The sequence below is a fragment of the Leuresthes tenuis genome, unplaced genomic scaffold (genome assembly GCF_036924035.1).
Source record: "Leuresthes tenuis unplaced genomic scaffold, fLeuTen1.0.hap1 SCAF_2, whole genome shotgun sequence".
Taxonomy (NCBI): Eukaryota; Metazoa; Chordata; class Actinopteri; order Atheriniformes; family Atherinopsidae; genus Leuresthes; species Leuresthes tenuis.
This window is the reverse complement of record NW_027325356.1, coordinates 16,670,406-16,742,494: the sequence shown is the minus strand read 5'-3', so window position 1 is coordinate 16,742,494 and position 72,089 is coordinate 16,670,406. Positions and strand designations below refer to the sequence as shown.

The following is a 72,089-nucleotide window of genomic DNA, read 5'->3' as shown; positions in this document are numbered from 1 at the left end:
GAGGATCATGCTAACAAGATTACAACGGTACAACGACGTCGTGAAGACTTAGCCTGCTGAGCCACAGAGACGACCAACAGCAGCATCATTCCGAGGCAAATTCTGATTACACGTGCCGCTCCAAATTTGTTTCATTACAGAGCGTGATAGCAAGTGCAACACAATACTTTCAACCTGTGAAAGAAAGAGCTGCTGAGTGGATGTTTTAGCATTTACGACTACACGGCATCACCCATAGTGGTTTGTTGTATTGTGACTTGAAAACAAGTCATAATCTTATTAGTAAGGAGTGTTGTTGTTGTTGTTGATAGATTTTCATATTCTGTATTTGTAAATTAGAATAATCAGCAGTTCTTGTGCTGCTTGCTGCTGAAAAAAATCACAGCATTTGAATTAATCCTTATCTTGCTATGGACCTCCGAACGAATCCCTTGGGCCATTTGACCACATGCTACATGATTTGTCGGCCACAGCAGCTTGTGCCTTTTTTTAAAATAAATAAATATATTTTCCCCAATAGATCTGTCACTAATCTCCCATCTTGTTAATCCTCATAAGTACATGTCTTGTTCTGATTGTTAGCCACATTAACTTTGATACCACGTCCTGTGCGTGAGCATGCTGGGGTGTGTGATTGCCACATGGGTTTATGTGTGTTCGGCAGCTGTTATGCGTTAGTATGTGTGTTTTAGTGAGTGGCTGTGTGTGTGTGTTGGGGATGGGGGGGTGGGGGTGCGCGTGCGTGTGGGGGTGCATGTGTGTGTGTGTGTGTGTGTGTGTGTGTGGGTTGAGCCATTTCACAGCATTGCTGTGAGTCATCCATCAAGCTGGTAGCTCTCTGTGCATTGGGCTAGTTTAGTCATTTTATATATATTTAAAAAACATTTTTCCATCCACTGGTGGGAGGGTCCATAGCATCATACACTCCTGAAAAGTCTGCTGTTTTCAACCCAAACAGGAGTGTCATTTACACATGACACAATACACAAATCCAGATAGATAGATAGATAGATAGATAGATAGATAGATAGATAGATAGATAGATAGATAGATCGATAGATCGATAGATCGATAGATAGATAGATAGATAGATAGATAGATAGATAGATAGATAGATAGATAGATAGATAGATAGAGAAGCTGCAGCACAAACTATTCAGCACCATAGACAGCTCCCCATCATAGCTGCAGCACAAACTATTCAGCACCATAGACAGCTTCCTATCATAGCTCAGTGAAGTAAGGCTGCCATCTGCTGATCAAAGATAGGCTGCAATTTTTGAGATAGTAAAAAAGACAGAGCGCCACTATATCAGATACCACAGTTTAAGTAAACTCTAATCATGACTCTTTGTGGAATGAGTCACAGTGATGTGTGATGTGCAATGTTCTTATCCAAAGGCACCACTGCCTGAATTATTTGTGTAGGTGTTCAGTGGCAGCTTAAATTTTTTACTGAGAGTTGGAGATGGGCTCAGAAAAATATCTATAAAAAAGCATGATTGTTGAATAAAACTTCTAATACCTTTGAGGTTGGTGTACCCAGCATGTACAGCCATAACATGGTAAGGCAGAAGGAGTAGCCAAGAGCTTCAGTGTTTTTGACCTTAGCTGCTACATGGGGAGGGACAACCTGTAAGATAGTTTCATGATATAAACGCATGTCTTGAGAATGGATGAAATTATGCAAAGTATTGTATTTTTTACTTTATTACGAACAGACAAAGAGGAAGAAAAAGTGGGGCTCTCATTTACTTATAGTCTCAGGGAACTCAGTGAGTGTAGAAGAAAAATACATTTCAAACTGATGCCTGTGCTGAGGAAAGTTGAAAAATGAAAATGAGAAAATGTTGTTCATTACTGTAATCGAAGTTTTCTTTTTGGCATTTTTGTGCCAAGAAAACAAAAGAGAACAATGAAAGTACCCCAAGCTATCATGACTTTTCTTAGAAAAAGATCAGTTACTTTGATTAGGTGTTAAGAGAAGTTTTGCATGACGTGTGTGTTCACTCTGCACAAGGCTTTTTAATGTAGTAAAACTTTCCCTTTCTTTTCTTGATATTAAAAGCTAAATTCAAATTCAGTGTTAGAAATATGACCTTAACTAAACCGTATTTAGAGGTAAATATGCATTACTAAAGATCGAGAGGCTCATTACAATACTTATGTTTCTGCATTTAGTGTAAAGAGTTGACATTAATCAGCCAAACATTCCTTTCAAAGTTCCCAGAGGCACAAAGGCAGCATGTCCACTGGAGACCAATGTGTTCCTTTCCTCTCCTCCTCAATGTCAAAGATGTACTGCTGTAGCTTGAACAGACTTAGAGTTTCTTTTGAGCTCAGATCACACAAGACTAGAAATTGAAATATTTCAAACTTTGCCAAATTACAATATTCTCCGAGCAACAGCAGGAGCTACAATCAGGACTCACCACTAAATCTGTTTAGAGTTGCTGGAGGATTCACGATTCAGAGGATAACTGTGACTGAGTCATGCTTGTTTTTTTTTATTTCTTCTGTGGAGAGCATCTTTCACATATGACCACCATGAACTTTAGTCTCAGAAAAATATCATGTACAAACAAATATTTTTATAGCTGAGGAACATTTCACATTTAAAATCATGTCTTGATATTAGACACGAGTCTTTGCTTTTACTCATGATCATGTTAATGATCATATTATTGAACTTTGGAGCATGGGCTTGAAAAAGGATTTTTGTTTTCTTCTTTTCTGTTTCTCCAGAAAACAACAAACAACTCAACGTACAGATACATTTGATCACAGTCCTTTTAACATTTCATTGAAAAAGCTCCAGATTAGACACCAACATCAATAACCACACATTCAGAGGATAGGTCTGTGCAATTAAAGGCAAGAATTGCATGAACTTTTTAAAAAATTACTGGGTAAAAATTCTATAATTGCTAAGTATGCCACAATTCAAGTGTTGAGAGAGGTAACAAGATTTCTACACCTCGCCTTAACTCTGTTTTTAGTCTTCATGAGAAACTAACCCATCAAGGGAGACTTTGGGCATTTTCAATTCAGCTTAAAAGGCAGAAGAGATTACATGTAACTTGGCTTTAACTTTCAATCTTTAATCATACACAAATATGGCTGACTGAGTTCCTCTTAATGGTTTCAACCAAAGTAACACAGCAGTGAGAGCAGAAAAATAAGCTCAGAAGCCAGGGCAGAACACTGACATGCTCTGTTTTTAAAACCATGCGTTGGGTCTCCTAGTTCCTCAGCAAATAATAACCGTCATAAGCTTTTAAAGTGCAGGACAGTTTGATAATGAGACTGTAAACAAGGGTGTATTTGGAGGTTGGAGGGATAGAGGGGGAAGAACCATCACTGAAACCATTGTAGCACTGTTCTGTTTATGTCAAAATTACACAAGATGAGGTAGAAGAAACACTAGGCTTGTTTGGCTCAAAAATCTTTTTTCTGCCAGTTTATAATTTCTGCAGTTGCAAAATGGCAGCAACAGAGCTGCGTTTGTTTCATCATTTATAACAGTTACTATCGGTGCTTGCCTTTAAAATGCAGCAGACAACTGATACAGATGACTAATTTCCTCCTATGTTCACAAAAACAAAATGACTGAACTGGGTGGAACAACCATCGTAACATTAAATTTTCAAATCTTTCAAGTCTGCCATTTTCTTTCTTAATTAGCCCGGACATAATCCATTTAAAACAACATAGGAGAAGAGCATAGCAGAAAAAACACAACAGAGAAACTGGAACCGGTAAATTTTACCTGAATATTGGCTCAAACTTAAATATGTGACGTTAACATTCATAGCACATAATAGCAGTTGTCATGGCATTTTCATTTCATCTATCTCCCAGAAACCTTGGAGACTGACTGAAGATGCACTGTTCTTTCAAATCAAGAGAAGCAAAAGGTGAGATGTCTCTTCTACACCCAGTTATATTGTACACGCTGTGCTATTGGGCTTGGTCACAGTCATTACCTATTACAATTACTTATTGTGTTAAATTCACCAAGAGAGTTGGTATTCTTCAGTATCTCTTACAAAGTCAGGGTCGACAGAGGAGGACCAAACTGACTTAACTTAATTCTCCACAGGCTCTGAAAACCAGCATATTTTAATGAGTGCAGGTCCAAGGTGAACCACTATATTTATTCAACTTGACAGAAAAGTTTTTAGAATTCTCATTTGTATGAGTATGTTGAACTACTTTGCTATGCTGGACCATATCCAAGTAGCCTTCAAGTGACTCCCTAATCAAACACAAGGCCCTCTGTCTAGTGGTGAATTGTTTGCTCCATGATGTGCATTCAAGTCTGTGTGTGTGTATCTCATTGAGAGTTAATAAAGGACAGACCTGTTCTCCTATGGAAGCTCTAAGTCAAACATGAGGTCTTTAGAGAAAATGACAGAAGAGGGGAGAGAATGTAAAAGACAAGGAGGTGAAGAGAACAAAAGAAGAGTCAGGAAAACAAAAGGATGGATAGAATTTAAGACGAAGACAGTAGGACAGGAGAGGAAACTCAGGAAAGCAGACGTAAGTTATGACAGAGATAAATGAGACATGAGGAAGTGAGGAAAAATAAAATATAGCAAACGAATTGGGGGGGCAAAAAAAAGAGAAAGCCAAGAGGATGACATGGAGGGAAAAAAAGAGGGGAGCAAATATGTGATGATGAGATGGATGGAAACGCAAGCCCTGTTGATTCTGGAGAGTTTTTCAACAAAAACATCTGCCTTCCTGATTAAAACTTTAGTTCTTCATCTCTACAAGTTGTGATTCTTTTCAGAAATAAAAGGAGTCATTTGGTCCTTATGAACCATGGAGACAGCTGCTAATTTCAAATACAACATAAAATCCCTTATGAGATAAAGGAAAGAATAACTACACCAGGTTCAAAGTCCTGATGCATATTTGGCAGTTCTTATCAAATTGTTTTATCCCCAAAGGTTTGGTTTCCATCAGTGTTAATATTGAGTATTGCTTTGAGGGCTGCAGTGTTGTGCATGATGTTAAAATGAGCGTGTTCTTAAGTGGCATTCGTATTTCCTGTGAAATTTTAACTGAACAAGTCTGTTTTTAACTGGTGGACGTGGAGCTCTTTATTGTGGCACTAAAGAATGTTCTTGTCTATGGTGAACTTGTCATGATGAATTGTGTCAGCCATCACCCCACAGGTTATTGCTCCTGCAGAGGCCACTGGACATGATCATTTCTGCACTAGTCAAAGCCATGACTACCATATTTACAACTAATGCAACTGCATTAGGAACACGGAAATGTGTAGAAACCCACATTCCTGCAGCAAACAGCAAGACAGAGCTTAAACAAATATTGGAGAACCAAAACAAAAGCTGAGTTCAGAAAAGAGCTATAAAAGAGTTAGTAATGCCTGTCAGCTGAATCTAAGGAATGTAACAAAAGACTTGCAACGCATAAAGCCAGAGAACACCTGTAATCCAAGGTGAACTTTTGTTTTGGCCTTGATGCAGAAAGCCCCACATTCACTGAGTCTATCCTCACCTGCATCATGCCCTGTCACTGAGTATGATTTTATCTGAGGTGGCACTTCAAATTGTGAGCTATTATCTTGAACCAGTTCAGTTTTAATCTGAGTGAACAGAACTCTGGTTTCCATCAGGGTTGTTAATACAACACTGGAGAGTTATAATAATCAATGCCTTGGCGTTATTTGTCTTAGGTGGCCAAGTGATGGCCAGGTATGATATTAAAATGTATATTGAGCTGCTTAAGAGCTTAGTAAGGCCAGCCAATGTCCATTCATTTATAAGTACAATGAAACAAAACTTGCATTTTATAAAATATGTTAAGGCTCTAGCTCCATGTTACATCATCAGACTGGGACGAGTAGGAAGCTTTGTATGTGAACATTATCTGTATCTTAAATTGACCAAATTAGCTATTTGAGTTCAATCAGATACAGTATGTCATATAACCACACACGAGGCTTTTTTTAAATTATTTTGTCAATTTAGATGCAGGTATGCACCAGTGGATATTTTAGTTTTCAGACCTTTTTAAGCCATTCCAAATCCATTTGCCATCTATCAGATTCATCCTTTGAATATATCTTTTCTTTCTGTTTTTTCAATAATTCACAAACACTTTCACACTGTTGTAAAGTGAAGTTTATGGGGTGTTGTTGATTAAGTAAAAAATAAACCAAAGAAATATTCCATTCACAGAAAACCTGTGCTCAAACCCATGCAATGATAATTTCAACTGAGCTCTTACTAGATCTGAGATCTTACTTCAGTCCAATGGTTCCTCTTAGATATTTTGACATTTTTATATATATAAAGCGTCACCTTTGATACCCACATCGGTATCGAAGGTGATGCTTTATTCAACTCAGTTCAAGTAAATAATGCCTTATTGATCCCCAAAGTAAAATTATATTGCTCCAGTATAAATTAGGAGGAAAGCTATGCTATTGTTGTAGATAGAAAACAAAATGAGTGCAATACAAGCTGACATTTAGCAGTACAGTTTAAGTGTAGCAGAGAGGAAGGTGTGGTGAAGTTCAAGGAGTCGTCAGTGGTTTGGGGTATTGTTTATGTAGCTTACACAACAACTAAGCTGATAAATACACACGGTGCATTGGCAGGTAATACTGGTGAAGTCTCAGTAAACAACATGGACAAGAACTCAAATCCAACAGTTCAACATCTGGGGTGCATAAATGCTCCTTCTCAGTGGCAAGTCCAGGATTACACCATCTGTTGTTAACAAGCACAATAACCCCTACTCCTTCACTGTTACCTCTCTGTCTGCAGTCTTCCTCTGCCCATATAGTCCTAAAGCTATGCAGAGAAGTGTTGAAGTTATTCCTGCAGCCATGACTGTGAAAAAGAAAAATGTTGTTTTGATTATATGTCTGCTGCATCGTCATCAGGTCTTTAGGCTAATCCAGTTTATCCATAAGTGATCTCACACTTTCAAAGACGATCAGGGGAAGAAATAATCTAAACATCCTGCTTACTTTTTCCCATTTTGTCACTGCGCTGCATCTTTGATATCTCCTCTTCGGTCATCTGAATTTGGGGTCTTATTTCCAGGCATTGCTGGGCTTTGGAAAGGTCAATCAGCTGCTCACACACGCAAACAACCTTCCTGTTGCCATGGTTATGCATAAAGTCAGATGTAAAAAAGTCCCAGAATTACCACCAGAAATCATTCCAGCAACAGATATTGAAATTGTAACAAAAAAAATCTCTGTTTTTACAGAAAAATTGAAAATCTTGGAAAGATGCAAAGAAAGACACAGACTGCTGCAGCAGGCTGCCATTAGTGCGGCACCATTCTTGAACTTATGTGAGCGTGAAAGCCAAACAATGCAGTTGAAAATAATTGTCAGTAGACCTGTGAGATAAGATTTTGTTGAGGCATAGGTCTGGGGAAGGATAACGTTTGTGGCATCTTAAGTCACTAAAAGCACAGTAGCTTACATAATTCTCCCATGGAAGATGTTTAAAGCCACCAACAGACTTCCTAAACATGCAAGCTGGGCTGAAGGACTGAGAGACCTTGGTCAGACAGGAAACAAACACGCTAATGATCAAAACGAATAAGATCCAGGGTTCATTTGAAAACATGTCAGAAATTCATCTGGGGACAACTGTCATTGGAAAAAAAATTAGGCCTTTATGCTAGAGTAGCCAGGCAGAAAGCATTACTTAAAAAAGCACATAACTTATACTATGAAAAGCAAAATCCTCTGATGGGATGAGCAAAGACAGAACTATTTTCCCATTCTGAACTGAAAACTCAGTGAAAGGCCTGGAGTGACCCAGCCAGAGTTTAGTTCTGAACCTACCAGAGCATTACTGGAGGGACCTTTCAATGGCTGTGGATTGATGCTCCTTGTCTAATTAGGTTGAGCTTGAATCTTGACACATAGAAGAATGAGAGGAACCTCCAAAGAATAAAGTATTTTTCTATTCTATTTCTATTCTATTCCAAAGGACCGTTGTGCCAGAATTGTAGGATTATTCTCATGAATAACTGAGTGTGTAATTGCTGCCAAACTTGCTTTAACCAAGTGCTAAGTAAAAGGCTAAAACCTTATATAAATGGGATATGTTAATCTATATCTTTAATAGATTTATAAGCATCCTCAAAGTTTTCTTATGCTTTGTTAATGTTAATGTGGTTTTAAGTAAAGAATTATGGGGGAGGTCAACACAAAATTTTATTTCCAGGAGTTTGTATCCCTTGAAAAAGTATCTCTATTCTTTGTTTGCGTTTCTAATTTTTTTCTGATGAAAATAATTCTCAAAGCCTTACAATGACTTTTTATAATTACACCTATTTCCTTGTCAATAAATCAGGATCTAGGAATTTACTAATCTTGGTCCATCCAGAGAGCAATTCAAGCAAAGACAATGGAACTTGAATTATGCAAAGTCACATGCAATGGGAATGTATTCACTTTCTATTACTTTCAAAAACATTAAAAAGCACAAGCTTTTGCAGCCAACAGTTCCAGTTTGGCCTGCGAGTAGTTTATATCTGCTATCTACTAGTATGTTTCTGTGATTGACAGCCAGCCCTGGCTTGACACATTCAATGTAAGAATTGCAAAAGAACAGCAGGCAGATATTACATTTAAAAAGTAAACTTACTGTGCATGGGTATGCCACATGTACTTGCAGTGTTTCCCACATATATGGTTGGAACGTCAGACTATAATTTACTAGCCAAACCCAGATGAATTTGAGCCTGAGAAGCAGCTGTCCAAAAACATAAGGCTGCAGACTTTTATTATCGTAGCAATTTTTTATGGCACACTGTAATGTCTTCAGATAAACTGAATCTGATCAAGTTCAACATGTGTAGGTGAGACATGCAGAATTGCAGAAGCTGATTTTGTCACAGCAATGAACAGAACTTGCCAGGCCTGCCATCTTCACAACACAAGTTAAACTCACCCAGTAACATTTCCATTTTCTATTGTGCCAACTTCTCCTGATAGCTTCTCATTTCGCCTGTTTCTCCCAGTGCATGGAAATTAGATGCAAAGCTCCACCCAGCACATATTCTGGAAGTCAGTATTGTTTCTTCTAAGTTTCTATGAGGAACATATAGGTTGTCTGACTGTGCTTTTCTGAGACTGTAAGTTAGTAAAAGAAAGGGGCGCCATGACCTTTAAGATGTGTCTGAGAGATAACAAATTATGGGAAAACTAGAAAAGGTCTTAAAATCTTTGGAACAAGTACACAAATTATTGAATCACAAGGTTGCGAGAAAGAGATAAAAATGGAAAAAATAACCATCATGTGATTGTATAAGCATTAAGTATTAAGTGAGCTGGTATGGTAGACAGGTGAGGAGGAAAGGAGTTTGTTAATGATGAGTCATACTGTTTTTAATTATGAAACGAGTGTTGTAGAACAAATCATAATAAAAGGAAAAGAGCAGGAGTAAATTTTCAATTTGTGAACATGTAAAAGCTAATTTTAGCTCACTTTCAAACAGCCAATGCTCTCTTGATAATGTTACTCAGCGAAAACTCCGAGCCAGTTCTATTGATAATGATGATGGCGATAATGGGCGACTAACTTCACAGATATTGTGGCATCCTTCTGAGAGTTGTATGGGAGGACATTGCTCATTTTTCTGATTCAGAACAATTTGCATTACACTGGAGAGAAAATGGAGATAAGAGATACAAAAGGAGGAGGGAGGAACTAATGAATTAGGATGCAACTGAGTTAAGGTGAGGTAAGGTGTAAAGGGAGTGGGGGTTTGAGAGAGTAAACAGACTGTGATGAGGTGGTGATGATAATTATGAAAGCTGTGTGATGAGCTTTAGGGCTGGTGGGATTGAGAGATGGTGTAGAGGGAGGAGATAGTGGGGGGGGTGGTAATGATGATTACATGGAACGATGAGATGGGATTAAATAAGAAATGATTTTCAAGATGACAAGGGAAGTAGGGGGAGCAAGGAGCTCTTTCGGTAATGATCCAAATTTAAACGTGGAGGAGAGTGAACAAGGTATTCAAATAGAGAGAATCCTGGAAGACTGGAGGTGAGGAGTGAGAGGATATGGAAAGAGGGGAAAAAAGAGTAGAGGCTGGACGAAGTGTATGAACACACAAAACGTGCTGTTGACTGAAGGCTTTCCCTGTTAATTGCATATTCCCTGTGATTGCACTGTGAAAAGCTGTGCTGAATTACAATAACTTTCTCCAACTTTTTCTCTTTCACATATGAAACGGAGTTAGGATTTAAATAACGACAAGATAGATGATAAGCATTAGATAGAGAGAAATAGGTATTTCTGCACCTATTTAAAAGAACACTAAACACCAAAAACATGATGACATGAGAAGAAGGGGACAACTATCAGAAGAATACATCACCCAGACACTATGAAAATCAATATTTCAACAAAAAATTAAGATTTGATGATCATTAGGATACTTATAATGGCATGTCAGAGCAGAATATCATGGGGATCCATCCCATGCATGTGTTTTTGCCATGTTTTTCCAGCCATTCCTGAACAGTGTTGGCTGTTTGGAGATACGGCTGATCAGTGTGCATCCATGGCTGTTTTTACCCTTAAATTTTGACCCTTCACCTTTCTGAGAAAAGAAAACAAATCACATCATCATATCATTTAATTTTGAAATTTAAAAGAAGGAAAAAAAAAACTAATTTTCAAATTAGCATGACTGTGCTCCCGTAAGTTTCTTTATGTTTCTTGCAAATCATGTTGAGTATGTTGCTTTTGTGTTGTATTGCCTGCATTTTGATATACTGTAAGGCTGCTACAATGGCAAATCTCCCCAGTAAAGAGATTTTGATCTCCATTGGAGTTTGTGTTTAAATAGAGGGGGAAATTAAATAAAACATATGAGGTCACAGTAACTTTGATCTTTGGCCACCAAATTCCAATTAGTTCATCCCAGAGTCTATGTGAACGTTCAAGCCAAATATAATGAAATTCCCTAAAAACACTAAAGAATGAGAAAGACATAAGGTCAGGGTGATCTTAACCTTTGATCATCAAAATGTAATTAGTTCTTGTAGGTTAAGGGCTCTTTACTTGTGCTGGTGCCATTTATAGATCTACTTTGATGCATCGCCACTGAAATGACCCATACCAAAAAACTATGCAGTATGTAAAGAAAATCTCTCTGGGTGTTCAAGAAATATGGCATCAACAAGAATGGGACAGATGGATGCAATGACCTACATCAGGAAAACGTAATATTTCTGGCCACAGTGGTTGCCAGTGCAGAGTATATACAAACTAATATGCAAACATAAAACAAATGAATCATTGCTTGTTCAGCAAACACCATTATTGAACTTAAAACTTCTATAAACATGAAACAATGGTTTTCATGACCATGCCAAGGTATTGTTAATTCCAGCCTTTCAAGGTTTGTTAGATTTGAAAAGCAAACCATATTACCTCATGTCATTATCTATCTAATTAGACATGTTATTGAAACAACAGACTCCTCAGACATGTCCCCTCACGCTACCTTTTACTCGCCTGCCTTCTTCCTGATGGTCTCTCCTTATCGTAGCAATTCCTGAGCAAAGCCAGTGAAAAAGAAAGTTTGTCAAACAGAGTGTGTCAAATGTGTCAGAACGTGTCCACAGTCTAACATCACGCAGCATAGTTGCAACTACGAGAGCATTATAATATAACTTGTCCACTCAGCTACAGTTTGTCCCATTTATAGAGCATAACGGTTCAACAAGGAATCGTTAAATTGGTAAAGTAATAGCGCAACAACAATATCAATCATAGGGAAAGTAACAGTAATAACTCCCTGTAAGTTTACATATCAACGATATAACCTAAGCTATTAGCATTGGTGTGTGCTAAATGGCAAAAACTAAAAATAAGAAAATATAGCTCAATTATTTCTCAAGTACTAATTTTCTAGTTTGAAGTTGGGCCACAGAAAGCTGAAACTGATCAGGCACAATTTCTTTATGGATCCAACACTGAACTTGACAAACTTGTGGCTATAAAAGTGGCTGTTACACACACAAATATAAATGATAATATTGCCTTCAAATATAAAGTTTATCCTCTGAGGCTGTCTGATGTAAGCATGCATGGGGCTCATTACAGCTGACATTTCCATGCAAAGCTGGTGTCATCATTCTAGTGGGTTGAATCCAAGAGGGCAAAGGGGGTGAGGGGAAACAAAGAAGGCAGGGTGAACGTCTCAAGTGACGTAACACCGCACTCCAAGTTTTTTCAAACCTAGGTGCATAAAACAAAGTCCTAGTTTTGTGTTTTTTCAATTTTTTCAGTTGGTAGGGACTTCAGACACCTTTATTCTTTTCTTTTTCGGTCATTCTGTTGTAGGTTTTCTGGTATGTTTGGAACCATTCTTCTACAAAGATGACCCGGACAGATGGCCTCACATTTGACTCTAGAGAGCTTTTACATACAGCGTAGTTCATGATCATCTCGATAACTGAGAGCTGTGCAGATCTTGTGACAGCAAGACAAGCCAAAATCATCACCATCCACCATCTTGCTTAATAGTTGATATGAGGTATTTGTGCTCATTTGCTGTGTTTGCTTTTTGCGAAATGTGGCGTTGTATATCATGGTCAAACTTGTCAACACTGGGCTGCTCTGTTCAGAGGACATTGTTCCGAAAGTTTGATGGTTTGTTTGCCAGTCGCCAACTGTTTTTTTCAAGAGAAGAAGCTTTGTTTTTGTAATCCCTCCAAGCAAGTCAAACTTGTTCAGTATTTTTGTAATGTTATGAAGTCTAATATATGACATGCTAATGGAGGCCTGTAAAGTGTAATATGTAGCTCTTGTTTTCTTTTTTTATTCCCACCCACCCCCACAATCACCACCTACCCCCACAGATCCATCCAAACTAAATAACAGCAGATGAAATATCCTTAAGAATCCTTAAGAAAACTTGTGCAAAGATAATGTATTGTAGCTAACACTGATTGTGACAGGTGGCACAGGACATTAGGAAACAAACCACGCAATATAAACCTAATTTTGTTTTCCTTTATGGCGGCAGAGAGAAACTATTTCTGCACCTGGATCATCAGTTATGGCCCAATGACACAAAATCCATCTTCCTACATGTTTATAAAAGAAGAGGGCACAGGTGTTTCAGACTATAATTTCCAGAATGATCATGTTTTGTGAAATGCACACCTGCCCCCATAATTATTATTTCTTCATAAACACTTAGACCTTTACTTTGTGAATGGCACTTTATGCAATTTATCAATAACCTATTATAATTCTGAATGCCTCAACCACTGATTTCTTTGATAGTTGAAACATTTGTATCCTATTAAAGTAGTATACCTTAATCCCTGCAGACACACACGGCTTTTGACTTGTAATTGCCAGACAGCTTTAACAAAACTGTCTTTAACAGCACAAGAAAATGTGCTATAATGTGCTGAAATATATGAATAGCAAAGATGAAGGTCTTTTTCTTGCCTTTGAACACAGGAAATTAAGTTCAGCCAGAGTTTAAAAACATATTTAACCCTGCAGTTTAAGCATATCAAATCAAATAGTATGTGCCAATTGAAAATATCTGACCCTAATTAAGTAGTATCTGACCAAAGTCTAGATGAGCGTGCTGTTCTATATCTACCACATTTAGTCGATCAGCTTTGGCCCGTACCCCCTCCCCACCCCTCTTTCTAATATCCCTGCATGAACACCAGACTCACACCACACAAAGTCCATACAAGTATACATCTACCATGCATCTACTCTTTATGCTTATGTACACACCCTTCCTAACATGACAGCCAATGGCACCAGCACACTAACTTTTCTGAGATCAATTCCAATTCCCCAGTCAGGGAACAAATCAGCAGACAGCTTTTCATCTCCTCAGCCCCTCTCACTCTTTTTCTACCCACTGCCCACTTCTCACTATTGATCTCTGTCACTCCCTTCTTGTCTTGGTTTCCATCTTCTATTCTGTCTATTCTTTTTTTACTCTCTCTCAATATTTCCCCTTTTTTTTAGCCTGTCTGTCCATCTCACAGTCTTGCTCTTCATCACCTCTACCTATAACTCTATTTTGAGGTCTCTCTCAGCATCCCTTTATGTCTCTTCTCTGTCTGTTTTTCTGCTTCCCTGGAAGCCTTCCCTTTCACCCTCTGTGTTTCCACTGACTCTAATACTTGTGCCCTCCAAACTCCAACATCCACACAAGCATCTCATCAAATTAAGTTAATTTCCACTCCATGAAGAGCTATTGACCCCCAGTAGAGGTTGTAGATATTATCAATTTTTACTGAACTAGATATACATGGATGCCTGTCTGGCTGACTCTTTGATCTGTCTGTGTGGGTTGTTTGTGTATGCATTACACGAAGACTTATTCTTCAAAATAGAAGTGGAATTTATTTAGCTAAGAGTGGGAATCCCTGAGTGTTTTTCTCTTTTGGCAAAGATTTTGGTGATGAGCTGTCACTGTAGTGATTTGCAGTGATCATGCAGTGCAAAGGCCTTAGATCACAGATTAGTCAGCACTGGTAGAACACAGTGCTGTTTTTGCATGTATTTTCTATTGATCATGTTCCGATTTTGATTGCTGCACGTTTTATTGACAGTCCCTAAACCTCTTCTGTGGATCTCAAACTAAATCTTCAAAAGAAAATCTAATGTTTAGGTAAAATACACTGTCTGAGACTCTGAGCACCAAAGGGTGCTTTATTGAATACAGACTTCATAGAAAAACTTCATTTAAAACTGGCACAGTGTCTGAATGTAGACTGAAATGTTACCAGTGAAGACACATCAGCTATTTGAAGTCACAATAAAGAATTGATAACAGCTCTGTGTGCCCAGGCTTTGTCTTTGAACGATATGGAAAGCCCCAGTTGTGTGAAGGAAAGTAAGCATGCATGTGTGCATATTGAAGAGATCCTTCTCCATGAAACTTTAAAATACAAAAAAGAATACCTGCAAAATAACTTTTTTGATTACTTATTTTAGACTAATCAATGTGTGGAAAAGGTTATCTCTAAGAAAGCAACGTTATGAAGAGCTGTGATCCACACAATCAATACTGTTAGTGGTAATGTGTCCAAAAGTCAGGTTAAACCGTACATGCGTTTTACCTTTCAGGTTAATTTGATCATGTATTGCATGTTTGGTCAGTTTACTCCACAAGTGTGTGATTGATCAGGTAACTGTACAAAGCGCCATGGAAAACGTTATTGTTATCAGTACTCCATAGCCAGAGAAAACGCAAAAGAATAACAAGAGAAAAGGAAGGGAAATGGGAAACAAAGAAACTGCAAATAGTTTTTTAGAAAAATCAGAAAGTCAAATCTAACATGGGTTGATACTTCATCATAGTAATTAATAATAGGCCAAGCTAACCTTCTTAACCTCCATTTGAGTCCACCACAGTTAGGCTTCTATGTAATCACATTTCTATTTATTAGAAAGCAATTGACACTCCTAAATTAAATACTCACTGGTGTAATGATACACCAGGTGAAACCGAATGGCTTTCAGTGAGAAGATAAGAAGGCATTTTCCTAATCTTAAGAAAAGAGCCTTCTACAAAGCATTTAAGATAAGGGTTGTAAAGGTAAAAGGCTCTCATAAGTTAACATTAAGTTTAATGTAGAAAGATTATTAGATGAAAACCAATAAGTGGATTCACACATGTTCTTCACAGAATGGATTTTTGATAATTCACTCCATACCAGTTCTGTTTCCCTGAAAATATCATTTTTCATCTAATTTATTTTAATAATGACAGCGTCCGCCGCAAACTGTGTTTCCATATCGGAACATACATGGATGGCAAACTATGTGCAGTGCTTTCATTCATTTTCATGAAACCTTGCATGAAAGGCATATTAAAGACCAACATATGATAACATTTTCAAATCAGATTGTTTTTTTATTTTCCTCTTCCTTGTTGGGAATAAGCAATAAAATTGCTTGGTTAAAATAACAAGACAAAACTAATGGTTAGGCTGAGAAAACAGTCTTGGTCAGGTTTAGGATCTTGTGCGTTTAAGCAATAAAATAACTTGGTCAGAATTATGGTTTACTTGGTCAGACATCTCCATCTCTAACTTCTTCTACACCTTGTCTGGCCTCACCTGTACCTTCTTGACTAAGGAAAAAAACTTGGGCTTCAGTATTTTACCTATGACACTTTCACATTTCCAATGGGAAAGCCTGGAAACCTAAAGCCTTACAAATGGAGGATTTCCGCCACAACCACCTCATATGTCCACGCGGTGGGATTAATATGCTGGAATTAACTCCATCGCTGAGCAATTGCACTCTGAAACTGCTTTGCAAAAATTAAGTCTCAAAAATGATGGATTCCAACAACTCGTTTTTCATATTATTCATATTAGCTGTATTCCAAAATAGACAAGTCAAAGGCTCATATTATCAGTAAGTACTTGTTTCCTTTCAGCTCTGTCTTCACTGCTGTTTTGCCATCTTTTTGTGTCTCATCTGCAGTCATAATGTTGGTGTAAATGCCATGAAAGCTTCCCAACAATCATTTATTTGGCATAACAAAACCTTGCTTAAAAATTCAACAGCTAACTCTTCTCTTCTATTTGAAAAATCCCCCATGTTGCATTGACTGGTATTGTGTCTTCGACCCTTTTGGAGAAGGAAAAGGCTGTGGGTGAGCTTTGTGTAAATGCAGACATGGTGTAGATAGGGCTGCAGGCGCCAACAAGTGCAGGAATGGCACCATTTTGCAGTGCCATAAATTCACACAAACTAAATGAGACCAAGACAGTCACATCTATGCCATTTTAGTGCATAAAAAGAACTATTTAAGTCAACAGAACTTCATACTTTTCACAAAGGATTTAGGGTTTTGTTTTGTTAGTTTAAAAAAAAGTTGTTGTTTTTTTAAACAGCATTTGTGTTTCATTGTTCGCAAAATATCAGTGTTCAAGTGTGGCAATTGAGGGTGCATTGATGATTGCTGTCCAAAACAATATATCAGTCTTTCGTCATGACTCAGAATTATTAGTGTAAAGTAGCAGATATTCACAGAACCACCAATATCTTTTGATGCTCAGTGGAATCTACAATGTGCAATTCTTAAATCAGAAAGTCTGAATGGAATTCATTCAAGCATACAAGCAACTCTCTCTCTCACCCCCTTTCTTTGTCTCACTCTGTCTCTTTCCTATTATCTCCATACTCGTCTTTCATCCCCCCTTTTCACACTATATCCTCCAATCTTGGCTGTGTACATAGTATTTAAAAATAATTAAAATAATGCATACAAATCCAAGATGATAGCCATCCTTTGAATATTGACTGACTCTTGATTGCATGCTACAGCTCCGTAGCTTAAATGAAGCTCAAGCAACAAATTCAAACGTAGATTAAAATAAAGATTAAACCCCCATTCTTTGTTTTGTCCTCCTCTGCCATGTCCTGTCTTGCTCTCCTAATGGTCAAAGCATACATGTTCAAAGATGGCATACGATGCTGTGCAGTTGCATGTGTCATGTGTAATTATGGGGTGGATTTAACTATTGATTTATATGTAAACTACCTTCATCCAATATGTTGAACTACAAAACATAATTCTTGTCTTATTGCCAGACCAGCAGGAGATCGATTTCATTTCTTTTTTTAGTTAAGTCTAATCAATTAGACAGATGTTTCAAACAGAAAAATTCGGAATCAATACTATGTTTATCTCACTTGGATTCAGTTGTGTTGCTGTGTTGTTGTTACTCTTTAGTTGACTCCAATTTGCAGATTTCTTTTGTATCATATTAATCTATCTCTTTTGTTTTTGGCTTTGTCCTATTACTACATTTCTCTCGCTTGATAGACACACTCACATGCACATCTGTTTCCACATTTTTCCTCTTCCCTATAATTGTTTTGGCAATCTGGATTGTTTTGATGAAAATTTCCAAGTTATATTGGGAGATTGGTCGTTGTCTGTTTTCTCTCACATAGAACTGTAGTGGCTGATAAAATACTTGAGGTGCACAAAGCACAAACTCAAAAACAGTTTGTTGTGATCCGTTTTACATTGGAACCCAACTTTAATGCACAGTTTGTTCAATGTGCAAAGAGACACATCCATCCATTTATTCTTGTTCGTGTATGCAACTACTGAGGACTAAAAGTGCCCTAATCAGAAACAGATCCAAAACTATGTCAATAAATTCAACTACAATTAAAGAGCTCTAACACAACTTTCTGCAGTAAATTATGTACAAGTGAAAAAAACTATATTTCTGCTGTAATTTTCAACTGTCCTCATTTAAGTTTGCTTTCAGGGCCGTACGCAGGGCCCAAAAAATACTGAGGTCATGAGTCAGAATGGGTTCGGGGGCTCCCCTGGAAATTCTTTTAAATTCCGTTATTTAAATCTGGCCATTTTCAGAGTCTTAAGGAGCAAAAACAACATGATAATGACTTTTAGGTTTATTTGTTTTGTTTGTTATCAGAGAACATCACCCTCATCCTAAATGGTTTACATTATAAAACTGGAGAATGAATTTCATCAAGTCATGGATTAGGAATAAAAAGGAATGAACTGTCCTGGGACAGAGGGATAATATATACACATGCTTCATATTTCCTTCAGTATTTAAAATAGATACCCAAGCCCTATTACACAATCATGTTGATGATAGGGCCTAATCTGTTCACTCTTGTTAAGGAAAACCAGCTTTTGAACACATTTCTATTATAATCTTACACAATACCTCAATTATCATGCATTGTACATCTGACTTTTAAAACGTATACAGTGCTCTCCCTCTATCACTGCTCCTCTTCTTGCTGCTTGGCCCAAAGATGAGCTTGGTTTGGCTCAGCCTTTTCCTCCCTATCCTGTTTTCCCTTTAGTGAAGAATATAAACACAGTCAAATACTAAACTGATAGAAATTAAAACAATACGCCATTTTAACATCATGTTTTCAGATGTGTCAGAAATCTTAAAAAACCTTGAGGGCGGTGCAGAGCTTTTGAAATTTGAGGAACAAATGGGCATTCTGAGGCATTTTGAAGGACCCTTATGGTGGCTCATGAAGTAAGGGCTAGTTACAACAGAAAATTATTTATTATTATTATTATTTTGAAAATTAACCGGGTAAATTTTTCTCTTCCTCTTCCAGTGACTGGTGTGACTGGCAGACTCTAACGGTAACAACATCAAAGTCCAGCTTGTGTGTGGTAGTTACCATAGCGACAGTGCATGTTGTTGATGCACGTATGCACAAACTGAGCCACTGTTTTATTAAACAGCGCTACTCTTGGCTCTTCAAATATAAAATCACCACAATTTAAGCAAAAAGAAAAATTTTTAAATACCGAGGACATGACCTCAGTATCCTCTATGGTGGTTACAGCCTTGTTTGCTTTAATAGCCCTATTCATGTACAACCTGAGATCTTTGTTATTGGAAATGGGAACTAAAAGCCATCTGCAGAGTACATGGACATCATGGGCAATGCAGTGACTTCATTGTATTCCATCTGACTGCATGACCTCTCTGCCCTCATTTGTCAGGAATTTTGGAAGTTTTTCTCCGCATACTAAAAATGAATTAGCTGAAATTATACTGTTCTTGATGCACTTTTGGTTTCAACGCACCTTCCCTCTAATCAGTCTTTGATGAGGAGATCCAAAAGATCCCAGGCCAATTTTGGATCTTTCCAAGTTTGTGCCTCCATGTATTTTTAGAACAGGTAGCTTTAGCCAAAAACTGTGACATACAAAGATTAAATATCCTTACTGGGTATTTAGGTTAGTGTATCATGAATAACACTTGATTGTTACCATTATTTCATGAGATATTTGGAGTTCTGATCATATCGCAGAACTTGCTATCAGAATTTTGTTATTTATTAAATGTCAGCACATAAGGCCTACAGGGTGGAAGGATATACCTTGGCATCACTTTACCTAAGGCCCCGATTGGTTGAGACTGAGGGCAGGAAATGAGAGAGAAAACAAAGATGAGAGAGAAGCAGGGAGGTAAATTGATTCTGAGGAGGTTAAACTCTAAGTCTTTACCCAGAGGAGACTGATTGTGATAAGGAGAAGAAAGAAGGGAGAGGAGAGATATATTTCATTAACAAATGGGTCGGGGAGAGGCACAGAGGGAGGAATGTTGACTTTTCGTCTTTTTTTCTTTTTTTTTTAACCTGCATTGGTAGACAAGCTAATTAGGTTAGCTGCTAATTAGCGTGTTTTGATTCACTAAGTCACCTTGATCCGAGCTTTGACCTCTCAGCTAATAACCGAATAGACACACATTGTCAGGCAGACAAACAAAAACACACAGAAAAAAAAGGCATCCAAAGAAACATAAACAAGACTGTGCACTCACACGCAAACACATACAAAGTCACAAACACGCACACTGCTGGGATTGCTGTATAAGTAGCTGGCAGACTGTTATATTGGATTTATTTGAGGGGTGCACTCCAATTAAATTAATCAACTTCTGTTCTACAGGTAAAAAACAAACTCTATCACATCCCTCTGTATATGCCTCCCTCTCTGTAAACCCATGGCTCACTGTTTGAGAGGCTTTTGTCCTCTGCCTTTATATCTGTCTCTCGCTTTTTCTCTCTCTCATGCAGACACAAAAGTTTCCTATCTTTGTGGTAATTTACCATTGGCATAATGCATTCCCAAGCATTCCCAATGCATTCTAACCCTTATGTAAAAGCTGAATGCCTAGCCCTAAGTCTTATGCTGAACCTAGCCATAACCTAATTCTAACCATAACCATAAAACCAAGTTTTGTCCCTCAAAAATCCCTTTAAACATGTAAGGCCCACTATTTGGTCTCCACAAAATACTTCAGACCCCACGGGTGTAGTGTACCCATTGTTTTTTGGAACTTATGAATATATAAAAACAAGTAAAAACACACAAATACTAATAAAGTTAGTGTTTTCAGGTGTTACACAACTGTAATGATATATTTATAACTCCCTGAGTGTAATAAGATCTAATCTCATTGTATCTGATTGGATATTAGTTTAATTGTGCGACGCACAGATTGAATTACACTGTGAAAGACAGTTAGCACACCCAATTCAATTATTTGATCTCATATGCAGGAGAAATGTGGTGAGAGTCACAGAGAGGGACAGAAAAAGTGTGAGCTTTCAAAGTAATACTTCAGGAAATCAATGGTTTTTGTTCCAAACCTTACTTTTCTACATTTACATTAAGTAATTTCGCAGACATTTTTATACAAAGCAACTTTTGAATGAGGAATAATATTCAGGCTTCAGCACAGTAAGAAACTCTTGTCTATAAAGTAAGTGCTGAATTCATTCAAATCAATGCAAATGTTAGACTACAAGTAGAGTAGCTTCTCTGTTTACTTATCAATGCACAGACATTTTTTTGTCAGGTTTTAAGAAATATGATGATGTACAATATCTATTTGTACAATGATGAAATTATTTCTATTAGCCAAGCACAGGACTTTCAATGAATCAGGATTTTCTCAGGATTGGGGTGTTGCATCATCATTAGCCTGGGTTAAGTCTGCTGTTTTTGCCAGCCCATCTGCTCAGCCCATATTGGTCAGAAGTCTCTCTGATCAGTCAGTGGTTCAGAGTGTTTTCACATCAATGTTCAGTATCAACTCAGCTTGGAACCCAATCTTAGCACTAACGCAGCTTAGTTTTTCACAGATTTGTTCTATGATGGTAAAGGTGTGAAAGTTAATGAGCTGGATCAATTTTTGCAAATAGGGAGGTTTTCCATTTGTTGAATTAGTAGGTCGTTTTCTGGATTAATCAACAAAAGGTTAATGACTTTAACACAGTACATGTCAGTATCACAATGAAAATTATCCTGTAGAATTCTTTAAATGTCAACAATTCCAACTCTTCAGGAAAAACTAACTCAGGGGTGTGCGTGTTTGCCATTCAGACTATTAATATTCAAAAAGTCCCTCTTCCTCTTTACAAAAATGGTTTCCTCACGAAACAAAGTGAATTGCTTTTAAAGAGGTGGGAGGAGATGGATCTGTGTTACTCCCCATAGTAGCATGAGGCTGAAGTTATTCCTCAAGATTCCTTTTTAGAGCATCACAGGTGATGACACCCGTCTGGCCACAGAAATAACAGAGAGAGACATCGTGCCCTGTGTGATCCCTACAGCTGACTGCACTTTCCACTTGTGCCAAGACTTCCCAAAATAAAACTGCACAAAAGACCTTGAATGGACTTCCCCTTCTGCAATGTTTCATCCTTATGCCATCTTTATCATAATCCAAGATTCTTTATCGATCCTCGTACTCTCAGCACATTATTTTTTCCTAAGCACGGGCGATTTTAGGGTCAGGCCTTAAGGGCTGCTCAGCTGAAAGGAAATTAATACTTTTCAATAAGTGCCACTTTGTTCTACAACCATAATACTTTTAATGAATTACTAGAAATTACAACTAATCACTACCAGCAGGGGCAAAACTCGTTGCAAGACTATTCAGTCCTTTTAATACTGGCCAATCTCTATTCAAAACGATCAATTTTGATAACTTCACAAATAACCCAATTAGTCAGTCTATTGTATTGTACAATATTTTTTCAGAATGAATAATCAAAATATTCCAATAGACTACACTTGTTTTATGGTTGACCTTCAATTAGTAAATTAGTCATTCGTAAGAGTCCAAAAAAATCACAGTAAAAGAGAAACTAGAAGACACACAATGTCATAGTGAACCACATATAGACCGTCCACCACATCACTGAATCTGCACAACTGAACAAGACACAAACTGGTCAGATAACTGAGACAAAAAAGCAACTTTGAAAATAAATGTTCTATAACATTTATTTATTGATTAAATGTAAATTTTTTCCAGTTATGACCTTTGTGTCATGAATAGCAATGAGACCACAATAACCTTTTCCGAACTTATGAAAACTCAAAATAGCAAGTGGCCCACGTACGTTTTTGACTTTATTTAAGCCCTAACTTTACGGTGCAGACTCAGCACAGAGCATCACCTGTGCACCCCAGTCCCAACAATGAATACATTCATAATCTGTTACTGCCAATCATTTGTTTTACAGCTGAGGCCAAGTTTCGAATATAATAAAGAGTCTGTGCAGAAAATAATATCGAAAAGTTAAATCTGTGCATCTTGATGTGAATTTGAATTGATATTCCAATGTGAGTTGAGGTGTGTGTTACTTTATTCAAGTGCCATTAACTTGGTCAGCTACTCCCTGCTGACCATATTTTGACTGCTTGTCATCTTTCTCAATAAAACGTCATTTCATAAGAACCATTGTTTCAACTTCAGTGCACATGCATCAGATTAGTTCATAGACTGTTTAAACAAAAGTGCATTATTATATACAGTTAATGTTGGAACCACACTAGCTCAGAGAGCTGAGAATTGCCTATTACTGTCAGTAATCTCTGATCTAAGTCGGCAGCTCACAACTAGCAATCTGAGTCAGCCACATACCATGAGATTAGAAAAAGGTACTTTCAGCCCCGACAGTACTGACTTTCTCTGCCTGAACAATTAGTAAATTAATTTTGTAACGTTTCAATTCACTTTAATTCCTAACTTGCTTGATGAAACACCCAAATATTTTGAAGAGTGGGTTAAGACAATTACCACAAGATTCATTGAAGCACAATATTAAAGCAATATGTCAACCAAGTATCTATATTTAAATGTCATCACTGTAACATTTAAGTCGTGTTTGCTAATACCCACGCGGTTCATATTTTCCCTACAGGAATAAATGCCCTGAAATTCATCAATACAACTGAAACAGTAGGAGCTATGAGCTTCAAAATCCCAGCTAATGTATGAAAGATGTTCACATCCTGTCTCCACAGTTCCTGGAAAAAAGTTGTGGCATCGATGTTGTGTTTGGTGTCATTACAGAGCAATCAGCATTTGACTTTTTTTTGTGTCCCAGTGGTTGCAGACAGCTGCCGTGAAGTGTTGAAAATTATCCAGAGAAATAACAAGATAAACAATAACAATTGTCACGCTTCTTATGTTTCAGGAATGCTGAGTTTAAATTTAAGGGCATTTTAGCACTAAAAAAAAAAAAGACAACACTGTTTCGAAGAAAGTGTTTTGCAAAAAAGTGCAAACTGTTGATTTTGAAATGCAACTGTCAAATGTCTGTATTGCACTTCTTAGTTACATTTAGTTACTAACTGCAATACTTATATGTTCAATTTTTGGATTAAAAAATTTCTTTTCAAAACCTAGTTTTTCAGACAGACTATTAGTTGTAAAAGAATATGCAAACATACACTTAAAACCTTACAAGACAGAGTAACATGAACATATGGTATGATGCCTCTCTTGTGTTGGTGCCAAATGAAAAACACAAGACAGAAGCTTCGAAACTGGGATTCAACTTTCAGCTTGAACGAACAAAAGAGACCTTTTCATCTGATTTCACCCTTTCATTCTGCCATTATTTTAGCCTCCCATTCCTTCTTGCACTTCTGTCTTAATTTACTTTGCTGCCCTATTCTCCCTCTCTCTTTGTCTCACAAATACCTTTTCTACTAACCCTGGTTCATTCTTTTCTCCCTCACTTGCTTTCAATTAGTTCTCTCGTCTATTTCTTATCAACTGGGCTTAATTCCCCCTTCTCTGCCTTCATCCTTTCAACTCTGAGTTACCTTTTTCATTTTGCCCATTTGATTTTCTGCGTTTGCTGGCACAACTTTCTTTCCTTTTGCTTCATTATCTCTCTGCTCTTCTCATCTGTCAGTCTATCTCGGCCCTTTCCTCACTCTGTCCACCCACCTGCCTTGGTTTACTATGTGCACATCATTGCATTGTCATCCAACTGTACATTTCTTCGTTCCTCTCTGATAATTCTCTGCAGGGAAAGTTTGGTTTTATAAGATAAATCAAACCCTGAATACAATTTTAAAGGTATGGAATATATATTTTGATTTTAAAAAACGGTTCCACGCAGCACTGTGGTTCAATCATCACTATCACCTCAATGAAAGAATGGCCATGGTGGTTTCATTTTGGAGTTGCGTGTACACAGTGGGTTTCTGCCAGATGTTTCACTTTTTGGGTTCTGTCCTCATTGAAACTGTACAAGTGAGTAAGAGACAATCAAAGAATGGATGGATATCAAAGTTTTGCAAATGTGCACATTGATTCAAATCATAATGTTTTCTTACTGATTTGATTTTGTAGTAAAAGCTACGTGTTGATGGAATTCAAACGATGGAACTAAGGGACAGAACAGTCTGCAAGACTGATTTGCCTGTTTTCAGGTCTGACACAAAACCCTGAGTGACAGAATCAGCAGGATGCCTTGCAGCTCTGAATGCTGCAGCTCAAGATGGACACCTTAAATCTCATCTGTGCTACTTTCCCACCTGCTCTTTTTTTCGAGTCTGCTCATGCACATACAAGTGACTGAAGCAGAATGCTTCATATCCACACCTAAGAAGCTAACTAAACCTGTCCCATAAATACCTCTCTGGTGTTTCCTTTGAATATTGTTAATTATTTTTTCCAGTCACCATATTTTCTACGTGGAACAGTCATTTAATCAGTGCTCCTTCTGGTTAACATAATAACAGACATAGGAAAGTGATGTGCAATGATGTGAGCAGCACAATGATTTTGGAGAGGCTGACATTGTGGTGGTTGTTGTTTTTACCGTAGCTCAAAAACACTGCGATGCTTTGAATGGTTTAACTTGGATCTGTCTATGTCATGTCTGCACCACAGTTCAAATAAATCCAAATGTAAGAAGACAGCAAGAAAAAAAGGCTTGTTAAACGAGAAGATATGAACTCTTAATTCACACCTTACTAAATAAACTATATCATTTTAAAAGTCAAGCTTGTCATGTTTTTTTGTGTATTGGTTTTCTGTCTTTTGGTTTCTTTGTCTTTGTTCTGATTAGGTTGTTTTCTCAGTGCCTTGGTTTTGCTTTGTACCGTGTATTCTGTTCTTATTCCTTGGCTTTAGATTCTGTTGTATTCTTGTTTCTTGTCATTACCCCTTGATGTCTTCGGTTGGCTTGGTCTTGTTCTCTTGCCACTTTCACACCTGTCACCTAATAATTACTCACTTGTTGTAACTCACCTCATCAACCCTCCCAGTATTCATGGCTCTCAGGTCATCTCAGGTGCAGCGAACTCAAGTGTGGAATGATGTGAAACTTGATCTATAGGAGACCCATCAACATTCTTGTGCTCGGGTTGTTGACTCAAACCCCCCCCCAGTTTAAAACAGATGTTGAGATTTCACCAGTTTTGGAAGAGATAAGCATCACTTCTCTTTAAACTGACACTTTCTTGTCTTGGAGACGATTCGACTGCTCCTACATGCTTTTCCCCCTCCTGCCATATACCTGTCATTGGAGACACTCTCGTGATAAACAGACGAACAGACTTTTTATCAGACGAAGCATAAAAAGAGACATTAGAACCACAGACTGACCAGATGCTCTCTCATTTAGACAGGATGTTTACACCCTTGTCTAGTGAGATTTCCCAGATCCCTGTGGCCACATACCAAAGTGTACCACAAAGGACCATTTTCTTTAGGTCAACTTCCAACTGAATTATAGAAACTATGTTAAATTTGTTTAACATCTTTGTACCGGTTATTTAAGGTTTATATCGAGATCAAGAGCTACATGTTGATACCCTTTACAAGACAGTGTGCAGTATAATAAGAAAAGAAGCATTAGTAACTTTTCCATGGAGCCACATTGTAATCTAGTGGCACAGAGTAGTAGCATAAAATAATTACTTAATCATACATCAAAAGGAATTAACTCCATTGTTAGTTCATTTTCCCTGTTATGTGTGCTCCATTTTGTTAACACAGGATGAGATAACATTGTCTAGTACTTTATTCATGTGTGTGTAACCTGACAGACATCCATCTCGGTATTCAAGATTTCTACTAATGATCAATACTATTTCAGTTTATCTCTTAAGATGTGTTGTTTTTTGTATACCTTTGTTTTATACCTTTGTGTTATACCTTGCTTTACAGCTTATCTACAAACATATTACTGAGTATTGTGTCTATTGTTTGTACTATAACCATTGTTGTTGGTCTTGTTCTACAGCTTAGTAGGTATTTTGTTTTCAGAACCCTCTGAACAAACGAGTATGTTAAGACAAAAGTATGGATAATTTAGGTTTTTTTGTTTATCTTTGTTTATAAATGTCTGTCTTCTATGCCCAGAACACAAACCATGGAGTTTTGAGGCACATGACTGGCTAAAAGCTGAGGCCCACATAGGTCCACAGCGTGCCTATGTATCTGCAAAAAAAAACATTTGGGAGAAGAAAAGTTGAAGAAAAGAAAAGAAAAAGAAATGAACTTACAAAAAATGTTTTGTAAATTGAAATTTGCCTTACCAGAGTTGACTTATTTGACCAACAATTTGACCTACTCCATCTCAAACACTTCCATCCATTTTCTATACTGTCAATCTGTTGGTTGGGACGTGGGGGGGCTGGAGCCTATCCCAGCAGTCATCAGGTGAGAGGCAGGGTACACCCTGGACAGGTCACCAGTCCATCACAGGGCCACACAGAGACAAACAACCACACACACTCACACAATTTAGAGTCACCAATTAACCTAACATGCATGTTTTTGGACGATGAGAGGAAGCTGGAGTACCTGGAGAGAACCCACGCATACACTGGCTGCCTGTCCATCAGAGGATAGACTTTAAAGTTCTAATGCTGGTCTATAAAGCTCTGAATGGTCAAGGACCAAAATACATCAGTGACCTCCTGACCCACTATGAACCTTCCAGACCCCTCAGGTCATCTGGATCCGGTTTTTTATCAGTTCCCAGAGTCAAAACCAGACATGGAGAAGCTGCATTCAGCTTCTATGCTCCACATGTCTGGAACAAACTCCCAGAAAGCCTCAGATCAGCTGAAACACTCAGTGTATTTAAGTCCAGGTTGAAGACACATCTATTTTCAGCTGCATTTGAATAAGCTTGAGTATCAAAACGGAATCATATTTCAACGATTTTATCTTTCATACATATAGTTTTTTCTGATTTTATCTATTGTTCTTATTTCTTTCTTTTGTTTAAATTTTAAATCATGCTTTTTATTTCTTCTGTTTTAATGTCTCTGTAAAGCACTTTGAACCACCTTGTTGTTGAATTGTGCTATACAAATAAACTTGCCTTGCCTTGCCTTGCATACACAGGGAGAACATGTAAACTCCACACAGAAAGGGGGACTGAACCTGGCACCCTCTCGCTGTGAGGTGAGGGTGCAAACCACCACACCACCCCATCTCAAACACTCAATTTTGTTTTATTATTTTTGATGTGACAGCTCCTGACATCAACCAGATGTCGTTTCCTTGGCAACGAGACACCCAGCAAGGGGGAAGAGAGACCCACAACTTGACCAGGCATGTTGAAAGCCCACAGAAACCCACTTGTAGGCAACCGCCAATCCAAAGGTCTAGGAACAGCAGGACCAAGAGAGACCACTTAAGTTTGCCATCGACCGGGTGTGCTGTTTAACAGGGTCTCACCAAAAGTTTGGTCCATCATCTTCTTCTCTCCTTCCAACGGTACGCTGGTGTCAAGAGATGGTGTTATTAGTATCAATTACTTCAAAGTTTTCAGCCATTAACCTATAAATAGTAACTAGAATTAGGACCCAGCTTTATCAATTCCGATATATTTCTCCATTCTCTTGTCAATTACCCAAACCACAAGTTGTTCCTCATACAGCCATACATGGTCCACAGACAATTAAGTCTTTACCACACACTTCTCCGGTTTGTATTTTAATGTTCATGTTGTTTAATAAAGCTGTCAATAAATAGTTGATATTTAGTTCTTTAATGTTTCTGTATGTCATTGTAGTTCATTCAAATGAGAACTGTTGAGTAATCATGTAAGATTGATTTAGAATTAATTATGATAACTTTGCTTCTGTTGAAGGACGTTTCCCCTGTTATCGAGGTTTCTTTCATTTAATAGTGAGCACGCTACACAGGTTTTTGCCAGATTATTGTGTGTTGTTATTCTTTGGTTCTATGTTGTATTTTCTTTGTTGTTTCCCGTTCTGGCTCATTTTCTTTCGTCAGTGTTTCCCTCCAGTCCTTTCAGTCTTTCTTCTTTTGTATGTTCTCATACTATCTGTTTTAGTTTGGCTTATCCTGCCTCGGCCTCTGCCTCTGCCTTTTGCTTAGTTTAAATAAAACCATCGTTCATCTTACCACCTGTCTTTGTCTGCTCATCTGGTAGTCCTGTGGTTGAGTCCTTCACCTTAAGCTTAACATGAATCTTGACTAAATCTAACTGACAATTAGAAATACTTTCTTACCTCATTTTCATATGACTGTAGAGGTATGACTGTTAACTGGTGAACCAGTACAGTACAGTCTGAGTTTGACTGCTCATGAAAATCAAGATAATGAATTAACTAAAGAGCTGAAAGGTGATGGACAGGTTTATGACAATGTGTGAGAGGTAAAGGCAACACTCTGACTGTGTAAATAAATGAATATTAAATAAATGACATTTCTTTTCCTTGGTAATCATTCAAAGTGGTATGCTGTATTTCTGCATGAACTCAAGATTGGGAGTTTTATGGATGCTATGTGATAGTAAAGCCAAGGTGAAAGGGCCTCAAACCAACCGCAGGCACCTTTTTTTCCAATTAATATGATTCAGACAAAGACTTAATTTGATTTAACACTTTTTACTGATTTAAGACCCAGTGAGTTATACTGGTGTTTATTTATGTCAGAAAGACAGAAGAGGGAGCGAAAAATTAAAGAGAGAAGCCATTCTAGTGGATACAAAAAGAAAGAGTTCCTGATGTGCAACAAGAACATGCTATTTGAATACATCACCGGGATATCATTTATCCAAATGCTTCAAAAAGAACATACAACCTCATTTCTGTGTAAGAAGGGAACAAAAAAAGCTCATCCCAAACACAAAGACAGAAAGAAAACAAGAAAGACAAACAGGAAACAGAACATGAGTGAACAGCAGAATAAAGAAGCTGCCGTCAACTGTCTTGTTGTTCCTTATTACAGCTTTTGCTCATACATATACATACACAGAAGCACATTCTCCAAGCACACACCACCCCCAGCATCTTTCACTGCAGGACACAAAAATTATTTCATTGTAATGCTGGCCCGAGAAGAGCAGAAAGGGGAATGTGTCTGTTTGGGGCTTGATTGAATTGCAAATGACAGTGACAGCATATGGAAACAGGTTAGGGTTGCACTCAAAGTATGTTCATGACTTGATCAGTAGAGTTCACAGACAGTGCGCACAGCATCATCTGACATTTGCAGGACCTTTATTTGATAAAATGAACAGGTCATATCCACTGTTTATATTGGCCAAGGCACTGAAGGGTACCTTGGTGAAGAAAGGCTGGGGCTATTTTGGACAGAAATTAATTTAGGGCCCATCTGTCATACCGAAAAGCTTTATTAGTCCTACAATTGATTCAGAACTCAACTATTGAGTGCTGAACAGGAAAAGAAGAAATAATACAATAATCCTATTTTGAAGTCTTGTTTTGGTTATTTTCTTCAATTTCTGAGTTGATTTTGAAATGTTTTACTAGTCTCCGGCGTCACCCCAATGTCTCATAGAAGCCCACTTGTCTGACAGCCTGCCAATCTATGAATCATGGCCGACATTCACGTCGTCTTTTAGCTCATCTCAAAGTGCAAAAACAAAACTTAGTGAGGCAGTATTTCTTTAATGCTCTCAGTCAATGTTGTTAAACACAAACTTAAACTTTTCCATTCTAGTTTTGACTGAATAGAAATAATATTGACCACAAAAAAATCTTAATTTCACACTTAATCTAATCAATATTTTGTTACCAAAGTTCACACTATCTTGCCACTACAGGCTCGAGCCATCTTTGAGTCAGTGAATGCTAGTAACCCATTATTGTGAAGAAAAAACAGCCACTGTCTCTAAGGAAGCACTCTCTCCACTGTTTGCAAGGCAAACCTGTCCATTATTTACCACTAGAATGTCTTCTTTTTGATGCCAGCATGGCAGTTATTAAGTTTGGTGGCCTTGTACTGGCTCTTCAATTCGTCCAGCTGATCTTTCTTTGAACACAATCTTCTTTCAAATATTGAGAAGAACTCTTGTTTCCTCAGAGGACTAGTACTCCCTGTCCAGTGCTGTGACATGAATCAAACTAATATTGCAGTAAAGAAATGAAACAGTGAGCTTAAGCGAACAGGCCGCTACAAGTCTCAACCTACAGGTAAACCTTGGTTTCTATTCTTCATACCAGAGCAGCCCTGTATGGCCCAATGCTATTTGTCTGGTCAAAAGGCCTGGCGTCGAGCCCTGAAGGGGCCCTGATCACACCTTATTTTAAGCCCCGAATATGACAGCAGAGACTCCGCTGGCCCTGGCACGCTATCGCTTCTGACCCATACCGTGAAATCTATTACTTCATTTCAGAAAAATGTCAATGTTTCAAAATAATTTGACCCTTTGGCAGGGATAAAGGAGACAAAGAGATTCAAGAAAATGTAAGTGGACAGATTCTTCCACTCTTGTGGTAGGCTATGGCTGGGACAAAGTGGATCAATGCAGGGTGCGTAAATGTAATCTAAAACTCTCTCCAAAGAACAGATCAGGACAGATAGATGAGTGCTGAGTGAATCCTGTGGTTGACAGAGAGCAGTGATTAATAATGATCCCTAAAAATATTTTCTTTTACTATGCTTGAATCTTGGCCTAGCTGTGCAAACCATGAGGTAGATGAACAAACTCCCATGAAGGTTAAGGAAAGGTTAAGAAAAGTTGGGAGGGGACATTTGTGGAGACTTAAGAAAAGACAAGAAAGAAAAAAAAAAAAAAAACAGATTGCGCATATGAAAATTCAGCAAAAACCATGTTCAGTGCTTCAGCCTTTGTGTTCTAATTTTGGTTCACCCAGGCTAAGTAATACAATAGAATATGTAATTAAAAAAAAATGTACTTTAGAAAGAAATGATGTGCTGTAGATGATAGAATACTCAAAGTCTTCAAAATTTATGGTCAAAAACATTCTGAAATTGTTCAGCAACTTAAAGGCTCTGGTTTTTGAGAATATTTGTAATGATATGATTGCTAATCATTTAGTCTTTTGTTTTCTTTTGTTTTTTTGGAGTTGGATTTCAACTAGCGACTTGTCCAGGATGTACCCCGCCTCTCTCCCAATTGTTTCTTGCATTTACTTAACTTTTTAACCAGAACATAACGCACTACATGCCGCCTTTATATGTTCTTCTTCTACCACATATCTACTGCCGTAACTCCTGTCTGCCAATACAATAATACTGACACCTGTGGTCTGGAGCAGAACACCGCTAATCATCACACCAATGACAGCTCGGATAGGCTCCAGCCCATTGTTCCCATATTCTTATTTACACAACTAACTGGACATGCAGGCTAGAGATATGTTAGATGTGTTAACAACTAACGAATTACTGGTGATAATCTGTTGTTAATAAACCATGCGCAACTTCCGATACAAAGGTATAATAATCTAAAACATTAAAAGTAAAACAGTTTCCTTCATACCAAATTGTCAAACATCCCTGTTAGTCAGTCAAATAGCTAATGTTAGTTACAGTCAGCTTGTTTGTGGGCCCTCCAGGGTCTCCAAATGTCCAAATGCTCCAGATGTTCCTCTTCCCTGATTCAAGCACATTAGGCAGTACGTTTCCAGGCATATCTTTGTTTTGTTCTGTTTTCTGCCATGAGCATCTCAGAGTAACTGCTGTCTTCATGGCCAGTACGTCTTTGATGCAATAGATATATGGGGATGAGCCAGATTAAAAACGCAGCCTGGTTCCCTCAGAATGTGTCGAAAGCTTTCTGAAATTGTGTTGTAGCAAACTTCATTCTGTATAAAACTCGTCAAAATTAGGTATTCATTTTCTTTTTAAGACTTGCAGCAGGATATACAACAATTTTCTTTTGAATTATTATTCTTTCAGACTCAGGAGCATCCCTGCATGAATGGGTTTTGAAATAGAGGCTGATCATCAAAATCTGCCATGTTTCACCTCTCTGCTATGGCATATCTGTGCTCACTAATCAGCCTTGTCCAGCCCACCTGGATGTTGCCTAATTGCTTACCTGTTTTCACCTGTTCATAGCTCTACTTAAGCTCTCTCCAGTCTCTGCTTCCCCGCCAGATTATCATCAGCCATGTGCAAAATTGAGATCCAGCATTCTGTCTACAATTATCCCAGTTGCCGACCAGGTTCCTGTCCCTGGATTATTCTTCCTGCCTTGCCCACGATGAACTTCTCTTGCCTCTCTGGAATTCTGGATATCGCCCTACGCTCTGTCTTTGGACCACCGACCCTCGTCTGTCCGTCGTGTTATGTACCTGACATCTGCCTACCTGTGTTTTGATCATTGCTTGCTTTTGACCCAGCATTTGGATCCTGGACTCGTTATCTTTTCTCCTTCCTTCAAGTTGTGGCTGCAACCCAAAAACTCTCTACCCACCACCAATCATCAACCCTCTGTACAAATAAAACAGTTTTCTCTTAAACTACTCCTGTGGGTGGCTGAATTTCCAGGTCCTCACTCTTACCAGTTACAAAAATCATCATACAGGCCATATAGGAGGCCAGAATAATCTCTCTCTCAGAAATTTAAACAGTTGTTCAAATTCACACATGTAGAAAATATTTTGATGATAAAGTGTTGTGCTTATTATTTTCATCTCACATACTTTGTCACATTGCAAAAGAAGCTGTTTCAGTTTACATCAGTGGCTTGTGAAAATGCAAAGCAGTCTGCAGTTATGACTGCAGAGGTCCACCAGCCCCTGTCTGTCTAAGATGACTGCAAACCTTAACCAGTCTCTTCTTTTATACTTGTACAAAATCTGGAGGTTCAGTAATAAAGTGATACCAGAGCATCAAGGCAACCAAATTACTCACAAATACCTGACTCTGTAAGAAAACTATAGCTGACCAAAATAGAGGATTGGGTGCTAATCTTCTATGCTAACCCTCTCAGGAAATAATCAGCCCTAAAAGAGACACCAATGAACTTCATGCTGTCAAAGCTTTGCTGTAACTCTGTTTGAAGTGTTGCCTGTTGTTTGCTTATCCAGCCTCCAAACACCAAGCCCTCCTCCTTAGATAATTTATCCCTTGCAGACGCACGCTTATATAAGGCTAAATTTTGTTCCTGCATTAGAATATCATTTTTAAAAGTGACAAACACCGTAAATTCATCAACATAACCCTAACCTTGTTTGTTGTTATGCGCTTGCCAAAAAGGTTAAATCTGTCAAACTCTGCCTGAGTTGGTTTAGAGTGGGTTCAATGGTCATAACATTCAGCATACAGATAAAGGGCAACCAGAGCCTGATGCCTAGTTGTACAAGGCCATGTTTGCTTAGCCCCCTCCCTCTGATAACAAAGTGAAGCAAAATATCTCATTATTCAATGATAACCCCCCTTAACTCAGATTAACACATATTTAGCAGGTCTTTTGTAGCCCATAGAGGAAATAAAACAGGTCTCCAATCCTTAAGTAACTTCAAATCCCACTTCTTTGGAAGTATATTGAAAACAGCTCTTGTTTTTCTCAGGGGCATCATGTTGGAATCTAAAAAGTCTTTAAAGACTCAAGATACAAATCCATTTCAAGGACAGTCTGGATTATTTTGTAAAACTCTAAGGGAAGTCTATTGATTCTTGAGCCTCAATCACAGTTGAGCTGCTGGTGCTGGATATCAGCATATGCATATCTCTTCAAGGGAAGGAAATTACTCCAAAGGTGTTTACTGTGTTCTACCCATTTTAGGCAGTCCCTATAGTGTAGCACCTATATAATTGAGCTGATTTTAGACCATAGGAAATTTTTCCCACTGCAGGAACCAGAGACTAAAAAGAGCTCCAGGGGAGATATTTTACCCTCCAAAATTGGCCTTGGTCAGGATTAGAGTTGTGAATCTTCACAATAAGATTAAGTAATGATCATAGCTGTTCATAGCTACTTTTCATTACAATCACTCTGAATTCATGCCTTATTCAATACTTAATAAAAAATATAAAAAATCAGACATTTGTCTTCAATACAAAAAAAAGCATATTTTCAGCATCAGTGTCTGAGTAACCCATATCCATACTGCACATGCTGTCCCTGTGATTTAAGAATCTCACTGTTATGATATGTTTGATCAATTTATGAAGTTAACCTTTCATCTTTCACACAAAAAAAGTGTGAACCATTTCAATGACCTGTTTGACCTGCAGTATAGAAGAAAGTTTAATGTTACAGTGTGTAGTGTTTGAAGAGAATATACAAGAAGAGAATAACTAGCAAACTTAACATAATTGTATGTGAATTGATTCACATTAACTATTAAGATGACAGAAACATCTCCAAACAGTTCCATACATCCACCCACCATCTTCAGATGCTGAAACTCACAGCATACAGTAAAATGAAAAGATTTTAAAATAATCAAACCATAATACTACCCAATGGACATGAGGAAAGTAAATTAAATTGTTACGTAGCCCCACACTGACAGCAGGAATGATCTAAATCCAATGCTTTCCGTTATTTTTTATATTAATTACTCTCTTACCCTTTTATCACAGCCTTTTATTCCTCATGGAAAACGCTTCCTATGTTTCCTACTAGATTTAAATTGTCCTGTCACTCTCCTAAGCAAAGCTTTCACCGATTAGAATTCTATCTTTACTGCAAGTCTTTCTGTAGGTGTAGAAATGCAAGTGTCTCAACACCCACATTTCTTATGATGATAACTTTATCTAGCTGCAGCAAGTCTGCCCAAAATCAATTCAATCATTCAGTTTCTTATTTCTGTGGCAACATAAATACATTCAAATCAAATACACTTGAATAGAAAAACTCAAATAGGACTTTTAGCTAAAACTGACTTGATTCTTTCTGTATTTAAACTTCCTGCAGCAGGTCATAATATTTAGGTCTATACTAATGTTGGTATAACCGCCACTATTAGTTTTGATCATAGACACTTTTGAGATGGGTGCAACAACACACTGCCTTAAAAGTTACATTGAACACACTCTGAACATGTATATACACTCCAAAGAAGTTCATGCTTTTGTGGCCTGTGCTGAAGAAGGAACTTCCTCCCATGTGTTGCTGACGGTGACATCAGGTGAAAATCTTTGCACCTTGAATAGATACTCCATTACTCAGAGCAAGTCTGAGTAATGTCCAAGGCACCTGTTACATCAATAATGATGGGTTGCACATTAAATCTAAAGCTGTGCAGATGTAGGTCACATGCTTGAGAGTGCTTCTCTCCCTAACATAATGATTATTGACCTACTCATCCGCAGACTGGTGTAGCGTCTTGCTTAAGAACACTTTGTAATGCTCTCAGCAGTAAGGGACTGAATCACCAAACCTGCAATTACCAGATTACCTCTGTACCACCAGACCTTTCAGGTAAAAGTTTGTGAAGATCCTTCAACTTGGAAACTGCATCCCAGCAGAAAGGTCCTACTAAAAATGTAGAATTTCTGACACCATCCACTCATAAATCACTGATCACTGTCAGTTGCCGATTAATACTCGTCAGAGATGATGGAGATCTCACAGTCAATATTTCAGCACACACATACACTCAAGAAATTTGTTTGACATTGACCAACAAAACTTGTCTGTCCATCCATTCATTTTTTCTATACCTGCTTAATCCATCAGTCACGGGGGGGCTGCAGCGTATCCCAGCAGTCATCGGGCGAGAGGCGGGGTACACCCTGGACAGGTCTAAAACTTCTCTGTTTATCCAAAATAAATGTCAAGAGGTGAATCCTGCTAAACTTTTGCCTGAGCAATAGAATAATAATAGTCTTTTGTAAGCCATCACTGTGGAAGAGGAATACCAGGATCAGTGTCCAGCTCTGGTTCAAAGCCTATCTTGTGATTAACAGCTGATGTATGGTCACTCCTCCTTTTTTACGCTGATTGGGAAATCATATCACAGATCATGAGAAAAGCAGTAGATTTCCAGTGAGTGGAGGAATATAGTTGTGGTCAAGAAGGCAAAATACAGAACCATAGCCCTGCTGCTTCCAACCACCTAATGATCAGAGGGGAAAAAAAGCAAAAACTTCCCTGTCATCTAGTGTTGTCCAATGAGTTTTGGAAAAATGTATAACACTCTCTTTAGATAAGGGAAAGCTGATTCTTTTTAAACAATTTTAAATGTCAGGTTTATGAAGTCGTGCCACAATTGTAAATGTGTAAATATTTTGTTCAAAAAACATTTCACACTTGTTGTTACAGTAGTCAATAACATCAATAACAAGAAATTGAGCCATAATGGCTTGACTTATTCCTAAAATGATATGATCAGCATGTATAAAGGCAGTATGTTGTGTATAAAACTCATTATTCGTTAACTGAAAGCTCATTGCATATCATTTTGCTCCCCAGCCTGCAACTTACATAAGATGAATTACACAGAAAATATATTTCTGTCATAAAGATTCCACACCGCTGGATCACTGCTGTTCAATTTTTAGAATTAGGCCAATTGTGTATTGTCATTCTCGACTGATTCTTCAACTACAAGTCTTGACTTCCAGTCAAATAAAGTCACCCGTGATCAAATACATTTAATTTCTAAATGCAGACTTCCTGATTCTCATTCAGTGTTTGCAAATTGCAGTTCTAAAATGCTTTGATTATGTGATTATACTGAACCTTTACCCTTCTTTCTTTTCCCAATTTTTGCTATTAAGAACTTATTTCTGTCCTTTAGTAAAGAGCCTCTGTAAAGGTGCTCTGTAGTTGTTTTGCCACACTTGCCACAATATCATGTTGTGTAGTGCAACATTTTCATTGGAAGATGATTAAAAAAATACACTTATAAACAACTATTAAAAGGTTAGAAGATATTAGATTTGAACACTACTGTGAAATTAAATCAGCAAATTGTAGGATAAACATTACTTGGTATATATGACTTTCTTTTGAGATGGCCAAAAAAAAGAAATGGGATTAACTGTGTGAGTGTGTGTTGCATTGGAGGAGGCTTTACATCAGCTGATTCCTACATAAATATACTCTTTCAGCACAATCAGAGAAAATTACTGCCCTCAGGCCTGTATACAGCTCCTGCTGTGAAAAATTTTCTAAAACTCTTTCTGTCTGAATATATTTTTCTTCCTTAATGTGGGGATCAGCAATACTCCCTTTCACCATAATCCTGCTCAGTGGCAGTATGTTCTTCTCGGGCTTTTGAACACATTCTGAAACGGCTGGAGGCTAAGTTTTGTCAGGACACAATAATGTAATTTCACTGCTAAAGGAAAGAAAGTACAACAAGGCCCAGCATTTCATTTTATCATGTATTTGTGGAGAATATACCTAATTATTGCCTGGTGTTATTTACTGCATACATCAAGCAACCTGAAACAGAGCAGCATAGACATCCGACTGGTGTCCTCTTTCTAACATCTGAATGTAGTGTAAATCTTTAAAATCCCAGTAACCCTGGTTTGGCCTGCTGACTACTGAGAAAAATGTCTTTCTTCCCATGTAATATGTGTAACTTCCTTCCCCCACAAGCCTTTTATTTACTGTAGCACTCCACAATTTCATTGTGAACAGTGTGAAATAGGCTAGTGAGAGCAAGCAAGATGGAAGCAACTCCTCACGGGTTTATATGAGGGTGACTCAATTACACACACCAGAAACAATGAGCTTAAAGGACTATATAGCCACAGCTGCAGAGTGGAAAGTGACATTCGGAGTATCAGAAACTCATCACATAGAAAAGAATTGTATTATTCAATGGTAAAATCCACCCATTCACTGACTTACCCGCTTTTTTCTGTTCGGTTGCATTGGACTGGAGCACAGCCCACTGTACAATGGCCAAGATGTGGGATATAATCTTGACAGGTCATTGGTCCATCACAGGGCTAACATAGAAACAGCCATACACACTCACACTCCTACCTGCAACTTTGAACCTTTAATCAACCTGACATACATGAAACACCCAGAGGAAGGCGACACAAGCACAGAGAGAACATGCAAAATAAAGAGGGGGACTGATCCTAACTGGATATTCTGAGACCTTATAGGGACTTTAGTTTAAATTTTGGTCTGTAACCCTACTTCTCCCTTGCTATTTTGCAGCCTCTAAACAGCTGATAAACAGTGAGTGACGACACAGGCTCTCCATGTGTGTCTACAGCAGGTAGCTATTCTCAACAGAGGGCCCATATGGCCACTAATTATACTTTGGCACTGAAGAATTTCACGAGTCCAAATCAGAATCGAGGATGGGTGCCCCAATACTGACCTTTCTGTAGATTTGAGAGGCCTCAGCTGTTCATAGCAATAACAATGCCCTCTGTAAAGTCGCCACTGTGATGTGAGCCACATTTCACAGTTTGTGGAGCAGGACTGTCGAGCTAAGATCACAGTTACTGGGGAATGGCAGATGCCACACTCATGTGTGGTACAACTTGTTGTTTTTATCCCTACCCACCTCCTCTCGATAAACTAATAGAGATTATTGATATTGTGTATCGCCTGAGCATTGTCCTCACAATGCCAGGATATTATGGCACTTCTCTCAAATTCAACCACCTGAAGGTGTAGCAGTGCCTCTGTCATGCTGACCATATGGCCAGCTCCTTATAATCTGGTGAAGCATCCTAATGAGAGTCCACAAACTAACAGAGACGTTATTTTGATCGTAACCATATATACACACAGATGCAGATGCACATAGCTACTTGAAGGGGAAACTGATACACTGTGATCACAAAGAGAAATACTTCTACACATCTCTTTGCACATACAAAACTGAAAAAATGTGACAAATCATTCAAGCATAAGCATCGGGTAAAATCAAAGCACTGTAGTGACACCCAGTGGTGATAAACTGGCCACCAGCTAAAACAAGCTGACTAAATCTTTGGTGGTCTTTGGTTGCAACAACTGTAAATGTTATTATGACACCCATTCAAAATGATGAACAACATAACTTACATAAGTTATTGAACACAACCTTGCTGTTGAACTCCAAACAAGCAGCTTGACATGAAGTCTGAAACCAAAAAACGGGATTTAAGTTATGATATAACAAATTAATATTTTGCTGGTTTCTGTGGTTCCTGTGGTTCCTGTGGTTCCTGTGGCTCAGATTGCAGTTTGGAGTGCTTTCATTATAACAGAAGCTACCTTATAGCAGAAACTACCTTCGCACTGTTGTTTTAAATTATTTACATGGCATACAGGAAGATATAACTTCAAGTGTTTAGTACAGTCTTCACAAGCTAAAACACTCTTGGAAAAGTATCGATGTCATTTAATTTATAAGCAGTTGTGTAAAAAATTAACTTTAGCTGGAATTATATTTTTTTTTTATCTATCAGTGTGACCTTTGTACCAACTTATTGCCCCTGTAAAAACTGTAGATATCTTGAACAATTTTTGCCACTGACAAACTTTAATTTCCCCTCCCACACACACACACACACACACATACACACAATGGATATGTGAGGCGTGTGCACTCCTAAGGTTATTGATATAACTCATCCTTATGGTTACCTTTTCATATGCACACATTTCCTGGTCTGCTTATCTTTCATAGAATATAATAATCAGAACACACACGCATGCAAAAGGGCTTAACCTCACTGTCTATATGGGTGTCACTTTTATAAACTGGAGATAAGGCTGAAAAACAGGTGAACAAAGGACAAACTGCTTGACAGGACAGACAGAAAGTGACGCACTTATGGGCTGGCATTTCCTATCATTTCATTTCTACTTTGGATAAGTGAAGTTGATCTTTAAAAGTTTACTGATATCTGCAAACAGAAGAAAATTTGTAGCTGAACTGAAGGCAGAACTTCTTTGACAGGGGACTAAACTCTAATCCAGAGCACTGTGGACTTGAAGACAAAGATCCTATCAAAAGGAGGATTGTCAAGGTATAAAAATACTATTTCTTTGCTTTCTTATGTATGATATTTTGTGGACTTTGGATCGTAAGTAAAAAAAAAATCCATTTTTTGTCCAGCATGCATCTTGTAATGTTAGAACTCAAACAGAAACGACTGATTATTTCAGGTCCCTGTTGAAGCAGTGGAGTAGACAAGCTCCATGGAGGACTTACGATACAGGGGAAAGAAAAGAGAGGGAAGACACAGGTAAGCATTAATACCTTCTATGTAGTGTCTCTTTATGGCAGTTTTCTGTTATTTTCTCTTTTATTTGAGCTGGTAACATAAATAACACTGAGGGCAAATTGTGACAGGAAATTCATTCAAATTGATGAATTACATTTTGGTTATTGGCAGCCCAGTGAGCCCAGTACCCCTGCTGTAATCTTAATTGGCCTGTCTGATTAAATAAAGTATACACAATGGACAGGGAAAACTGTCTTGCTCACGCTTTCTCTTTGGGAAGTAGAATCAATGTTCTTGTCTTTGGCTTGTGTGCCATCCACTGGAGAAGCAGCTTGAGGAAGACGTAGTTGTTTTTATTCTAGTAATAGTTGTGAATTGTGCCAAAAAAAATGAATTTGCCTTGCCTTACCTATTTATGTTCACATTCGCAAGAGGTACACATTGTAAATTATATTTACATTATTTTCAGATGTATTTTTCACTTATTTATGTGTTCCCATAAAAAAAAACTCTTCAGATTGTGAGCTGATAACATAATACAAACTTGGTTTTAATTTCCGCTTAACAGTGACAGTTTACAGAGTGAATTTACTTACTGATTTCAGGACAGCGTATGTTAATTATCATGGCATCAAGCTTTAATAATAGATGATAAAATAAAGGCAGCCTGACAATATAACTATCTGCGATTATTACATCTCGTGATCTTATATTTTATTAAAATCCTCTTTTTTTTGGTCATTTATATGTCCTGCATTATTATAATTTCCTTTTTGAGAATGAGTCAAAAATAAATTAAACTCTAAATTAAACAGTATTATTTAGCTTCCTATCCATAGCCACACAATCAAGTCTCTTATTAACCTTTTCATCATTGTTAGTAGGTTAATTGTTATTGGGATAGATATTAGTACCGGATGAAATTAAAAACTGTTTGCTTGTATTACCAGGTTTCAATTAAATATAATTTGCAGTTTGAGGAAATACTTAATTTCCCCTGTGCGCTGCGGTGCTCCTCTTTATTGCTGTGGTTGATGTCATCCCAACAGATACCGCCTGCTGTTAGAGATGTCGTTTAAATGTTAAATACATATTATAGTTTTAATCATCGTTTGGATCTTTGAGTCAGAGAAAGAATCGTGTTTCTTGGTTAAAAAATGCAGAACTTTAAAAAACTTGTTCTTTGATGAAAATTGTTTTGATTATCCATGAAGTCAAGGCAACTTGGACCAATCTGCCTCGGAGATTTACAATCAAAATATGCAAAAGTCAGACTGCTGTTGCTTCTTGTATTTTTATTCAGTTTCCCTGCAAGTGTAAAGGAATGTTCCAGGTACATGGGGCTCATTTCGTGACAGGTGATGCAATAACCAATATGATGTGGGCATTAAAACAGATGGGACAGAGCTGCCCCAGCTCTGTTGAAGTCCTGGTCTGCTGGTGTTGCCAGTTAGCAGATAAAATCATATATTTTGTAATGAGAAAGGGCTGTAATTTTTCAATCTTACAAATAATTGCTATCATTTCCATAAAATATTATGTTTAGATGGAAGCCTTTTTTTAAGCCTTTATGGTGAAAATTATTGACCTGTGCCCAGTGAGATCCTCAGTTACTGAAGTGACGACGAGAAAATACCACCATTAAGAAGCGCCGTTAAAGAGGTCTTGTGCTTTATTAAAAGTTCATCTTATTTTGGGGGTCTACTAGAACAGTACAAGTCTGAAATTCAATTTCGGCTACTGTCTTTTCTAGAACACTTCCCCAAGAACCCAGATCTTTTACTGATTTCTCATTTGATTGGAAAAAAACTATCTTGGAGTAAAGCACCTTCTGATTATTTGTTTGAAGTGTGCAAAATTAACAACTAAAGCAGGCATTACACAAATATGTTTCATGGTGATGTCCTATGTGAAAGCTAGACTACAAACATGGATTTCTTGCAATTCAGGTGCAGTGATTTCCGTGAGATAATGACTCCCTTGCATGTGGACTTTGGAGTATATGACTTTGCCGACCTTTAACACACACACAAAGCAATATAACACAGTGAAGGAAAGAAGGATATACAAAAAGCTTTATAGTCCTTTCTATTGTTAGTTCCAAGAATCACAGAGATTTTTTAATACCTTAAAATATATCAAGTCACCAGTTAATGAATGATATATCAAAGATACAGTTCTTGACGGACAATGCGGCCCTATAATAAAATTAGCATCATAAACAGCAGCATTCTCTGTCTGGACTGGACTGATGTCTTTAAAATGTGTAATGTGCTTTAAATGGTATGTTTATTTTAAAAAATGGATTGCTTTCACCAAACACCTTACAGACATCCATCCATCCATTTTCTACACCCACTTAATCCGTCGGTCGGATCGCGGGGGGGCTGGAGCCTATCCCAGCGGTCATCGGGTGAGAGGCAGGTTACACCCTGGACAGGTCGCCAGTCCATCACAGGGCCACCTTACAGACATTATTTTACAAAAATATTTTTAAGAATTCAAATGTGATTTCCACACAAAGAAAGTGCTGAAGATCTGTTTAAATCAGATGCTTTTCTATGATAAGAATGTGACAAGGTTAACTGTTGTATGTGCAACATAAAATGATAAAACATAAGACGTAAAAACATAGCATAAAGAGGTGAGTCATATGCATCCACTGTTATGTCACATAAACATTTTCTGCCAGCGTGTCCATTCCGAATCTGAACTTAGCTGCAGTTTTGATCGTTGCTATGGCAAAGTCCAAGATCAGAGATCACAGTGTTATCAGTTCCAAATAGAAACCCACACCCTAAATATTATTCTGTGTGGAATTTATTCAGCCAGTATGACCAAGACACTGATAGCTAGACTAGACTTGAGTAGTCTGAAAGTCAGCATGGTTGCTGAGTAACAGGTACAGTCAGAATTATTCTACAGGCTTGGTCAGAGAATGACGTTTTTACATCACAAGGTACGGTTCTCGATGGCTCGGTGCCACTCTTATCCTCTGAGATGTTTGATGTGTACTTGTAGTTTCATCAGTCAGAATTCAGCCTCGAATTCCCCTTGTGTATTATTCATTGTTGCCATAGAGCCAAACTATTCATTCCACCAATCTTTAAACTAACTACAAAACGTCTGTATTATGACCTTTGATGAAATATGAACCCATCCATCCATTTTCTACACTCGCTTAATCCAACTCAGGGCTGTGAGGTCGTCTAGCTGATATTGGTTGAGAGGCAGGGTACACCCTGAACAGTCCAGGCCATCATAGGACCACACAAAGAACAACAAGTCAAACAACCATACATGCTCACACTCACTCCAGAGTCAATTTAGAGTCACCACCTAAACTAACATGCATATTTTTGGATGGTGGGAGGAAACCGGAGTACCAGGAGAGAACCCACGCATGCACAGGGTGAACATGCAAACTCACCATCTGATAAATGCAGTTATTACTCTTTATTTGTATGAGCACAAACACACTTCTTCCGTAAGGGTTTATTTCTTTTGGTCATTGACTATTTGTGACCCACACGTATCATTGTGTGTTTCTCAGAGACACATGGGATCCATTCCAACTGAACCCCATAGGGGCAGAGAAGGAGAAGAAGCAGCATTGCCTTTTGGTGGCCCAATACCTGGTGGCTATCATTGTGGGGATGGCAGTTTTGACCAGCGCTGTTATTTCTAAGGTAAGATTGTCTTTTTGTCTGTATACTTTGTAATCGTTTTGAAGAGAAGATTCCAATGTGGCCATATTCACATAACTGTACAATGTCCTTGTCAGCAGCTTGTCAGGCTGTTTAAGTGGAAGCACATTTAGGACAATATAAAAAAACTGAACTTCAGTATGTGCTTATGATAATGGTTATTTCATAGGTGGTATTGTTAATTCCAAATTTGTTTAATCAGTTTTGTTTAAATGATTGCTGTTGAAATAAAGTTTCTCTGGTTTAATCCTATGAAAAAAGTATAACAAATTTCTCTCAGCATACCTGACCACAAAGCAACATGTAAGATATTGTTGGTATAGCCAATGCTTACAGTACATGAGCTCTTTAAACCTTATTGTCTCTTTTCTATATTCTTTGTTTTTGCTGTCCCATTAGAACATCCTCATACTCTCCTATCAGTCCGTAACCGTTTCTGCCTCTTTGTCCTTTTAGTTTTTAACACATCTTTGTCCTTGTTCTTCTCATTCTTTCTTCATAATGAACTCTAGTGCCGCACAGGGACTGACAACCTCTTTTTAAGATTTTAATCTAGAGCAAGAGAGAAACCTACCAGTGTATTAATTGGGAAAGAATAAACAAAAGTGCTGGTCTTCTGTCTCAGCTGGTTCTCTTTAAAACATTCTGGTTGTTTCTCCATTCAGGGCTCTCTCTTGGTGCTGTCAACATTGTCCAGTCCACATTCTATGCGCAGCGCAAAGGAAAAGCAGTTCTACATGCTGATGCTGGTCTTCTGCCTGGTCTGCCCGAACTTCCTGGTGTTCTTAAAATCACTATGGCGGTGTGCCTTCAAGAGCTTTGTGAGGCCCAACTTCAAGACCATGTCATTCGTACGTTTCTTTAATCTTTTATTAATTCATTACATGACCTGCTTTCAGTGGCTTCACAATATAGCAAGACACTTGTTAATTTACATTCTTATTCACAACTTTACATAGATCTGCATTCATTAAAATGTACAATGAAAGAAGGAAGAAGTATGTCTTAGGGGTGTAAAAGTAACACCTGCCAGTGAAAATAAGAACAGTGTCAGTAAGTGGTGCCACTATAGGCAAAGCTAGGGTTTTTACTTTTTTTCCACTCATCTGATGCTAAGATAATATTAATATAGTAATATAAATGTGTTCTTGTGTCTTTTCCAGATTTGTTTCATTGAGTGTTTGGTGTCTCTTGGAACGTCTGTCCTGGTGCTCATCGTTATGCCTCAGTTTGACGTACTGACTAATCTCTTCATCAGTGGAGGAGTTTGTATTGTCTCTGCAATATTGCAGATAGTATACCGACTACAAAGAGAAACCTGGAGAATTGTGTTCCCAATCTGCTCCCTCATTCTTACAATGGCTGGTAACTCTCTTGAACTTACTCTAGCTTAAGGAAAGATTGTTGTTCTTTGTTGTTGTTTAAAGGGTACTGGTATCCTGCTAAACAAGGATAGACTCACTGAGTAGATTTCATTAATCCATTCTGCATTCACAGTTTCAATGTTTTTAACCTATTTTTCCTGAACAAAATTGCAACACTCACAGGGCATCCAATTGAAGGATTCATTTTCATGTTGTCACATCTTTGTGTGTTCCTAATTAGGTGTAATAAGGGTGTGAAGCCAAAAGAGTTGACAGTTATTTTCTGCCTCCTTCGTTCTCCCTTAAGATTTTCCCTAAAGTGATGCAACTGTCTGATTATTAGTCGGTTCTCTGCGTTTGCATTTTTGCGTTGGGAATTTGCCACATTCAATGTGACAACTATCTAAGATCACAACTGTAAGATTTATTAACTGCTAGGTCAATCCTGTACAGGATTCGAACATGAAGGGCAGCAATCTTAGAATAATGAGACAAATCTTAAGGGACAGGGTTTCATGCTGATTGGTTCAACTCAGAGGCAATATTTACATAAAAAATAAAAACAAGACAGCAACCTATCAAAAGAAAAAATTAGAGCAATCAACTGTTTGAACATTAGCTTAAAAAATGCCATATAGGATGATAACAAACAGTACTGATGCAACACACATCTTATTTCCTCCTCTTTGTCAGCATTTGGTCTCAGAATTATTGTTACATGATTTGCATTATTTTGACATGCTTGGAATGGCCATCATGGTGCAAAGTCACAATCGCCTACCAATTATGTTATCTCATTAGTCCTCACTGGGTCTTGAACCGCAGTGGGAACAGATGGAGCTGAAAAGGGTTACTAAGGTTGTGGGGGTTGTTTTTGCAAACGTTATCTACACCTCTCCCTGAATAGCCGCATTGGAAAGGCGTAAATTGACGTTTTTAATCACCAGTACACAGTTACACAGATTAAAGTGATTTGGGAGTGTCTCCCTGAAAATCTTTCTTTTTATCCCTGTTTCAGTTACACTCTGGTAGAAAATGTCATCAGGGGCATGATTAAGCTCACGAGGGACATTTTGTATGTAAAGAGCACATTTATGCAGCACACTTGAGTCACAAGGAGATGGATGAAGCAGAGAGTTGAATTTGTACTTACATTTCCCACAGTAAACCATGTGAGTTTTGAGTATATCATTTGGAAGTTTCTTTTGTGTCTGCACTACACTTGATGTCTTTTACAGAGTGGGGGTGGAATGGCTAAGCCGGGAAAAGGAGATAGGTAACATACAGAAAATCTTATGAGAAGAAGATTACAGTCATTTCTGTTATTCCTTCAGACTTCCAAATGCAGACCGTTTTGCCTTTTAAAACCAGTAATCCATTTTCTGTGCAGAACAACTCTGCATCTATATACAATTATTTGATGCTTTTTTTTCCATGTCGTTCTGCACAACCTAAACAGAGACAATTGCATACGAGGATATGTATCAACAAATTATGTTTTATGAGAGTTTTAGTTTTTTTCCAGTGAAACTCTGCTGTAGCCTCTATTAAGGTTGCAAAATCATGAAAATGCTAACAAACACAGCATTCATCTCTATAGACTCTAAAGTTACGATCATACTTTAGCTGAATACAGAGAAATACATTTCAGAATCAATGGTGTTGTTATGTCTTAGATGGATAACAACATGGATCATTTGAACATTTTACTTGGCTAGTATTATCACTCTATCCATCAAAAGATATTTGTGTAGTCCACAAATTCTATACACCTACTTCAATATGAAAGAACTTTTCAATTTATTTTTCAGCCAACAGCTAGAAGATTATCAAGGTAAGGTACAAAAATGACTTCTATATAAATTTATTGACATAGCTCCTTGTATTTGACTTGTGTAATGCCCATTTCAACGGGGAAAATACTTATACAAGGAAGCTTTCTTTTATAATCTTGAATTTCGGTATGTGGTGTTCTGTTAACTGTGTACACCTTTGCCATTTACTGGTTGGTTCTTAGAAATACCATTACTTGGTCAGGGTTAGAAAGCGATCATGGTTAGGTCTTAAAAAACTAAATTTCTTCAAAACTGAAAATAACAAACATTGCCCCTTTTTTCAGGAAAACATTTAAAAAAAAAACAGAAATGAGATGCCCCTAACTTACTAATTGCCTAACTGATGCACTGACTGATTAACAGGTTACTGCCTCTTGGGAATTGACTTCTATGCTCGTGTGTCATCATTTGTGGATCGACAAAGTAGCGACTGCTTTGTCTACATCGGCATTGGAATTTTCTGTTCGCTCCTTATCTCCTTCTGCTGGTGGGAAAACCCACTCCAGGCTACAAACCGCATGCAGGTATTTTTATCTATCCCAAAGCTTCAACGTAATATTTAACAGCTCCAGGCCTGCATATTTATCATGCATAAAATTTTGATTTGAAATGATCAGTGAGACTTCTTTTTCTCACAGGATACGCTGACAGAACTGGACGGGTTCAAGGATTTTGTCTTTGTCATCAGCAGCTTTCTGAGGATTTTAGTGATAGGTAATTATCCATAATCAACGTCAGTATCACTGATCAGTGTATAACTGTCAAAATACCACACCGACAAAATGACACGTGTTCTGAGATACATCATGTGATTATGAGAATATCATTTCCAACATTAGCACTGAAGAACAAACAAATTTCTCTGATCTCAGGGGTTTCCTGTTGTAACTTTTTGTAATTTGGGAAACCTGTTATAACATCATTTGAATTTCCTATACTTTATTAGTTTCATCATGCTTTATTTTCATTATATCCATACTGTGAATTTGTACTTTATTACTATATTCAATATTTATTACTATACTCAATATGTTTTATTATTTTTTAGGGGCAGTATACCTGATCTACTACGCGCTCATTGACAAGTCCATCGTCTGGTCTGATTTTGACCTAAGCAAAGACAAATCGGATATCCTGCAAATAGGCCTGGTGCTCTTTTTCTTACAGGCAAGTAAAGGACAGACTGAGACAGAAATGGTCTATACGGTATAGTATATGTGTGTAAATAAACTATAACTCATGGTTCTCATGGTACTTCCCGTGGTGGAATCTGAATAGGTAAGAAATTGTTTGGCCAATTTTAAGCTTTGGTCAAATTAAACTAGTCTTTGAAAGATTGCAACAAGGTTTTGATATAGTATAACAGAAGTGTTCCAATTCTTATTTTACTCCCCACTGCATGCCACCAGATCTGACTCAGACATGAATAGGCAATACCAGTTGGACTTTAAAGCCCCTCAAATGGTAACCAGTAAGCTTCCTGGGATCAACATCATGTCTCCTGCCAACAGATTTAACATTTTCATATGCTGGTTCAAATTTATCACAAACCAGTTGTGTGATTGCTGGCAAAAATCATATTATTTGATTCTTGAATAGTGACAGATAAAGCCACTTAATGCTAATTTTCCCAGAGGATTAGAACACCTCTGCACTCCATTGTTTTGTCAGAATAATTTGAATAGTTAAGAATCGCAACCTAAGTAGTATGACTTCATTTAAATTAGACCAACTGCAGCGCTTTAAAACTGTAGGCTGAGAACTCCATAAACTGTTAAACTTTAAAATGTCATTTCAAACCTCTGATTATAAACTGCTGTAGGCTTGATAAATATTTCTCTGTCACAGGCCTTCTGTTCAGCAGCCTGCCACTGGTTTGGTGTGGTGGCCTGTAAGATTCATGCTGTCAGGATGAGTTTTGCACTACCGCTATGTTCCACGGGACCTACTGTGCTTCTGTTAGGACTGGTACTTTTCATCACTCAAGCACAACAACTGGATGGTGCAAAGCAAGGGAGCATCACCGGTGAGGCCAACTTTCTTTTTTTTGTGAATACAGTTATTGTTGATGATTGTGCTTCCCCCCTTGCAATAAAGTTTTTGCAGGCTTATATTTTGTTTAAAAACAGGTTCTGCTAGTTACCTGTGCAGGCGCAATAACAGAGCTGCTGCTATAGCAACCAAAACTGAGGGCACACCAACTTCCACTTTGGTCCCAAACAGTGACAATCTTCTTGATAACCCACGTCACTATATTATATTATTGTTCAGCTTCTCCCTTTACTGTAAATCAGTGGGAATGTAAATTACAAATAAGTCCAGTAAAAGTTAGATGTAGCTCATGAAACAAATGTCAATCATGAGCCTTCCGAAACACATAAGATATTGTTGGTGCCACGGTGTTCTACTTTATTTTGATTACCCTCTTTTAAAAAAAAATTGAAAAAAAAAAGTTTCCAATTGTTCGGTCATGTTTTTAATCACAAATAAATATTTGGCCAAAAGCTTAGGAGGGCAGATGTAAGCTCAATGCTATATATGAAATATAATACATTTTCATTCATTATTTCTAAAATGTTGACAGAGTTTTGTGAAAGTCTGGTCTTGCTGAGTCACAAGAACACAACTCCTGTGGTCTTAGTTGAGCTTACCAAGAGTATCTGCCGGACTTCACTTAACAGGTACGTTATTTTGCTGATGAGCGTGAACATTTATTTCTGTAAATGTGACAAACAAAAGTGTGTACAGTGCAGTTTCCAAAGTGATCCAGATACTAACATTACACACATTTACCAACTGTGCTTATTTTGTTAAAAATATTCATTAACAGCTACTACTTGCAATGGCCTTTTCTGATGCTGGCTCTGGAGGGAGTGTGTATGTGGTTGGGATTCGTCGCGTGTACTTACTACGTGTGGAAGCTCAAGGTATCAGTATAAACACACATGTACACCTTCTGTTTATGATAAGATTCTGAAAGCCCAGTTGACTCCAATTATTCAAATAAATGTTCTTGGATTAATCAACTTGTTAGTTTTAGGCTGTAAAACTTCAATAATCAAACCATGTTACAGTGAGCATGCTTTTTATCTCAAGATCAGACAAAAAAAGTATTTACTTTAATGCTCTTGTGGTTCAAAATGCATCTAGGTCCAGCGTATCGAGAGGACCTCTCAGCTCTTTGTTCGTCGTCTCTATGAATCTGCTTTCATCGACCTGTCCCTTATGCTCAACACCAAGATGAAGCTCCCAAAAGCCCAAAACCAAGACAAGTAAGAGGAGTCCAAGAACAGACATCCCCTGCCTACTTTATTCTTTATTTCATTTTAGTGTGGTAATATTTTCCCATGGTAAAAAATACTGTGTAACCCCTTTCAGACATAGAATAGGCAACTTCACGGAATTCTTCAGCCTGTGAATAACATGCCTTTCTGTCATTCAGACATGATAAAGTTCCTTACAGCTTTATTCAGACATGCAATATTTGCAATATTTGCAATATGTGCAACGCTCTCTGCTTTGATGAATTTGTGGGATGACTTAATTTATTAGTTATTTATTTATTATTGATAATTACAAAGTCTTTTGTGTCTCGTGAGAAATGTCTCCTATCTCATCTCCTCAACCCTCTCTTCCACAGCCAAGATGAACTACAGAGCTGTATGATGTATCTTTGTGCCACCATGTGGCATGAGACCTATGATGAAATGCTGAAGATTCTCACGTCCATGTTCAGGTTAGATATAGGTATTGTACATACACAGCATGGGTTTAATTCCTGTTTTACGAGTCAGTTAAAGAGCTTGACCCAGTTGAAAATGTCCTTGGCTAACATCTACTGGTTTAACGTGCCACCAGGAGGGTTTAAGCACCTAACAATCAGTGTTAGGTTTGACGACTGTTGAAACAGTGCTCACCTTTATTCAGCCACACAAGTGAACAAAAATCTGAGAGCCTTCAATTGAGCCTTCAGTCTGATGGAATGTGGCACAAAACATTAAGTATGATTTATTGATCCAAGTCTTTAGTTGTCTTTAGTAGAGGTAGAGATATTCAACAGCTCAAAATGTGGTGTAAGTGTGTAGTGTGCAGGATTTTTAACATTTCTAAATGTAATATTCTATCTGTTTCTTCTTTGATTCTCTGAAGAAGAGAATTAAGAGAATAATTTCACAGTGTTGTTACAGTTATCCCTTGCTGTTTTGTTTGTATGTCTTTTTCAGGTTGGACCGCTATCGAGGTGATCCAAAGGAAGAACATAAGGACTGTTTTGACTTTGAGTCTCACATTTTTGTAGACGATGCTTATATGACTGAAAAGGACACAGGACAGAGGCTTGTTAATGGATATGTCAAGGATTTGATCCATGTTGTAATAGAGGTTTATAGGTGAGCTTATCTGCAGATCAACTGTCCATATATAGAGTACAGATAAACACATATGTACCTATACATCTCTCTTTGTGACAAATCATCTATCCATTATTTCATTCAGGGTGTTTACCAATAAAGAGGCAGACGATGTGTCAATTATTGAGACTCCTTATGGTGGGAGGCTGATGTTTGTCATGCCAGAAGGCAACATGCTCTACATTCACCTCAAAGACAAAGGTCTCATCAGGAACAAAAAAAGATGGTCCCAGGTATGTAGAAGCAATGGTGTTTATACAGTGTCTATATTTTTGTGTAATACTGGACTGAATGGACACCCTACCCAATTTGCCCACCAACATATGCAGAAGATAGAAACCGCAAATGTTCATATTTTGGTGATTAAAACTTGTAGATCTGTGACATTTTTGCTAAGCAGTGGCCTGAAAAATAATTTCTATTCTTATAACTGTTTGATTAAATCCTACTTTGTATTGCAAAAGGATGGTGCTTGTTCCATGCAAAGAATTAATAGTATTGATTGTGATTGTGGGTGTTCTCTACAAATCTTGTTTTACATTGTTTTATGCTGTTAATGGACAATCTCTCTATAGACGCCATTGTACAGCAGTATCTACAAGTGTTGGAAAATGTTGTCTTTAGAATATTGATCAAATCATTTTGTCTTACCTCCACATTGGTTACTTAAAATACATTTTTTGCAAGACATTTACATGCAGCAAATCCCCTTTTGTTAAAGTTTTGGTCGGACTAATAAACTGGTGAGATTACAGTCATGTCAGTAACACCTTGGATTTTCACACTACGGACTGCTTTATGGTTTTCAGATAATGTACATGTATTATCTGCTTGGCTGGAAGGGCTACATTGTGAAGAACCCTCAAAAGATCCCAGTAAGAGAATTCGACCATTTGCATAAATATTGGTCATATTGGTATAATGAGGGTGTGTGATAGCGACATAATGAATGATGATGTTTATCCTGCTTATTCCAGCGCCAGAACAACACCAGAGAAAGTTTGGTCTCTATGGATGGCGAGATTTTCATGATGCCTCAGTATGACAATGACAACAAGAGAAAATTCATCGCAGATGACAACACATACATCCTGGCTTTGGACGGAGACACTGACTTCCATCCTAAGGCAGTGATTCTGCTTGTAGACAGGTCAGCAGCAGACAAATCAACCAGCTGACTTATTCCATCATGGCACTCCAATGACATGTCATTATTTTGCAACATTAATTGTGGACAGGACATACTTTTTTTGTTTTGTTGCCTTGTAATGGAACATTTTATTCATCAACAGGCTGAGGATGTATGACAATGTAGGTGCAGCATGTGGTAGAATCCATCCTACTGGTATGGGTAAGTTAACATCACTTTTTTATTGAAATTCTCTGCTTGGTGTTTCTACTCTGACACACAGGTTTAGATAAAAAAATGTAACACTGTATTCTTCATCCATACATTGAAAAAGTTAAGTGCCATGGACTGATCCAGTCTGGCACACACTTAATGTGCTGTATGCAGGGTTTTTTTTTGTTGTTTTTTTCATTTTTTGTCTCCATACTTCACTGCAAATCTCTTTTCACAACCCATATAGGTCCAATGGTTTGGTACCAGAAGTTTGAATATGCAGTAGGCCACTGGCTACAGAAGACAGCAGAACATGTGTTTGGCTCCGTGCTGTGCAGTCCGGGATGTTTCAGCCTGTTCAGGGGGTCTGCATTGATGGATGACAATGTTTTGAAGAGATACACAACAACATCAACAAGAGCTTCAGAATATGTGCAATATGACCAAGGTTGGTACAAGCAGTCCACAGAAATTTAGCTTGCCTACTGTAGTTTCTTAACAATTTATGTTTGAACATTCATCATCAGGGGAGGATCGTTGGCTGTGTACTTTGCTGCTGCAACAAGGGTGGCGTGTCGAATACAACGCTGCATCAGATGCATACACCAACTCGCCAGAGGAATTCAAGGAGTTTTACAATCAGAGGAGACGATGGGGGCCTTCGACACTGGCTAATACACTGGACCTTTTGCACAGGTTAGTGATAGGTTAGTGATTCATCTTTATCATGTTTTGGACACTAATTGTTGTGGTCCCAGTACAATCTTCAGGTTCTAACATTTACTGTGATAGTGCAAGTTTTTTTTATATTCGTGCTAACTCTTCCTTGGTTATGTTTTAAATACAGTGGTCCAGAGACAGTGAAGAGAAACACATCCATCTCAAGGATTTATATCTTCTATCAGATGTTCACCGTTGGATCTTCTATCCTGGGCCCAGCCTCTGTGACTCTAATGGTAGCAGGTAGGTTTAGGTTTGCTTTATGCCGAAAGTTTCTTTGAGCGATTATCAACAGCTGCAGCAGCGCCAACCGTCCCAGGTCTTTTACCACTGCCTCACCAATTTTCTTAGAGTCTTTTAATTGTTTCATCTTATCTCGTGTGCCAGTAATAGTTGAATATATTTAGTCAAATAGACTTAGTATATTCATCCAATTGTTTTTCATGCTGCTTTTGAGTAAATTTACTCAGCTCTGATAAACAAATCCTGGAGGTGTCCTAGTAAAACGGTTACTTACAGTCAGCTTCATTAGTATTTGAGCACATGTCCGACAGTGTTTTTTTGTTTGATTTTAAGCTGAGTGCCCTCCATTTCAATGCTTTGTCAGGCCTCCCTGCAGCCACCTGCTGCTATTTTAAGAGGCTCTCTGTTTTCAATTTTATCTTCAGTAAGAAAAAAAGCATATTAAGTTGAGTTGAGATCAGGTCAAATTTGAGGTCAGTCTTGGGTTGCTTCAGCTGTATGTCCTGAGTCATTAGCCATCTATGCTGTAAAGAATCATCCCATCAGTGTTGACTAAATCTGAACCTCTGGACCAACATGTGGTGCAAAGTATCTTGGGACGTCATTGGACCACATATTGACCAAACAAACTTCCCTTTGCCTCAATAAACTATTCTGAATTAACTAGGGTAAACAGTCACACCTGGCGTAATAAAAGGGCTTATCAGTCAATTGTCCAATAACCTTTGAGTTTGTTACAATGGAAAGATTATGGAAGAAAATGGGGAAAAGGTGTAACTTCTGAATATCTAATGCAATGTTTCTGTTAAACCCCTTATATGAAAACCATTGTTTTCACTTTCAAATTATTTCACTTCAGTCGTTCCACATAAAATCTATTGTGGACACTGACAGCAGCAAGATCATGATTTCAAAATCAAAAATTGATCAGCAGTCGTATTACTTATGGATGTGACGGTTTCATCCACACACCTACCTAACGTAAACGTCCCATTGGGTTGCTAAAAGAATAATGCAGTTTATGATGTTTGAATTAGAATGACTAAAGTGACTAAGCAAATCCCAGCAGGAAAGTTTGCTCATTTCCTTAACATCTTGCTGTAGTGTGCTGTAGTTACACAACTCATGCAATGCCATAAAAACTCATGTGCTATCCATAAACAATTTGTGTTATATGATTTAATTTTGTCAGGCATATCATATCATAAATACATATATACATATATATATATATATATACATATATATATATAATAATTGTATTCATGGAAAGGCCGCTATTAGATAAATGATTAATTGAATTTAATATTTCATTAAATCCCAAACGGAAATTGTCTTTATTTGAGTCTATTGCAATAACAAAGGTAAAGCGTAAGTACAGACATACATGGTTAAAGCATAAATAAATGAATAAGACAAAAAAAAAAGTCATTCTATAATCATAGTACTCAATAGAAAATGCTCTATCCCCTTCGATTCCACGTGCAGATACCTTAATGCATCAAATAAGTGGTAAAAAGAATGATTTAAAAAAAAAACAATGAAGCATGAATTCTACAAAAACAAGTCAAAGGTGAGCTTGACTTGTTTTTCAAACTGTAAAATCATCCACCCAATGATTTTGGCAAATGTCATTGGGGAAAAAGGGCGAGTATCAACCAATTGGTTAAACACCCGTGGACTTGGTCTAACATATGGTAAGAGTGACTTTATCATGAGCTGTGATGGTAACGATAGATGAAACTCCCTTTTTCCTGCAGATCTCCATTAATGATTTTTGTGTATTAGCAGCTTTCTCCATCTACTGGCACTCCATTTTTATTGATTGCCTTTTCTGTCTCTCTGTGCCTTTTCCTGCCAGGTGCTTTTCAGTTCATCTTCAAAATCGCTGGAACAACTTCCATTCTCATTGCATGCGTGCCTCCCGTGTTGTACATCCTCATCTGTTTTATCACCAAGGCTAACACTCAGATAACAATTGCTGGCATTTTGAGTGTTCTTTATGCATTCCTCATGACAGCGTCATTCTTTTCCATCATTGGTGGGTACAGTCCTATTTTAACTTCATATTACTCTATGTCCATTTTTTTTAGATAAATACTAATTTAAAAGGTATACACACCAATTCTTCTTTTAGGTGACATGGTGCTGCAGGGCACCTTCTTGACCCCCACTGGCTTGTTTTTGATTTCTATGGCAATCATGTACCTTGTGACAGCTATTCTACACCCACAAGAGTTTGGTATGTATATTTTATACAATAAGAGATGGCATTTACATTGATATGTTATAGGGGGAGGGGTACATTTGTATGGTCATCTTGCTACTGAAAACATACCTATCACTACTGTAAAAATAGATTATTTTTTTCTTTTCCATTTTGAATATATTCTTTATTCTAAAAAAAAAAAATAGCAATAATATTTTTTAGCAAAAAACATAACCAATAAGCGATCAATAAAATGATAAAGAAGAAATGATAAGATTCAGTCAACAGCAGGAAATCCTATAGGAAAAAGCAAAACACTGATTGTTAAAATATATGTTAAAATATGTTATAGTTTATGTTATGCTGGCAGTTTCTTTTTGCCATGCCATGTAAAGTCATATCATGTCATATGACATTGTGTTGTGTTATGTTTATGTTTATGTTATGTTATGTTATGTTATGTTACAACGCGTTGCATTATGTCATGTTAAAAAAAAATGTTACTTCAATTTTTTCTTTCTGTTATATTTCTCCTTCAGGGATGATTATCTATGGTCTGATGTATTTCATCTGTATCCCCAGTGGATACCTCCTACTTACCATCTACTCATTGGTTAACATGAACAATGTGTCTTGGGGCACAAGGGAATCCAACAAGTAATGAAATAATCTGGGCCATCAGAAATCACAATCGCGGTTAAGGCCGGATAACAAATATTTTTCACGATTGATTCAATTTCTAATCACTGCATGCTTTATTCATTATATTAAGCAGAGGTATCGACTTCTGCAAATATAATTCTGCCAATCAATTAATCTGGAAACATCCCAATAATTGACTAAGTAATCCCTACTTTAAAAAGTAATTGTGTTTGTAAACATAGCTATAGAGAATGGTCATGACAAAATGGGTAGAAATCGAGAGTAGAGGAGAATATTTTCTCACAGTTGTAATAGCAGAGTAGTTTTATTACGATGATCAAGTGTACATTGCTAAGCTAAACTTAACAGTTGCATACAAAGTATACAACTGTCTAAATGCACATAGCATTGAGGGAATGTGTTGTTACTTATAAAGGAGACAAATCCATGAATTACTTGATATCTAAACACACACATCTCTTTGATTATCCATGCATTCACTCATTTGCTGCTTCTTTTCTGAGGCTAACCCTCTAAATAATGTTGAATGATAAGTTAATTATCCAACACATGAACACAGAATCGGAGTGTTTTCTAATCATACCAATCAGTATCCCCAAGAATCATCCTCCATGTGTCTGTTTTAATGTTTTTTTCTAACTGTCCATCTTGTTGTCTCTCTCTCTCTCTCTGTGTTAGGTCAGAGGGAGGAGAAAAGAAAAAACAAAATCTTCTGTGTGACAGAAACTGTAGACTCTGCTGCTGGGACATGAAGTTACAGGTGCTGTTGCCAGACAGTCACAAACAAGTCTTTTAATTGTCAGGCAGATGGATTAATATTTTCCTTTGTCTTACAGATTACCCAGGAAGCGGAGAATCAGATGCTTCAACAGATCACAGGACAGAAAGCACAGAATGTTCATGCACTTCCAGCCCCCAACCCCGAAATACCTCCACAGGGAACCTCAAAAATGGACCATCAAACCAGACAGGAAGTCACAACAGAAGAAGCCATGGAAATGAAACAACTTCTCCCTGATGAAGACTATCCAGGGGGGTCGAAAAGCAGTGACCTTGCTACCACTCACAGGTATGATTTTTTTCTTCTCTTGTATCTTCTCAATATTTTGTTATAATAACCATTGATTTTGACAACTGGAGTGGTCTGCCAACATAGAAACAGTGTACAGGAGGGACCAGAGACGTCTGTTCTTCCTGAGACGGCTCAGGTCCTTTAATGTCAGCAGTGATATGATGTGCATGTTTTAGCACACTATCATTGAGAGTGCACTGTTCTATGCTGTTATCTGCTGGGGGAGTTGCACTACAGACAAAAACTGTAGGCGCCTGGACAAACTGGTGAACAAGTAGTAGGCAGTTCTGTAGTAGGCAGAAGGCTAGACCCTCTCCTCTGTGGGGGAGCAACGGATGAGGAGGAAATCATATTCTGTTTTGGAGAACAAAAATTCTCTCCACAGCATCCTGGCAGGACAGAGGAGCACTGAGAGGTTCAGGAGGTCCTTTGTCCCCACAGCCATAAGGCTTTTTAACAGCTGACATGTTCTGCTCCTATATGTTTATTTATTTATCTATTCATTTATTATTGTTGTTGTTGTTATTGTTCTAATATACAATCATTGTAATTTGATTTTTTTTTAAAAGAAAAATATTTTGAGCTACTTGACTAATTTTGAATTTCCACCATTTTGAATAAAGTATGTTTCTATTTCTATTTTCTTCTATTCTCCCCATAATCTATATGGGTGCTAATTATTTTGGCGCGTTTCTGAGAAATCTTTAAAGCTGTTTGTTTAATTAGCTCTTAAGTCAAACTGCCCCTTATTTGAAAATAGTACCATATGGATCAAGTCCAAAACGAAGAACACTTAAAGCTGACTTTGACTTCAGTTGTTGGTTTCTGTGAAGACAAAAACCGGCACACACATTGCTATGTTGCAACCGGGGGAGTGGGGTTGTGCGTGCTGTGGAGGAGGTAGGACCAAGATGCAAATTTTAAAGAAAAACCTGATTTAAACTGTTCACGACAGATAAACCTAAAACCTGAAAACAAAACTATAATCATGACAGAAAACACAAAACCCAAAACATGGCATGACATGCTGTCCATCGTGAAAATCATAATGCCAAACCCTGAGAAATATCCTTGTGCCTGTCCACAGTGATTACAGTGCTGAGAAAAAGAGCTTCATGAGTTCATCTGATGAAGATGATGATGATGATGATGATGACGATGACGATGATGATGACGACTTCAGGATTAATGATTTAGAGGAGACAGACGAGCTTCAAGTCAGCGGTGAGCATCGCTTGTTTACTTCACAATCTAAATGCATAGTATGCATAACATGTGAGGTATTATGGTATTATGATAACGCTACTACTGTGTATGCAGACTGGGTGATGCCTGTAAAAGAAGAGTTTTTGAAGAAGCTGACTTATGCCAACATGAAGAGAAACCTACAAGAACAAATAAGGTAAAATATTGATTGCTTGGTCTCTCTGTCTCTCTCTAAACTACCACGGCTAAAGATAAAACACTGGCTGTATCGCAACAAATTCCCAAGTTAGCATTTCTTCCATCAATGTGCAAATTCAAAACATGCATCCAATGTTTTCATTTCTTCCCTCCCTCATGATTAAATGGTTGCCTATTGCATGAACGTGGCGTGTATGCACATACGTGTGGGGTTTGTTTACTTGCTGTTTACATCAATGAATTCTAACAGTAGAATTTATGTTGCTCCCCTCACCGTGCACTTGCACCCTTCTTCTTCACACACCTTCATCATCAAGTTGCAGTCACGTTTATCTGCTTTTGTCCTTTTCTTCTTCTCAGGTTCACGCTCCGCAACAAAAATCAGGATGACGTGTGTGAGGACCTGGTCTTAATGCTGACCGACACACTTAATGTAGAGCTCAGCGCAGTTGGGCCCGAGGATATTTTGCCACAATATAGGATTGACGAGTTGCAATACGCCCTGACAAAGCAGGTGATTATGAGGGATTTGGATGAAATGTAGTACTGATGAGTTGTTCTTCAAACAGTTTGCGATTAGATTGGCTGCAGTCATTTAGACCATTCATTTTTAATTTCTTTAGTTATTGCTGCTTTTATTTTCCATCATCTGCAGAAAAACCTCACTGAGTAATTGACTCTCTGTGTTTAAGGCTCGGCAAATCCTGAAAAGTAATCGAATGATGAAATTAGAAAAGAGAGTGAAGAGAGCCATTGAGAAAACCCTCTCCGCCCCACAACTGCAAAAACTAGACGAGGTAAGTGACCCAATCAGCCCAAGTCTGCCAGAAGCAAATTATCTGAAAAAGGCTAGTTGTCCCAGTGATACCCCACCTGTCCAATGTCACCTTGGGATGAATGGATAGATGGATGAATGCTTTCTAGAGCTACAGACTAATGCAAAATGGAGCCATTAAGTTGAACAAGTGAATAACACAGTACTCAATCTTAAACATCTGTGTTTAGGGTGAGGATGACTTCTGGAACAAAGTAATCGATCGCTACTTGACACCTATAGTAGAGACACAGGAACACAAAGACACGGTCATCAGAGAACTGAAGTCACTGCGCAACAAGGTATGCAAATCTTATGTGTCCATTTTTTGAGACTCTTGCATTAATTGTGCCTCATGAAATCTGAGTCTTTAGCAAAAGAGAACTAACAGACAAGTTAAAATGAGAAAGAGTTATATTCATCGATTTTCTGAATGGTATAGATGACTATGAACACTGTCTAAACTGAAACCATTGTGTGTCTGAGGTGTTGCGATAACCCCACAGAACATAAACCCAAAAAGTTCCTTCAGCAAAGTATATATCTTCAAAAAGCCATTCGCCTATCACCATTTTGACAGTGAACCTTTTTAAAGGTAGCTGAAAGTTAGCTTTCGGTGCACATGTCAGGACAGCACTGTATCTAATATCATCTTACTATTTAAAATTAAGACATCTTTTCTCCCCCCAGGCAGTCTTCCTGTATTTCATCATCAATCTGCTTTGGGTGGTAGCTACCTTCTTCCTGCAGGCTATTGGAAGTGACACCATCAGCATCAAGATCCCCAAACATACCATAGGTTCAAACAACACTGAAGAATATCTCAAGGTTGGCACACGGAACACACACACAGCTCAAGATGCATGTGCTGCAGAGACGAGGCAGTCAAAGGAAGACAGTGACATATCTTTGAAGCATGACAGTGACCACCAAGTGCACTAAAATTAATTACCATTACTGTTGTTTTGTTCTGACAGGTGGAGCCTCTCAGTTTGATGTTCTTGTTGTCCTTTTTTGTTCTTCTGCTCGTCCAGTTTCTTGCGATGCTGTATCACAGGTACATGAACCAACACTAAACTCCCACAACCTCAACATTAGTTTTACTCCCACCGTGAGAAGAGAATTCGTCATTAACGTGATGCTATTTCTGTGGAGTTATAATGACATCTCCCATACTTCACGGAAACTACTGTCCATTCATGTCTTCACCATCGATTTTCCATCTTTCTTACAGTTGTTTTGTATCTGTGCCTCTCTGTTTGCAGGGTCTACACCCTGATCCACGTGGTGTCTTATACCAGCTCAGAGAAAGACTACAAATCAAAAAACAGAAATGTAAGGATGTAAACAATGTCACACCCATAGACACACAGCAAACACACAAATAATCAACCTGGCTTGATTAGGCGCAGATGCTCTGCCACCTGGTCCCTTCAACATAACAATATTAAAGAATAAAGAGAAAATTGTTAAGAAAAGATGAGCACAACCATGCACAAAAATGTCTGATAAAACACTAAAACAGAAGGACTTCTACCACAGACACCCGAAGATTAAGACACTCAAGACCAAAGCAGTTTTATGCACCCTTTTGAAACTTTTAGAAAATATAGATGGCATTCAAAGATTGTATAGTCCCTGTCACTGAGTATTTACAGCTGAAGATGCATTACGTGTGTTTGTGCATAACGCATAGTGTCAACATAGCATTTGAACATCGAATAGACCCAGATCAACTGCGACACAAATGGACATTACAGCTTTTCAAAAGGTTTTAAACACATTTCAGAAATAATATATATAATACTCACTTATCTGACAGTGTGTGACGTGTAACTGCAATAAAGGTGCAACAAATACGAAAGGACACCCTAGCCAAAAGCCAAAGACACTCTTGTACAGTTGAAGTAGGGAGCAATGATTTACTTGTAAATGTGGCCAATAATGTATTTTTTTCTCTGTCTTTTTGTAATATAGGACGATGAAGAGGAACTCACTGTAGAGAACCAATATGCCATTTCTATTACCAGCGAGGACTTGTAGTCAGTAACCAGCTGTAACACAAGAAAATGTAGCAGTCAGCCCACATTGGTATCATCTGCGGCAACAAAATCCACAATTCCTACCATCCAGGAGCTGTTTCCTCCACGATGCGTCAAACAATTGCGCTTCTTTGATCAAATTACTGAGATGTTAGATGTTAGATCATCAGACAGTTTTTGTAGACAAGCGTTGTCTTAAAGTCGCCCAAACAGGAAATGATAAACTTCATCAATTCTGCAGCAGCTGTTTTGCCTCCCAGCAGAAGATTGGAGTGTAATCTATTTGAGGAGCCAAAGTGGCACAAGGGAAATCAGTTTTAACAGATCCAATAAGCTTTGTTTGACAATGCAAAATGAGAAGGTGGGTGAGGGTTTTAACAGAACATCACCAGAGAGAGTGATTTTAATGACCACATGTTTTATCTGAATGTTTGCTTTTAAGATTTGTATTTATTGTTTGTAAAGGTAAATGCACCAGGTCCACAGATTATCCGAATGTTCTCATGCAAATTTAGGGTCTAACTATTGAGGGTATTGAACAAATTGCAGTTTATGGGGCTGCAAGCAAAGATACAATGACTATTTTTACAAAAAAAATCTGGTTTTGTGGTTTTTTCCCACTTGCAGTTGGTGTCTGTGTCACAATCTGTAAAATGACTGACTTTAATTAGCCTGATATAAGCTAAACATACCCGTGCATCATTTTCTGTGTGTGAACTCTTTTTAAAACAAATACTTGACTGCGTTGCACAGTAATCAGTCCCTCCCGTGCGTGTAATATTTTCAGAGCTAGTATTAAGGAAACATTTAGTTAAAATTAATGTGATTCCCACTCTGGTCTAATTTTGACTCCATTATCTTTTTAACATTGCATTAAGAGCGTAGTTATGGAATGTCAATCATCGTGCATTTTACACACGGAGGAAAATTTTCAGGAACAGTAGTAATGTGCAGAAATCCAGCAACTTAAAAAGTAAAAAAAAAAAAAAGTAAGAAAGTAAGAACAAACTACTTGTTTTGTAAAATGAATTGAACACCATGACAGAAATTATATATTTTGCTTCCTGCACTCAAAACAAATTGTCATGAAGAATCTTTTTTTCATCATTTATATGAGTTTACAAGGTCTGAAACATAATCATGAGCTCATATCCTGACCACCTAATCCAAGTTATCCGATATAGAAACGGGGAAGATTTTAGTCCGTCGCTGAGATTTCATACTGTGGAAAATACTGCATCGCATCAGTATGCATGCTTTAATGCAGCATTAATGAGAAGGGCTCGATTACACGGCTGCAGAACGAGTTGACAAAATATCAAATAAGTGGTCCAAATAAGAGGTTATAGTTTTCTGAAAGTCTAGTGCCTTTCAACGTAATACACAAGACTGTACATTACATGCACACTGGGAAACGATGCTATCGACACATCGTGACTCACACAGCAAAGCTGCTGCTCTATTTTACACATTTGCATAGAATAAACGCAGTCGGAGTTGACCTTTTTTAATAAAGAATTCATTTCATTCAAATGAATGAAGGCGGTAGACACAGTCATTAAATAAAGGCAATTGCAAAGCAATCATCCAATATAATTTTGGGGAGAGAGGTTTCAGCTGAGCAGCAATCCGACGCCATAGGTTAACAAGCAATTGTTCCTGTCAGTGCATAACTTAAACACAGCGCCTCCTACGTGACAGTGTGTGTGTGTGTGTGTGTGACTATATGGCACTGAAAACTCAGTAAATACATCATAACATACAACTGTCATGTTTTACACGTTGTGAGGTGAACATGGTTTGTCATCTGGGACAAAGGCCCGAGTCTGATTACTGCTGCTGTTCCCCAAATGCCAGCTATTGAAAAAAAAAAAAAGAAAAGAATTATGTAGCTATGGAAACCATAAGTTCATTGCTTAGTTGTATTAAACAATGGAAATGCTGTTTTTAGGCCTTTCCAAGAGTTTCAGCTAATGCCATCAGCCATAAGAAGAATACGTCGGGCATTACAAAATGGCTGCCAGCCGTGAGCGAATAAATGGTTTTTAGTAAAACCTTGTCCTAAATACCTGCTTTTTTTCCCCTCTAGCTAACTGGAAATTAATCACTCTGTACATATAACATTTGTCTGCACTGTGTTTGAGAAGCTTAGATTTTAATAAGATTTCCACCACCGTCTCTCACCGACAGCCAATCAAAACTAACAGTCAGAGTGATTGACAGTCCAGAAAATCCACAGGTTGGCACTTTAGTAGTCAAACGCTTGGCTGAAGTTGCGTTTATGCCCTCCTCTGTTGTTGCCATATCCACCTCCACTACCCCGGAACCCGTTGCCACGGCCACCATTTCCCCGGAAGTTGCGTCCCCTTCCACCTCTGAACCCTCCTCTGTCACCACGGTTACTAAACTGCTTCTCCTCCAGCTCTGGGAGCTCAGTGGCTATAGTCAGCTGCCAACGACGACCGTCTTTCCAGTTGTCCTGAGAAAGAAGCGAGTGGAGAGAAGCATTTTAGCACGACGAAAAGAGATCAATAATTAACTGTCAAAACATTTCTCTTACTTTGGATTATTTTCATTCGATGTAATCCTGGAGGCATTTAAACTATAATACTTCATCTTAAACACATGAATGGTTGTTGATGCCGTTCTCACCTGAATTTCTTTGACTTTGTCTGCAGGGACATCGAAACAAACTCCCTGTTACAAACAGAATAAAGACAAGAGGATGAGCATTTCTGTCCAGTTCTGTTGCTTCTATATTTATCTATAGAACAAATTCTCTGCAATCCAATCTAGAAATTAAAACATTAGAAGCGCAACTAACAATATACCAGCAGGTGTACACTACATGTGGACTTACAGTTCTGCCTTTGAGGAAGGTCATTCTGTGTATGTCGTTCTCAAAGTTTTCTCCAAGCTGTTCTTTGATGCTTCTCCAAGCGTAACCCAGATTATGCATCTCTTGAGAACACAACATCTGTACAGTGGTGTAACCCTGCAAAAACAAGCAAAATATTCGGTGGAATTACATGTGTGCATCATTTAAAATCACAACAATATTCCAATGTAATCGAGATGGCAGACCAGAGGTGGAGACAATGGATAAGATGGGTTTGTGCATTGCAAATACAATGCAGGCAGAAGGTTTTCAGATCCTAACAAGTTCACAACGTTGTTACATTTCAGACTCGTCTTAAAATAAAATCTTACTAAAAAGATTAACAGTGTGCTGTATGTGTGCATATGGAACTTACAGCATCAGAGTTGAGCAGTGACCTCTGCTCCAGACTGGTGGCTCCAGAAATATGAGCCAGGGCAGCAGCCAGTGCATCTACTGCTCCCCTCGTCTCGATCAGCTTCTCGGCTGAATCTCTGAAATATTCAATAGCTGTGACTGGCACAGAATCCAGAAACCTGGAGACATATAGAAAAACGGAGGGAGGAAAAGATGAAAACAATTTGAGAAAATGCACATTTCTCATCGGGTAGTACTGTGATAAAGCAACAGACTTTGTGCAGTCACGTTAGAATCATGAGTCCCGAGAAAAGTGCAGCTGCATACAACCCAAAGCAGAACATGTTGGATAACACTCCAGAGTTACCAACCTGACAGCGTCTTTGCTCGATGACTTGATGATATCGTTGGCAGTTGGAACACCAACTCGCCTGAATGTGATGCCCTGAAATAATAACAAATGCAGTATTTACAACCGGTTTTGAAATTCATCGTCATGTAAACATCGGGAGAAGCGTTCGACTGAATGCAAACAGAACTCGTTCACATGGACAAATGTTTCTTCAATCTGACTGAAATCATTCTAACTGGGGGCTGAATGTTTACAAGGACAAAAAAAACAAAAGTTCAGCATTTACATACTGCAAAGTACTGAATGAGAATTTTACTCTTTTGACAAGTGCAAAATGGTCCTGCCAGGTAATCTGCAGGAAATAACCTACTGCTTTGTTTTCTACGTAGCGAAGCTGGTCCTCTTCTTTCCTCTGGTAGAAGCAGATGCAGACTCCAGTCCTGCCTGCCCGGCCCGTACGTCCCGATCGATGGATGTACGACTCTACGTCCTGACAACAACCAGAAGGAACACATTTTAAACAAGACCAGATCATATTTCCTGAATGCATCATAAACAAATGAAGAGAAGAAGAAACACTGGCAACATATCAAACCTTGGGTGGAGAACACTGGACCACCAAATCAACTTCAGGGATGTCTAATCCGCGCGCTGCAACGTTTGTGGCAACCAGAACCTCGAAGGCTCCATTTCTGAAGCCTTTCAAGGTCGTCTCTCTCTGTTTTTGTGGAATGTCACCGTGGAGGGACTGGGCACTCTAAAAAGATCACAGCAAATAAAAGACCTGTGAATACTCCAGCTTTAAGGAGAGGCTAAAGCTATGATTAGAGGAAAGAAACAACAATGTTGCTCATAAAAATAAGGCAAAGGAAAAAAAAATGTATTTAGTGAAGTTATGAAAGAAAAGGAACGCTAACTGATCTTTCAGTAAAGTCAAGTTTTAACATGGAGGTCCTGTACAAACAGGTTATTCATATGCACACATGTTTACATGTGCATGGTGCAAGTATGTCTACCTGTTTGATGGATGCATTCAAGGAAAGTTCATTGGCATCTTTCTTTGTCTCACAGAAGACAATGGTTCTGCCATGGCTGCCGCTGTACACCTGGATCACATCACCCAGCACTGCTGCACGCTGTGACCAGTGACATGCTATGGCCAGATGCTGCAAGAGACCGTACAGAAAAAGAAAGAAATATCTATTATGATGCCAATAGAGTGGATAACGGAATACAAGGCAAATCAACATACAAGACTTTCCTGATGGAGATTAGTAATCTTATTTCCAAGTATTTCAGAGTAAACCTTTCGTACCGCTTCCTGCCTTGCGCACAAAAGCTTACCTCAACAGTTGTTGCAGCTTTCTGTGTTTTCTTGCCAATCAAATCGATATGCTTGCACTCCGGTCTCATGTATTTCTTGGCCACTTCATACACCCATTGAGGGCAGGTGGCCGAAAACAGAAGAGTCTGAGGGTTGGTGTCAGAGTCTAGAGAGGAGACACAGGAACGGATTTTACAAATTCACAAGTTTAAAAAAAGAAATACAAATAAAAATACACAATCGTACGATACGCAAACCAAAATCCTGACATGCACGTGAAGTTTGGGTACACACAAAAGAATGAGAAGAAAAAAATACAATCATTCTTAAAAAAAAAAAAAACAGATTTACCTTTCTTATAGGACGAACTTAAAATCTCCTCCACCTGTTCTGCAAACCCCATGTCCAACATTTGGTCCACTTCATCAAGAACAACATGTTTCACTTTAGAGAGGTCAAGTTTATTGTTCTGAAGGTGATCTTTGACACGGCCAGGAGTTCCAACCAAAACATCGATACCATTACGAATAGCATCAACTAAACAGCAAGAGAGGAATAAAGAGAACGATCATCAATCGTGTAGAAAGCTTTTCGTTCCAACGGTACACGGAAACAACAGTAAAACGAAACACAATGGAAACTATGAGAAACATGATGAGTTAAGTTGAAACAGCATTTGTTCACTCAGACAAAACATAAAGAAACTTTCGGTGTGAATCAAGTTCAAAAACAATGAACAAGTGAGTGCTAAACAACAGAAAAGGGTTGCTCAGTGCATGATTAGAGTTGTTTCAAATCTACTCCAGTAAAAATCTAACTGTGTGTTTTTGTATGAGACGTACTTTGTGGGTTGTATGAGCTGCCTCCATAGAAACAGGCAATAGACAGTCTCTTTGAGACGTCTTTGAAGTCCTTCGCAACCTGGATAGCCAACTCTCTGGTAGGAGCCAACACCAGAACCTACAGATAAACACAAAGAAAAGAAACTCAGTGGAACGCAACAAACACGCTCAGAAAATGACTGATAGTGAGACCCTGAGTGATGCGATCTTTTGGTGATCGGTGAGCACCTTGGGAGGCCGGCCTCTGGCCATCTGTCCTGAGTCCTTCTGGAGCTTCTCCACCAAAGGTATGGCGAAGGAAAAAGTCTTTCCTGTTCCAGTTCGGGCTTGGGCAATTACGTCCTCCCCATCATATACAGGATTAAATGACTTTACCTGAATGTCAAACAGGTAGGAGACTCCCCGTGCTGAGGAAGCGAGCAAAATGACAGAATAAGAATGTGGGATAAAGAGGCAGTAAGAGAGACAGATGATCACTGGTGATGTGTGGTGTCACAACTGTCAACATGTCAAAACATGTGTTCTAAGCTGTGGTGAAAAGTAAATGCGACGTGTACCTTTCAATTTATTTATAGTGACTTGGGAGATTCTGAAGTTGGAGAATGCCCCTTCTTTCTGCTCCGGAGTTTCCTCCTGTGTCAAGAAACAAGAGTCAATCTTTTCTCCTCCACTCTACAGCCAACTTTGAGAGTCTCTATACAAGTCACAACATGTAACAAGACTGGTTAAGCTAAGGCTGTCAATCGTTATAAGCCTAAAGATACCAAAAAGTATCTAAAATCACCACACAGTGGCATGTGCGCAAATCTCTCAACTTCTGACAGAGAAAAACAAACAAAAAAAAACCAAGCGGACAAATAATTGTGCAGCAAGGAAAAGCTCAAAACTGTACAGCATCTCAAATCTTACAATTTCTTTTTCACCGTCACTGGCTGAGTCATCACTTGACTGGGATGGTGTTTGGATGGGCGTCTGAACAGGTGTGTTTGAGGTGGAATGTCCATTGGTTGTTGCCTCTGCAGTCGCCTTCTCTTGCTTCTTCTTGTTTTTCTAGGCCACAAAAGCACAATCAAAGACGTGCTTAAAAATTGGAGGGAGAGTGCATCTTTCTTTACCTTTGAATCAAACTTTTAAATTGACCTAGGACGTACGCTAAAGGACACAGATGGAGTTTGTTGTCAACATATATACGCATTTGCTTTTTTAGTCAGGAAACCATTTTTTTAAATTATACAGGACTCACTTCTGTGTCATCTTTGTTCTTCTTGGTCTTCTGCTTTGGTGTTTCTACAACACTGTTGTTGCCATTCATGTCACAGGCCTCATCTAAGTGGCCGTTCACTTGGTCCGCTGCCGCTTTGTCTTTTTTCTTTTTCTTCTTTGGTGCTGGAGGGTCACAGTCAGGATCCTCCTCCAACAGCTGCTGCTCCTGTTGTTTCTTCTTCAGCTTCTTGCCCTCCTTGTTCTTGCTTTTCTGCATTTTTTTTAGACAAGAATAATAGACCATGTAAACAAACTGGGTAGTCTGAATAAAGGTGACATGGCAACTGGATTCAATTAGTTCATAGAATAAACAGTAATTTAAGATAATAATATTTAATTTTCTTATTACTCATAAATTGATTACGAAACATCTCCCTGGGAAGGGACCCATTCCCCAATTAAAAGTATCGCTGCACTCCTCAACAATCGCACTCGCGAATAATGGATTTAATATCGAAATCATAATTTCAGAAAATTTACACATCAAGCTCACGTCTTGCTCAAATAATTTGTTATCCATCAATTTAAATTTGATCTACAACTTGGATAGCTGCAAAAATGTTAAATTAACAGTCATTAGAGGGTTGTTTGTATACTTTGTCAGTAGATTAGCTGAATTAAACGTCATCAGATGGCGACCACAGCGCAGATATACAAAAGACCTAAAGTAATCTCTTCAGTTGCCATTTTAAAAACCCATGACTCCATATGTTTTATAGATCTGCTCAGCGACACAAGGCCGTAATATATGCTCTGTTAGCTAGGGTAACTAGCTCCGTGGAAAATGTCTCTTAACACCATCTTCGCAATGAATTACTCGGTAACGCTTGTAAAACATTTTTCCAATGCTAATTTAGTCACTAATACTTATTTTGTTTCCTATTGTCGTTTTCCTTACAACTTACAATAGTGTTGTTAACGTGGGCTCAGGTTAGCACGTTCGCCACATGTTGCCAAACATGGAGGAGCCGTGGCTGGACCTCGAAGTTGCCACAGATTAATTTACTATAAACTGGGCGGAACGAGCCACAACACTCACCTTTAAGGTTTCAGCCTCTGCTACAGTGTCCATATCTTCATCCATGATCTGTTCCTCACTGTCAAAGATGATTTTTGACGGCATTTGGCTTCCCTGGTTGAGACCCTCGGCGTAGACACACAGGCTAACCCACAGGCACGCGGACGGAAAGGAACGCGCAGGCCGGTGAGAGGAAACGTGTTCACGAGGCAGACAAAAAGACAGAGAGGAGGCGTCGCCACAACACCCACGAGCATAAATTGGAAAACCGTAATGAAAAAAAGATTAATCCTGTTGAATCCTGCAATCAAAGTGAAAAAAATGAAACGACTATTTTTTTTATCCGTTTTAATCAAACAATTGTTTCAGAAACGTGTATTATTACTGAATTTCTTACTTGTGAAGATGACTTAATATTGTAAAAAAAAAAATTACAATACATAATACAACCAAATACAAACTTTTCACATAAATAATTATTAAAACGAGGCCAATCGAGCCTAAAGGTGAATAATTTTCTCAGGTGACTATGAAGTACACGTCAGTTTCCCATCCATCCAACCGAACATCCACATCACAGGTTTGTGAAAGTAACTCCCCAGCAGATGGCGCAAGGAACCTAGTAACGTGAGCTTTCCCTCACATCATCCTGGGGTCCGTTTCACAAAGCAGGTTTAATGAAAACCCTTTAGGTTATTATCCCTGAAATGAGGGAAACTCTGAGTTTTCCGTTTCACAAAGAGAAGTAACTCAAACAAGAGCAAGAGGGGTAACTCTAGCCTGTTTCAGAGAGAGAATTAACTTAAGCTCTAGGTCAGTTACCATAGTAACAGACTGAACATAACCTGGTCGGGATTAGGCTTTTCCTCAATAAACCTCGACTTTCTCTCCGTCTCCGCCCTCTTTCAGCCACACACACCATTTGATTTGCTCATTTATTCAGTCAGCAGGCGAGTTTTGGCGTAGCCTAGTTCAACATCAGGTACCTCCACGCCGAGGTCTTACCTGTTTGAACA

The 72,089-nt window shown here is 38.2% G+C and overlaps 2 protein-coding genes across 2 annotated transcripts; one reads left to right on the top strand and one right to left on the bottom strand.

Moving 5' to 3' along the window:
• Positions 1-40,919: 40,919 nt before the first annotated feature.
• On the top strand, positions 40,920-63,140 carry chs1 (chitin synthase 1). Its single transcript, XM_072380396.1, has 35 exons — positions 40,920-41,017; positions 41,157-41,236; positions 44,769-44,904; positions 45,588-45,773; positions 46,086-46,287; positions 48,485-48,645; positions 48,760-48,835; positions 49,170-49,288; positions 49,970-50,147; positions 50,706-50,802; positions 50,952-51,048; positions 51,272-51,393; positions 51,762-51,857; positions 52,345-52,509; positions 52,616-52,763; positions 53,340-53,405; positions 53,508-53,680; positions 53,823-53,881; positions 54,120-54,320; positions 54,400-54,568; positions 54,720-54,835; positions 56,697-56,876; positions 56,973-57,077; positions 57,584-57,701; positions 58,386-58,467; positions 58,544-58,776; positions 59,867-60,003; positions 60,100-60,181; positions 60,544-60,697; positions 60,876-60,980; positions 61,189-61,299; positions 61,688-61,825; positions 61,975-62,054; positions 62,263-62,332; positions 62,975-63,140. The coding sequence occupies exons 2-35, from the start codon at positions 41,190-41,192 to the stop codon at positions 63,038-63,040; spliced, it is 4,275 nt and encodes a 1,424-aa protein (XP_072236497.1). The 5' UTR covers positions 40,920-41,017; positions 41,157-41,189; the 3' UTR covers positions 63,041-63,140.
• A 1,393-nt stretch (positions 63,141-64,533) lies between these two features.
• ddx21 (DEAD (Asp-Glu-Ala-Asp) box helicase 21) lies at positions 64,534-71,271 on the bottom strand. The gene is made up of 16 exons (XM_072380397.1): positions 71,095-71,271; positions 70,036-70,266; positions 69,702-69,842; positions 69,350-69,425; positions 69,021-69,199; positions 68,793-68,910; positions 68,302-68,487; positions 67,971-68,116; positions 67,643-67,792; positions 67,222-67,383; positions 66,997-67,116; positions 66,646-66,719; positions 66,294-66,453; positions 65,900-66,034; positions 65,692-65,736; positions 64,534-65,518 (listed from the first exon to the last, which is right to left on the bottom strand). The coding sequence occupies exons 1-16, from the start codon at positions 71,176-71,178 to the stop codon at positions 65,288-65,290; spliced, it is 2,238 nt and encodes a 745-aa protein (XP_072236498.1). The 5' UTR covers positions 71,179-71,271; the 3' UTR covers positions 64,534-65,287.
• Positions 71,272-72,089: the final 818 nt, after the last annotated feature.

Bases quoted from the DNA above. Each gene is read 5' to 3' on its own strand.
- chs1 (XM_072380396.1), top strand. From the start codon at position 41,190: ATGGAGGACTTACGATACAGGGGAAAGAAAAGAGAGGGAAGACACAG. The intron at 48,836-49,169 runs GTAATTATCCAT...ATTATTTTTTAG, and splicing joins TCTGAGGATTTTAGTGATAG to GGGCAGTATACCTGATCTAC. The intron at 53,681-53,822 runs GTCAGCAGCAGA...ATTCATCAACAG, and splicing joins GTGATTCTGCTTGTAGACAG to GCTGAGGATGTATGACAATG.
- ddx21 (XM_072380397.1), bottom strand. From the start codon at position 71,178: ATGCCGTCAAAAATCATCTTTGACAGTGAGGAACAGATCATGGATGAA. The intron at 69,200-69,349 runs GTACACGTCGCA...TCGCTTCCTCAG, and splicing joins CACTATAAATAAATTGAAAG to CACGGGGAGTCTCCTACCTG. The intron at 66,720-66,996 runs GTAGGTTATTTC...TTATTATTTCAG, and splicing joins GCTACGTAGAAAACAAAGCA to GGCATCACATTCAGGCGAGT.